At 39.8% G+C, this 72,089-nt stretch overlaps 2 protein-coding genes across 2 annotated transcripts; both read left to right on the top strand.

Annotated features, from left to right (window-relative positions):
* Positions 1–9,153: 9,153 nt before the first annotated feature.
* On the top strand, positions 9,154–12,765 carry NPVF (neuropeptide VF precursor). The gene is made up of 3 exons (XM_004418905.3): positions 9,154–9,291; positions 10,775–11,178; positions 12,714–12,765. The coding sequence occupies exons 1-3, from the start codon at positions 9,154–9,156 to the stop codon at positions 12,763–12,765; spliced, it is 594 nt and encodes a 197-aa protein (XP_004418962.1).
* An 11,978-nt stretch (positions 12,766–24,743) lies between these two features.
* Positions 24,744–71,179, top strand: SPMIP4 (sperm microtubule inner protein 4). Its single transcript, XM_014786310.2, has 10 exons — positions 24,744–25,100; positions 25,743–25,900; positions 35,672–35,848; positions 47,637–47,708; positions 50,288–50,317; positions 51,888–52,069; positions 55,429–55,517; positions 65,679–65,853; positions 66,147–66,238; positions 69,717–71,179. Exons 2-10 carry the CDS (start codon positions 25,767–25,769, stop codon positions 70,536–70,538), a joined length of 1,773 nt encoding a protein of 590 aa, XP_014641796.2. The 5' UTR covers positions 24,744–25,100; positions 25,743–25,766; the 3' UTR covers positions 70,539–71,179.
* Positions 71,180–72,089: the final 910 nt, after the last annotated feature.

The raw sequence follows: 72,089 nt of genomic DNA, 5'->3' as shown, positions 1-72,089 counted from the left end.
TGAAACATTTAGGAAAGAGGCCCAAGTTAAAGAGAGTTTAGGACCATTTAGGGACCAAACCACCTGGTCTTAAAATTCTCAGGACAGTGCTTCATATCTGGCGCTGAGCATAACGTTGGAAAAAGGAGCACCTCCAAATGCCAAAGAGAAACACCTGAGCCAGGGCTCTCACCTGCCAGGGGAGAAAGGGAATCTTACAGGCTCTTGAAGTTGGCACTGCTTTTGATGGATATATGGAGAAATAGCTAGGAATTGTGCCCTCAGCTGCCCCTGGGGAAGGAAGATCTAGAATTTGTTTTGTTTTGTTTTGTTTTGTTTTTACCATCAAAGCCCCACATGAGCCACAAAAAATATCTCACAAGAACACCTGCTTTCAAAAACAAAGACCCAGATGGCAGAGATGAAAGCATTGTCTACTGGAATCACCGGAGTAGGATAGAGACCTCCTCAGCACCTTTAGAGAGAAACAGAGAAAAGCCCACACCAACACAGAATGCTTAAGTCACCCTCTGACTGCAACTCAGAACTTAGTTTTTCACCAGCTTTGGAAGTAGTTTTTCTCTGCACAGGGAACTGGATTCAGGGAGAGAAGAGTTCGGGTTCTTCCTTACACTCTATCCATCCAGCTGTATTGGACACCTTTTTTATTGTCGTCCCAGTAGCACCACCCATCCCCAATTCTTCCACAGGTTTGCAATAGGATCCTCTATGTTATGCAATGTGACCCATCCTTGACCACAGAGGATTCGCTCCCGATGGGGCACCTTATCTAGACTGGGCCAATCAGAATCCTTCCCTGGTATTTTGAATCTGGAACTGAGATAAGGCAGTTTCTCATGGAGTGGCTGAAACTGAGGATATGTTAACTCAGACGGTATTAATAAATGGATTGAGAAGCAGAAAGATCAAAACAGCAGTAAGAGGGGATAATGAAACCAATGCACTAAGAGAAGAAATGAGAATCCAGGAGAAAGTTCCGATGGTGATTTGAACATCTAGGCTCCAGATGTTCTATAGGCCCCAATCTCATTTATAAGACATCCCAGTTTCCTCATAATAAATTCTCCATTTTGCTTAAACACATTAGAAATTTCAGTAATGGCAACCAAGGAGATCTGAATAATACATCAGGTAAAGGAGAACCAGTTTGCTGCTGTGCCATTATGAAAGCGTCAACTACAAAACATTTACAAGAATAGGAAACTGCTCTAGAGGCAGGGAGGTCCAAAGTGAGCCCACAGTGATTTCTCTTCTATTCCACCTCTCACCATGTTCTGCTTAGCCCATGTATCAGGAGCTGCTCAGGATTCTGGAACTTCTTCTCCCTGGATATTTTTATCCAAGTTAGATCAGGTTAAGATATACATTAAGGGAAGTTTTGAAGTGGTAAATTTAAACAAATAAATCAGCCTAAAGAATATGGAAACATAGGAAAGGCTATTCCACTGCTCTTGACCTAGAGTTTGGAGGATAGGGCATGGACAGAGGTGGTGTTCACTGGAAGATCCACATTAATATCCTAGTTGGATGCTTCTAGATCATGGATCATTGGTTACTCCTATCAATTAATCAGAGAGGGCTCTACCAGAGCCCATCAGCCAAAGCCCACCATTATAAAACTCCTCTGGGTCATTCAAGCCCTTGTTTATAATAGGCTATTGTCCCTAGAGATGGTATGCCTACTTGTCTGTCTAAATAGCTGTTCTAAAACCTTTACCAGCTTTGTCTATTTTCTTTATTATAGGTTCTCAAAGGTGAAATATCCGATTTCTTAAACTTACCTGGTACAAAACCCAGTATCAAGTTAAATCCATTATGTATTTAAAGGGTTACATTAACATTTATTTAGCTCATTTAACCTCAATAAGTACAGAATTTTCTGTCTAGATCTCATCTTTTAGAATCAAGAGATTGCCAAAAATCTTCTCCTTTAATTAAATTTACACCCAAAGTCACTGTAGGTTTAAAAGTATATTTTTACGTTCTCCTCCAAAAACAACTATTTGACTGAGGGTTTTTTTGTTTGCTTGCTTGGAATTGGTTGAGTTTTATTCGTCAAGGAATTGGTTGAGTTTAACCAGCAGAACTGTCATGCTGTAATTCCTGGCTGTCATGGACACACCCCTTTGGGGATCCAACAAAACCAGTATCAAAGGGAAATGTAAACCCCTCCTCAGTGATGAAGTCCAGCCACTGTGATCCAAATGATGCAGGGGCCCATCAGTATGAGGTACCCAAACGAGTTCAGACCTAGAGCGGAGAGGCAGGTGGTATGGCCAAAGCCAAAGGACTGGTAACAGAAAAGAATAAAGTCCAAATGCCAGCGTGTGAATGCAAGGGTGGGGAGAGCTAGGCCAGCCTCTGCTCAGAATCACGGGAACTGCATGGCTGCTGTGGACCTTTTCAGAAGCTCCTACCAAGAGCACTCAGGAGCACAGAAACCACATGACCCCCAATCAAAAAGAAAAAAACAAACAACAACCCATTCATATGCATATTGCAATTAGCCCCTTATCATCTCTTTTCATCAGAGATGAAAGAGCTTCTAGGAAGATCCATATTAGTGATGATGCTAATTTTTTTTATTTGTATCATTTCTATAGTAAAAATATAAATATATGAATATTTTTTTATTTTTTTATTTATATTTATTATTTTTATTTTTCATTTTTATTAGTTACCCATCTGCCCTTATTCCTGTTTGAGACGGGAAAACAGTTGTCCTTATAAACATCCTCCAAAACCCACATCAGTGTAGCTATAAGCAACAGAATTCCTCCCCAGCGACGATGTGGCCAGACTAGCGAAAAAAGCCGAAGAATTAAGCCACATCCTTCCTAAGCTATTGAAATTCTCAAATTTTCTTTTTATTAAAGCAAATTATTATTTGAAGAGCACATTCCACATTTTAGAGCAGAATCCTTCAAAACAAAGGTAAAAATAAAAACAAGATATTAAACAAACATGCACTTTGTAAGAAACTAAATTATTCTGTTCAGGTTGGAATAAAAAGTGGCTGCTTGCTTATTTTAAAAATATCAAAAGCAAGACTGGCCCAAAAAAAGAGGAAAAAAATCCCAGTAAAGGTCTTGATTTCCATTACCTATATTTGTATAAAAGCTATGTGTTGTTTTAACTAAACATCTGGTCTTTGTCCCTCATGTAGAGAATTTTGAGTTTTCTTGACACTTTGGCAAGAGGTACCACAACCCCCTGCCAGGCCAGTAAAAATCACACATTTTGCCTGCAAGGAAAAAAATGTTAATAAAATGAAACATTAAAAAGTGCAAAAGCTCGAATTGGAATGCTATGCTGTAGGGAGGCTGCTGCCTAATCAGCCTTGCACAATTGCTTTAAAAATTTTTTAAAACATTACCACTCCATATCATTTGAAAGATCTAATACTGATACTGAAAGTTTGTTCAATATGTTGTTCTAAAACACGTCCTTTAGACATAGGGACCTTGCCATTTAATCAATCTTCTAGAATAAATCATATGAATTAATTTTTATAAATATTTAATGTTTATTCTTGCATTGTACAAATTGATTCTTTAAGTTACTTCAACTAGAATTGAATTTCAACAGCTTTTACTACGTGGAGGAATAATCTTTGTCCCACGTTCACGCCGGCACCTTCCAAGGCCCTGGCATTATAATCTGTCATAATAAAAAGCAGAGAAGTAAATACAATCCTGCTATCAAAATATGACAAGCTCATTATAACAAATCACTCATAAATCTTGAAACAAAGGCACAACCACACATTTTCAAAAACAGTAATTTTATGCAATTTACATAGGATGATTTTATTTGGAACCAAGGCAGGTATTTCTTTCTCTTTGCACACATAATGCTGAAATGAATTATACAATCATACCACCACCCACCTCTAAAGAGGGCCTGAAATTAGTTAACAAACGGTTGCAAAATACTTTGCAAACATGAAATGCAAAATAAGACTACCGTGCCCATAAATTCTTCTGCATAGCACAAAAATTGGATTACGCTTACATGGAAAGAAAGAAAGAAACAGCGTAAAAAGGCAAATGTCCTGGAAGTAAACTGCTGGGCTGACGGTGAGGAGAAGGGTTCTATAATTAAGTTCCTCTGGATATTAAAATTCACCACCTCTTTGGTAGACCTCACCATTGCCTCATGGGGCATGGATCACTGTATGGAGTGAGCTGGCTCTTCTACATAAACATTTTTTTTTTTTTTTTAAAGATTTTATTTATTCAGTTTTTTCCCCCCAAAGCCCCAGTAGATAGTTGTACGTCATAGGTTCACATCCTTCTAGTTGCTGTACGTGGGACTCGGCCTCGCGTTGGACGGAGAAGTGGTGCCTCGGGGCGCTCCCGGGATCCAAACCCGGGCCGCCAGCATCAGAGCGCGCGCACTTAACCGCTAAGCCACAGGGCCGGCCCCTACATAAACATTTAAACAAAAACTTGCAGCCCATGGCACAAAAACAACCTCTTGTTTAAAATTATTTTACTAGAGGTGCAGATAAACCAGAGCCTTACAAAGTCCTAAACCCAACTCAAGTCAGCTCAGTTCCTGATTGCTGGAAATAATTTGTCACCCAGGCTAACTGCCTGCTAGAGGTTAGGGTGCATCTAGTGGGCATGGAAAAACAATAAGCAATCAGAGAACCCTTTTCTATCCTCAGCTAGCGGAGCCAGTAGGCCTATGAAGTCTGCCTGGTGGGAGACCCTGAAGCATCATCAGGGAGCCCTCTTCGGGGCTGTGTAGGCCCTTTTCACACCATTTTCATGCCCATAAACATGACAAAATCCATCAGAACATATTCAACTTATCAAGCTGCATGTTGCACTATAACAGAATAAACCTAAACTCACATTTAACCTACTTATACCTGACTGTCCCTGTACGGGTCTAGGAAAGCCTTAGATGTGAATCCTCAACAAGAAAATGTTAAGATGTTATGATTTCAGGATAAGCCACAAACTTAAGCTCTAATAATGTATAAGTCTCAGTAAAGAGAACACTCTGGTCAACAGCCAAAACTGAGAAAAATAATGAAGCAACTTCAGTTTTAACTCCTATTCCCAATACTAATGAAAAATTTATTCATTCGTTTAGAAATAAAATTTCCTAAGCATCTGTGAGACACAAAATGGAAATACCACTATGATCTACACAAGCAAGGTCCTGTCCTCACAGAGTTTACAGAGCAGCCGCAGGGGAAACAAGGAAACGGGACAAGTCTGAAAAGAGCCGTGATTAGGCAAGAACAAAGAGCCGTTTACTGGAGCTAGATGTCAGGAGAGAATTTTCACATCACGTGATGCCTCAGCTGAGACCCAAACAGTGAATATATGTAAGAAGGAGAGAGAGGAGCGGATGAATATTCCATGCATGGGAAAATCACGGGCAGAGGCCTGGAGGCAAGAGAAAGCTCATCCATTTGGAAGAACAGAAAGAAGTTCCTCATAAAGCAGAGAGTTGGTGGGGAGTTGGCTAGAGATAACTCTGGAGAAGTAAGCAGGGAACAGTGGACCCACTCTCCTGAAGAGTGGGTTATCTAAGTGATTCCAAGGGAAACGGGTAAGGAAGAAATCATACATATATTGTATTTTATAAAAATTCTTCTGATGGCACTGTGGAGGGAGAATTGGAGAAGATTAAGAAAAAACTCTAGGCAAGAGAAGATGGTGAACTGAGTAACAGCAATGGAGATGGAGAGAAGTGAACAGATGTAAGAGCTATTTAGAAGTTAGGAGAGACCAGACTCAATTGGGCAGACTAGCATAGTAAGTGTTCAGACTGCTTGCACTCAAATCCTGGCTCTGGCACCTATGGGGAAAGTTACTAATCTTTCTGCACCTTAGTTTCGCTTTCTGTAGAGTAGGAACAATAATAGTACCTGCTCATGGGATTATGATGAAAGAAAACAAGTAAATTCACAAAGTATAGAACAGTTCCTGGCATATGATAAGTGGTCAAAAAATATTGGTTATTAATATTGGTGCAATAACTCAAAACTAGAAACAATACAATTGTTCATTAACTGTGGAATGGGATGTGGAAGAAAGGAGGAAGAAAGGATCTCAAGGATCTCACAAAGGATTTTGGCTTGGATACATGGGTGGATGATAGTAACTGTGCCACTTACCTATTTATTGCCTCTCAGCCCCAAATCCACCCTTCATTGCATGCTCTGAGATAATGGAGATGGACCCAGCAAGCATTTCTCCTTTGCAGCTGGCACAGTTTTAAGCTTTGTCAGTAGAAGGCACTGGAGGGATCCTACAGGAGGAAGGGACTTCTCTTCCTGGTTCAAGTGTGCTTCCATTTACTTCTTTGTGCTTCTATGCATGGCTGCCAGCAGTACACGTGGAGGTCTTCCCAGTAGTGCTCACCCCCATCAAATTTCAGTGGCAGATTCCCAGTGAGTCTCAGAGATACCCTAGAAGTTGCCTTCCAAGCATTGGCCCATCTGCACCACAAAAGGGTGTCTTCCCCTCGTGATTATGGACAGGCTCTGGCTGGGGTAACTCAGCAAGCTCTCTGCCATCCATACCTTCTCCAATACACCCTGAATTCCAGTCAGTTTGTCCTTTCCTTGGATACTCTCCCTTGGCTCTAGTGTATTCTTTACGCTTTTAGAGTTAATCTCCTGTTATAATTAATAATTCTTTATATTAATCATTTCTTATTCAAATTACTGTGTTTTCTGTCTTCTGTTTGGACCCTGTCCTATTCATTGAAGTGGGAAACAGAGGAAGAGAGACAGGTATTGAATAGATAAATTCCATTTTGGACATACTGAACTTGAGATGCTTGTGGGACATCCCAACAGTACTGTCTGGTAGGAAGCTGAGTATCTGGGAGGTCGAAAGCTCAAGAGAAATGTCCAGGCTGGAGAGATAAGCTTAGAAGGGAGTAGCCTTAAGATCTCTAAAATCTTAGTAAACGAAGCGCGTGTGAATGCCCACAAGTTAGGGAGATAGATTTTGTGTGTGTGCGCTCATATGTCTCATCAAGAATCCCTAAGAGGGGATCTTAGGGATTAATGACAATTTTAGTACAGAGTGTAAGGTTCATTAACAATTTTCAATTGACTCAGAAGTGCACAGTTGTAATAAATAGTTGCAGAAATAAGATCTGGATACATTTCAGCTGGACATTTGAATTGTCTTCAACTACCAACAAAAAAAAACGTGCAGCACATTTCATCAAAGGATTTATGGTGATTTCATACTGCGTATGTTAGGTAATGTTGTTTTATATCTGGTAACATTTTCAAAGCTAACTGAAGATATGGTTGAAAAGAGCCAAGCCCTATATTAATAAGATTAGAACACCAAGTACACTCCAAACTGGGAAGTTTAAACTTGGAGGCAAGGGAGTAATTAGTCATATCTGCTACTCTGGTTGCTGACTACAATCCGAAAAACTCTAATCAATGTGCCAAAACCCCAAGTAGCAGCACTGAAAACTGGTGAACTCCTGAAGTTTGAAACAACTAGATACAAGCATATTTCAAAACAGACCCAGGCTGATCCCTTCCACTTTTTCCAGGGTGTGAACTTGGCCAACATAACTTACTCCTTGCTTCACTCGTTCAAAAGTTTGGATCTACTAACCACAAAAAAAGGAAGTTCCCTCAGCAGTTTGCAAAGGAACAATTTGGAAGAGAAATGTATTAAATCCTCAGGGAAATTAAACCCAAATAATCCAATAACAGCATTACAAAATTACCACTGGACTATAAATTGAATTAATTACCTTCTACTTTGGGGATTCTTGGCTACCACAGGCCAAAACAAATGAGACCAATGATGTCAACTGCCTCAAGGGAGGCCACGGGCAAGTGTGCTCCTGGGGTACCCAAAAACAATTGTTTTTCAACCTTCAGATTTCTTCTGGAGATCTTTAACATGGAGAAAAGTCTTCACTTCTGCCCATCTCATACCTCAAATTACGGCAGGTTGGTGAGAGAGGCTACGGGTAGTATAATTCTTGACACAAAAGTGCCATTTTATGACTTGCTCTATTGTGAATTCACCTCTAAGTGTCTGTGTCTAGAAGCAGCTAGTGTTGGAAATCAATCAACATAAAGTCCTGTTCTCCTGAGAGAGTTGAATGGACAGGTGGGAACAAGTAATTATTTCTCTAGAACCTAGGCAGTCTAGCGATAAGGCACTTTAAGAACACCAGTCAGCTGCTCCAAAAAACTCGCTTTGGCATTTCAGTAAATAAGCATTTATTTTTGTAAATTCTTTTCTTATGCCATGATGTCAGTATGCCTGTAGCAATTCATGATTACCTAAATAATATGGGCCAGGGGAGCAACAAAATTAGCATGTGTGTGATTTACCAATCCTCTGCTAGGGTTCTTAAGGGCTTTCAGGAGGAAGGTAGGATGCCGCATCGTCACAGAAATAAAATCCCGGTGATTTATACAGTTTTGCCAGATAAGGCCCACAGGGCAAATACAAAAGGCCTTGAACTGCCTCCAGCTTCTCCTGAGACAGCCAGTTTGTCAAAACACCTATCACACGGTCTTATGCACACCCTTCACATTACAGCTGACATTTACTCCTGAAGCTTTTTAATAACCAAACAACATTTTACAAAAAGTTAATTAATGGCATTTTATTTGGGTATTGTATGATTTAGAATTCTTTTCACACTTAATTTTGTTTGACATTTTGAAAATACTATGCTCAACTCTTTTGTGTGGATAAAAAAAATTTTTTTTAACATAGCTAGCAGTATTGAATACTTTTTTTTCCTTCTTCCAAGAATTGACGCAAACACCAGAAACAAAAGACTTTCTGTTTGAGCTCAGAGAAATGAAGCATTCTGTTTGTTTGGAATCTTAATTATGATGGCATCAAACTTACCTAATTAGAAGCTCCTTCATAATGAGGAAAATTATTTTCAAAGTTAATGAATTTGCAAGCAGAAACCTTGCTGTCATCCTAGAATGAATTACTCACATTCCTTACATACATATTTTAGTTAATCACTCTAATTAATATTAGTACTTAAACCATGTGGGATTGATTTCACTGTTAAAGCAAACTTTCCTTTGTTTTTAGACAGTATAAAAAGACCACGATTTCCCTTGTTGTAGACATCAGGCTGCACATACAAGCTTAATTCTAGATTTTGGGCAAAATGGAAGTTATTTCATCAAAACGACTCATTTTATTGATTTTAGCCACTTCAAGCTTGTTAACATCAAACATCTTTTGTGCAGATGAGTTAACAATGTCCAATGTTCACGGCAAAGAAAATTATGACAAATATTCTAAGGTAAGTTTTTAAATTCTATCTAATATGACTAGCATTAACTATGTAATATGTGTCCTGAATCTAACGCTTTTGTAAAGAGTAAGGAACAAGTTAGTTTGTGCTTATTTTTTGTCAAACTTCAGCCTTCCCATGACAGTGTCTTGACGTAAATTGTATTGTATAGCACAACAGCAAGCACCCTGGCCTCTAATGACAATTTTAGTGCAGAGCGTAAGGTGCATTAATAATTTTCAATTGACTCAGAAGTACACAGTTGTAATAAATAGTTGCAGAAATAAGATCTGGATACATTTCAGCTGGACATTTGAATTGTCTTCAACTACAAACAAAACAAATACGGCACATATATTTTCTATTTAGCAATTACAAACTGGTAAGTTTGTGGTAAATCTATATCTAAGTAAAATGTTTATCCCTAGTTGGTGAAATTGCAAGTTATTTTTATTTTCTTCTTTATATATTTATATATTTTCCAAATTTGCTGAAATGAGGATGTATTACTTTTTACAATCAGAAAACAATCATTTAAAAATCTTCATATGAACAAACTTTCATGATAAAACTAAATCTAATTAAATATTTGCTATATTTTTTTTTTATAATTTTTATTTATTTTTTCCCCCCAAGCCCAGTAGATAGTTATATGTCATAGCTGCACATCCTTCTAGTTGCTGTATGTGGGACATGGCCTCAGCATGGCCGGAGAAGCGGTGCATCGGTGCGCGCCCGGGATCCGAACCTGGGTGGCCAGCACCGGAGCACACGCACTTAATCTCTAAGCCACGGGCCCGGCCCTATTTGCTATATTTTAAATGGTTCCTTTCAAGTTGGTATATTAGTGGTGCAGTAACCCATAAATTATTTGGTGCTTTACTAAAAATGTAATTTATATACTAATAAAAATACAATCAGTTTCTTGAGAAATGCTTTTAGAGTGAAACTCTGAATATGAGTGGGTAAGGAAGAAATTCAATGGAGCCTCCTCCAACTCTACCCCAAAACCTGGCTAGCATCTCTGTTTCCATGAATCCAGCACTTTGGCCTTTAAAGAGGGGGAAAAACATGAGACATGAAGAGGCAACGAGAGATTTCTCTAAAATTAAAATATAAAAATATATAGAATATTTCATAAACAACATGAATCAAAAACTGCAATAAACTAACTGCAGTAAAATGACTTTTGGCCCCATTTTGGTACTTCATTGTGTATTGCTCCCGCTGCTCAAACACATTGCTGTATTCACTATATATATTTTATTAATATTTTATAGTCGTCTTACAATAGTCCAGGGACAGAGAAACTAGATTGCTTTAAGAAGCTTAATACAAATGATTTATTAAAAAATTCTGCACGTGAAAACTCAAACTTTGTTTATAGCTTTAACAATTCTACAGATTAGCGTCTGGATTTAAGTTAATTTGGGGTTCAAATCTATTGCTTGTAACAATAATAAATTATTTTAATGGTCATTTCTGATTATAGCCTAGAGGAGACCCTAAAGGGGAAAAGGAAAGAAGTCTCAATTTTGAAGAATTAAAAGACTGGGGTCCAAAAAACGCCATTAAGATTACACCGTCAGTCAACAAAATGCCACACTCGGCAGCCAACTTGCCATTGAGATTTGGGAGGACCACAGAAGAGGAGAGAAGCACTGGAGCAATGGCCAACCTGCCTCTGAGATTTGGAAGAAATACAGAGGAAAGCATCTCAAGACGTGTTCCTAATCTGCCCCAAAGGTTTGGGAGAACAACAGCAGCCAAAAGTGTCACCAAGACACTGAGTGATTTCCTCGAACAATCCATTCATTCACCATCTGCCAATGAATTACCTTACTCTATGTCCTGCCAGCCCCAAGAAATCCAGATTCCTGATCGAAAACACCCAAGGTAAATATCTGAAAACCAGTTAAAATGCATGGGCAGTTATATAGAGCTGGTCCAGAAACTTGGAAAGGAATTACATCTTTTCAAAAGAAATTTCTAAGAAAGTTAAGTTTCTTAGAAGGAAAAAGACAAAGACACAAAGAAATAAATACTTGTAAACTGAGAACTATCAAAGGCCAGGTAGAATCATGACTATAGGTATAAAGTAATGAGATGGCTTCTCCTAAGCCACATCTGGTCATCCATCTCATTACTCTTTAGCCACACACTACGTAGGAACATGTGATGACAGGATTGGGAATTTAAGCCTGTGGCATATTCTCCAACATTTGACCTCTCTAATATAAAAGGTCCTGTCTGAGGGAGTTGTCTGCGAGTACAAAGGATGCCATCTCAATAAGCCAGGTCTCAAATTCAGAAGGTTTTCTTCCTCAACTTTCAATCAAAATTTTTTCTTTTTTTCTGGATCTCGTTTTATAAATAAGTTCTGTTATAATCACTCTTTGTATTAGTAAGTATTTACTAAGTATCTATTACATACAAATCAGAGTGCAAGGTACTATAGAAAGTTCAAAAATTAGTAAGTTACCTACCTATTCTTTTCTAGTAAAGAGTAAATGTAAAAAAAAAAAAATTGTTATAAAGTAGAACATGACACTTGAATTAAGACCTGTGGGAAGTAAGGTGGCAGGCTGTGACACTTATCAGTGAGACCTTTTCAGAACACTCCTGGTTTATTTTTTACCATGGTACTTATCCCCCATCTGACATATTATATATTTAGAGTCCATCCCCTTGACTAGAATTTCAGTTCTATACCTCTAGTGTCCTTTGCCACATCCCCAGTGCCTAGAACTGTGTCTGGCACGTGGTAAGCCCTCAATATTTGATAGAATGAATGAAATCATATGAGAAATACTAATAAGGTCCTACAGAGGGTCAAAAAAAAGACAGTGTTTCTACATGTGGGAATCTGGGGATGTTTCATGAGTTGGACTTTGAAAGGTAGCTCTGTTTTGAACATTCAGAGACATGTGGGAGGAGAGAGGATATTTTCAGGCAAAGAGAGAAGTGTGAGCAAAAATACTAAAGCAAGGTGAGCCAACAGCTGGGGTTCAGTTTGACAAGAGCAAAGGGTATGCGAAGAGGAGAGGAGAGAAGGTGAGAGGGATGGGGTCAGAGCAGAGAGTGCCGACCTTCAGGGCCAGGTAAAGGACTTTGGACATTATTCATCAGGAAAAGGAGAACCACTGATGTTTCTGCTGAGGTCCTGAGACATTATACAGAGGTAGAATGTGGCAACTAATCAGATGTTGGGAGTGGGGCAGTGATGAGGGAAAGAGATGAGTCAACAGTAAGTTTGTGAGTCTGAGTGCTTATTACAGATTCAGGATCCCATCAATACCTCACTCATTTCAAGTGCAACACAATTCAACTCCAGTATAATTAGGCAATTAGGATCATGGCCTGTATTTTTATATGCTCTCACATGCTTTTGTTCTGATGGATGACAATATTTTGTACTGCTTACGTTTCAGGAGACTGGGATTCAAGAAAATAGGCGATGCAGAATTGAAACAAGAAAAATAAGAAATCCGGAGCCTGTCCCTAAAGACGATATAAAGCTGTGGCCTGTGATCTGCAAATAGCTCTCAAGCGAAGACAACAATGAGTGAAGAGTCCCAGCACTCTTTTAATGGGTTATAGTTGAGAGCAATTTTTCCTTGTCCTTACGGCTAGTATCTTGAAAGTTATATAAAACAATTTAAAGAATATTGTAATGTAAAGATGAAATAATTTTTGTCTAAATAAAAAGAGCATTGCAAATACTTAAGAAGCCTCTAGTAATGGGGAGAGGGAGAGAGAAAAGCCACATTACTATCCAATGTAAAAGTCATGAACATAGTTACACGTAAGTAAAAAATTAAATAGAAGAGTAGCCTGAGAAATTCTATGATAAAAATTAAATAATTTAACAGAATAACGTGGTTGAAAAATAAATGAACATTAGTAACAAATCACTTACAGACATGTTTTTATATACCCATTTTTCCATTTCATCAACTGTTAGTGAATCTACAATAGATTGAAATTATTTTTAAAAGAGAGATCAAAGAAAAAAGTAATTATTAGATACTTCTCTACCTATATCTGGAAATTTGCCTTCTGTTGTGTCTCTTTTCTCTGAATTTAATATTTCAAGGTTTTGATTTGCAGAAAAAAATCTGGTCACTTTTAAACTAACAATTGAGAAATACAATGCACCACAGCACAAATGCACAGTGATTCAACTTTAGTCATAAGTCATGAAGTCCTTAGTCAGATGTAACTAGTTTATTGAGCAGTCTCAACTCTGCAAGCCAGAAGTGGTGTTATTTTCCTCCCATCCTGCCCCCAGCTGGGCCGTGTTGAATCTCGTTTTCCTACTGGGTAGAGATCCCTTAATGATACCCTGGACAGACCCTATAACTTCCTCGGTCACTTTTTGATATTAAAAAACTCAGTCAAGTCCAGCTGAAAATGCCAACCTCGTCCCCAAAGCAAAGTTCCCCTCCCCAATTGCTGGCTGGGCTGGTGGCTGGAAGGACCTGAAATGGGAAAGGAGCAAAGTCGGCTCCTTCTCTCTTCCTCCCCTCTCTCACCTCAGAGGTAGGGTGGTGGGAGGGAAAATGGTAGGCCTCTGGAAAACAGTCTTCTCTCCTGTTTTCTCCAGGGTGTTGGGGTAGGCAAGGGATGGATTGTCTCATCCTCTCTATATAACATTGCTGCTTCTATAAGTGAGTTCTTCAGGAAGCACTACAGGGGCCTTCACACTGCCCAGGTCACTGACCTAAGAGACCTGGATGCTCCTTGATCTCTTCCAACTGCCCTCATCTTATCTGTACTCCCCATAGCCTCTTACTGCCAGAAAGAAAGGCTCAAGCCAGTTACCTTCTCAGTGTCTGCTTGATCCACAGAGAATGCAGACATCCTTGCCATGCCAACGGCAGGACTGCAGGCTGCCCCACCACTGCCCCCCCTTTGCCTCCAACCGTCTTTGCGCTGCTTAGGAGGGGCAGGGGCAGATCAGCAAGTCTACTGCCTAAACAAACGACCAGTCAGAAATGAACTGCCAGTGCCCCCTTCATGACCCCACTCTCTGCGAGTGATTTTCTAGGAACCTCTCTTGCGTGGCTTTGGGGTGGGGGCAGCTGCTGCAGGTCCCCTCCCGGCCAACTTCTCATACACAGGTGGGAGGGGCACGGACCGAGGCAGGGGCTGGTGTGGCTCTGCCACCTCTTCATAAACCCTGAACGGGTGTCTGGCCCCCGCCATCCATGGTTTTCATTATAATGTCAGGCATTGAGCGCTTCTGTACCTACAGATTTGGTCCCCAGTCACCCATTCTGAGCAACAGAGAAAGTATCATGCAACATCCTGCTACATAAGAGAGAAAGAAAGAAAAGACCACTTGGTCCCTTAATACTATATGACATAAGGAAATTTCTTGTCATAGAACCTTCTTTACCTAAACCCTTGAAATGTATGGAAAATGTTAGGTGACTAACCAGATGTCAGCAGTCGCCTCACCTACTTGTTGTAGCCCCTCACCAGCTTCCATAAGAAATCTATTCACATGAGCAAGCTGGCGATTTCTCTGAGGATTGGGATCTTGAGGAGGAGATCACATTGCACGGCATTTCACTGAAAAACTCTCAATTAGACAAGCCTCTTCTCCCAAGTTTCTCTTTAACAGGGTCCCTCTTCTTCTGACCTCTGTTGCTCACCCCAGGGTGGCTTTACGGGCATGCAACCCACGCAGTTGAACAGGGCCCGGCACTTGGTGAAATGCTCTGTTGTCGCTGCCTTGAAATTCTTAATAATTTTGAATGAGTCTCACATTTTTATTTGCACTGGCCCCACAAATTACGTGGCCTGTCCTGTTCCCCCTAAATTCGGCCCTGCTGGCTCCTCTGCCCACACTCCCAGCATGCAATTCCTCCCCATGTTTATTAATCAGAGTAGCTTCCATTTTCCACATGAAACCCAGGAGCCAGCCTGTCATGCAGGCCTGGGAGGTCTGCTTACACCCTACAGTGGGTATCAAATATAACTGCACAACTCATGAAATGCAAATTTATTTTTGTGTCCCACTACCCCCTTTAAAATGTAAGGAATGGGGAAGGGGGTGTGCAGAAATCCTCCCTGGTCCTGGATGGGAACTTGGCCAGACGTCATGAACTTCACTGCTGCTCTTAAGTGATGCCAGACCTTTGTCCTCTCTAAGTCAAAAACACAGTCTCCTTCCATTATAATCAACATCTCAATCTGCATTCAGCCATTCATTCATTCATTCATTCATTCCCCACTGTTCCCATGTGAGGCCTGAGTTCAGGAACAGGTGTACGGTCAACTTCTGCTTCTCTTCCAGCCTTGCCTGCTTCCTCACTCTCTGGCTGCTTTGCTGGACTCCACTGGGATAGAAGAGAATTTGAGATGAGAAGCAAGGGGGAGGACAGTTCTTACCAGGCTGCACAGATTAAGTCTCAGGACCCAGAGGATGGTACCGCCCACCATTGCTGGGCCCTCTCCCTGCAACGCTTCTGTCCCCCATGATACCTTTCAATCCCCAGGCTGGCCTCAGCCCTCACCCTGGGACATGGGCACCCACATTCTCATTTCTTTCCCAGGTATCCTCTTGGGCAGGGCTCAAAATAGCTTCCACAAATCTCTCTCTCCCACAGCCTATATCTGCTCAGCCACAGCTCACTCTCTACAGCGGGTGTGATTCCAACACTCCTCCTTTGTTTTGCTGCCCCCGGACTCTCTAGCTTTTCGGCCTGGAGTTGAACACCAGTCCTTTCTTTCTCTCAACCACATGGAACACATTTCCTTATATATAGGCCCCTCGCTGGTGAAGAGTAAGGGACGCAGTAATCCCCGATCCCTGGGCATGGGTAGGAGGCATTCACAGAAAGGTAACAACACTCCCCCAAGAAATCCCTTCATAAACCCAAATCCTATCCTTTTATAGTCTCCAGGTGAGTGAGGGAATTGAGGACAAGTGGAACAACTTTCCAACCACTTCCTTCAAGAAGTCTGGAGGTGATGATATGGCTTTGGAATTTTACCATCTATAAGATTTTGGTGTTAAAACTTCACTTTTGACGTCATTTGCAACAAAGATGAATCTCTCCTTATAAGGAATGCTTGCAGCTGCTAAAAATGACATTTTCTCTGAATCAATATGCATATATGTGCATTTTTCTGAAGAAAGAGTTTGGAGTTTTGGGGTAAATTCTCAGTAGGTTTGTGATCTCATAAAATTTAAGAATCACTGCAATAGAAGATTTCTATCTTTAGAATTAAATTAATATCTAATTCAATTTATAAATGAATATTGTTATCCGATTGGCCACTTCAGTGCTGAAAACACAACACCAAAACAATCAGAATCACTCAAGTGGTTAGCCTGATGTTCCTCCAAATACTGGCTTTTTACAGTAGCATAAAATAGAAGCGAGGAGGTAATTATGCTCTTCTCCTCAGTGTGGTCTTTCAGGCATATGCCCCCAAATATCCCATTCTTTACTGATCCTCTTCTCTTCCAACATTTCCCTTCTGCAAGGAAATTCCATTTGGGTGGGTTCTAACCTAAACCTCAGCCAGCCTGTACAGGTGAGAGGAGTGCAGGGGCTTCGGGGGAAAGCTGGGGATGACACATATTATACGTCAATGATTTTCATGAAAGGTGACGTCCATGTGATCTCAGGTTCACATTTCATACATCATACCATGACAATGACCTTGAGAAATACAAAAAGGAAAAAAAATGTACTGACTCTGGGGCCAATTTCTCAGTGAGAAAAATGAAAGGTCAGTGTTCACCTAGGTGTGACCAACAAAATGAAATAGTCAAGAAAGGTGAGAGCGCTGGCCTCCACTTAGTTCGTGTGCTTTTTCTTTCTTTTTTTTTTTTTTCTTTTTTCCTAAAGATCTTCCTGCAAACATTATGTGACACTTTTCCTTTGGAACTTATCATATTATTTAATGAACATACCAAACTACATGCTATTCCCTAGAAACAGACACCGTCACATTTCTGTGCCCTTGTTTGTGCTAATTCCTTCAGCTCAAAGGCCACTTTTCTACCTATCAAAATCCTTCAAGACCCGGGTCAAATTTGGATGCAGCTGCATGTTACACAAAACCCAAATAACATTGTTTTAACCAAGAGAGACTTTTTTCCTCACACAAAAATGTCTGGAAGAAAGCAGTTCTGGGCTGGTGTGGGAATTCCAGTCATCAAGGATCCAGACTCCTGCCATCTTTCTGCTCCACTGTCCTAAGCACATGGCACCCACCAGGCCATCATGTCCCTGCCAGGCAGCAAAAACAAAGGGGCAAGGCAAAGGGGCACTCTTTTTCCAAAGGACTCCTTCACAGATCACCATCCAACAACTTCCTCTTTCATGTCCTTGGCCATCTCAATCTGCAAGTGAAGCTGAGAAATGTGGTTTCTCCATTGGGCACATTGCCCCAGCCACTATCACTATGGAAAAAAGAGCACGGATATTGGATGGACAATGAGATGGGTCTGCCCAGCCTCTACAAGCCAACTTCCTTGTTATACAAAATATATGACATATTTTAATATTTCTCCTTCACTAGACTTGGGTTCCTTTTTTTTAAATTGACATATAACACCGTATCAGTTTTAGGCATACCACATAATGATTTGATATATGCATATACAGTCATGTATCACTTAACAGGATTACTTCTGAGAAACGTGCTGTTAAGCGATTTCATTTTTGTGCAAACTTCATAGAGTATACTTACACAAACCTGGATGGCATAGCCTGCTACGCAGCTGGGCTATATGGTACTGATCTTCCAGGAGCACCGTTGTACATGCGGTCCCACATTGACCGAAACATCGTTATGCGGTGCATGACTATACTGCGAAATGATCACCACAATAAGTTTAGTTAACATCCATCACCACACATAATTACAAATTTTTTTGTGTGATGAAGACTTTTAAGACTTACTCTCTTAGCATCTTTCAAATATACATACAGTATTGTTAACTATAGTCATGCTGTACATCACATCCCCAGAACTTATTTATCTTATAACTAGAAGTTTGTAGCTTTTGACCATCTTCATCCATTTCTCCCACCCCTCACGCTCGGCCTCCGACAACCACCAATCTGTTCTCTATATCTACGAGTTCAATTTTTTTTTAGATTCTACATATAAGTGGAAATTAAAAATAGAACTACCATATGATATATTAAGTCCACTTCTGAGTATTTATCCAAAGAAAATGAAATCAGTATCTCAAAAAGATATCTGCATCCCCATTATTTACAATAGCCAAGACATGGAAACAACGTAAGTGTCCACTGATGGATGAATGGATAAAGAAAATGTGATACATACATATATATATATAAAACTTACCATTTTAACCATCTTTAAGTATACAATTTAGTGGTATTAAGTGCATTTCAGTTGCATTTTTATACAGTCTGGCACTATTCTCTAATTATACTCACAGTATTAATACCTAAATAACCACACTCAAAGCTTTAGTGTTATTTTGCTTACCGAAAAAGTTCCTATGACAACAGGTTTGATGCTTTTTAGAGATGCCCTGACTCTTACAGACTAATATTACTAAGGAATGTCACATTTTCATCATAACATTAAATTTTTCCTATATTCCCTTTAAGCTTTTTTGAAAGGGGGTAATTGTTGCTAATCTTTTTTTCTCCTAAACCATCTTATCATCTCATCAGTTCCTAATATACTGGATTCACCTGGGGCCAGAGCTAGTGCTTCTTTGGAAATACATGGGACAGCAAAGATTTCTGTTGGCAGTCAGATGTGAGGAGACATTTATTTCAGACCGTAGCAAAAGTGAAGAGTTTGGTTAGTTTAACTTCCTGAAAAATGAAGAATGGTCAACAATCATTCTTATGTTTCTTTAGAGCACTTTTCTTTGAACTTCAGGGTCTATCACATTCTTTCTAATAGCCCTTTTTTGTTTTTCATAATCATGAAGTTTTTCCTCTCATAATATAACGCTAACGTAATATATATTACCCTATGTGTAACTTAGGAAATGGGAAATATTATCATCCATTATTCTCTTCCTAAATATAGGAACTAAGGTATAAATGGAGTCAAACAGGAAACTCATTATTAGAATCAGGAGTGGAATTAAATTATAATGAGATTTATGTTGAATTAATACTCTCTTTGTAGAGGTAGAGAAATATTATTTTAATTCTGAAGAAAAATTATCTCAATTTTTTTTTTACTTCTTGCCAGATTTCCAGGCATTGGCACATTGTGGTTAAGAAAACACAAAACTGTTGTTTCTCTTTCTCAAAATATGCAGCAATAGGAGCCAGCCCGGTGGTGCAAGCGGTTAAGTGCACGCGCTCCACTGCGGTGGTCCGGGGTTTGCCAGTTCAGATCCCAGGCGCTCACTGTCGCACCGCTTGGCAAGCCATGCTGTGGCAGCATCCCATATAAATAGAGGAACATGGACATGGATATTAGCCCAGGGCCAGTCTTTCTCAGCAAAAAGAGGAGGATTGGCAGATGTTAGCTCAGGGCCAATCTTCCTCACAAAAAAAAAACACGGAGCAATAATAATTAGCTACAGCAATGCACCTACATAATTTTCAAATCCTTTTAAAATATCAAGTAATTTTCCCTTGTAATTGAAAGCACTGGAGTAACCAATATTGCAAAATTACTTTTAACCACTAGAGGGCAGAAAACGCTCCACATTTGCTCTTTAATTTTATATTCTTAGACCAAAACAATAACCACCACCACTACCACCACCACAACAAAAAGTCTTTACGATCCTCTTGTTTTATACTGTACAATATGCTGTACCCCAAGGCTCAATTAACAAATTTAAAATTTTAAACTAGCCTACAATCACCTCAATTCAACAGTTTATAGGAGGGAAAAGTAAACAATTTTTTCAGCTGGAGTCTAGCTATGAGTTAAGGATTATTAGCACGGAGGAATCAGTACATCCTTAAGGAAAGGCAGAGTCCTTAAACAAAACAAAATAAATAGCGCCCATTGAGAATCAGCAAGATTCTTTTTACATTAAAATATCTGCAATGGAATGCAAAAGCTGTATTATTAGAAAATTGAAACAGTCTCTGAAGTCAAAAATCAATCAAATGCTAAAATATTTACATTTGACTCTTTAATTTCTACAGGTACTTTCTTTTACCACAAACCAACTGTAGATCTAATTGTGAAAAAGATGTTTTTAGTTTCCTCTTAATATGTCTTTCTGACCTGATTAACTTTTGTTTCCCTCCCAATTAAGCCATTTGCATTTCAGTAACTAAAGCATTACTTTCTTTAATTAGAAACCACAACCTCTTCACTTTTTTACTCTCATTAATTAAAATGCATCATGATAAATTAAGCCATTTGGATTTCAGTCTGGGTGGGTGGCATTTTAACAACTGCCCCTTCAACCTTCTCTCCCTGTCAATCTTGGCCGTGTCCTACATCATAGGACAGCAGGAGGGCAATGGTGGCAGCCTGATAGAGGAATGGAGCAGGCGTGGAGCCAGGGGTTATACATCACCGAAGTCAGCGATTTCTCTGATGCATGAGCCTTTCACTTGCCAGTCAAACCTGATAAGGCTTTTACCTTGTAGGGTTATGCATGACCTTACACAAGACACTAAATCATTTCTGAAGTCTTGTTTCTCACCCTAAGCAAACCTGCACTCCCCAGCTTTTAGGTCTGTGGGCACTATTCACTCTGATACTAATAAACACAGTACAGTGGTATAGAAAAGCTTGGAGATGGAACAGGGTAGAGGTGTCATTTCTTTTGGACTAATGAAAGCAATGCACCTCTAAAACCAGGGCTAGTCATAGAAGAGAAAGGTTTCTGTACAGATATTCCTCAACTTACGATGGAGTTACCTCCTGATAAACGCATCATATGTTGAAAATATTAAGTCAAAAATGCATTTAATACACGTACTACCAAACATCATAGCTTAGCCTAGCCTACCTTAAATGTACTCAGAACACTTACCCTAGCTTACGATTGGGCAAAATCACCTAACACAAAGCCTATTTTATAATAAAGTGTTGAATATCTCATGTAGTTGATTGAATACTGTACTGAAAGTGAAAAATAGAATGGTTGTCTGGGTACAGAATGGTTGTACCCTTGTGATCATGTGGCTGACCGGGAGCTGCGGCTCACCGCTGCTGCCCAGCATCACAAGAGAGTATCGTACACATATCGCTACTGAGTTCACTACTAAATGACCGCATAGTTCCTTAGCTATTCAAGGCAAAACCCTCAAGTTAATATTAAAGTCTCATTTAACTCATTTGTAGTTTAATTTTAAAGCCAGCAGAATATACATTTTTAATTGTCATCCTAGTAAGTAGATATACTGGAACCAATGAGGTGTTTTTTTGTTTTTGTTTTTTGTGAGGAAGATCAGCCCTGAGCTAACATCCATGCCAATCCTCCTCTTTTTGCTGAGGAAGACCGGCTCTGAGCTAACATCTATTGCCAATCTTCCTCCTTTTTTTTTCCCCCTAAGCCCTAGTAGATAGTTGTATGTCATAGTTGCACATCCTTCTAGTTGTGGGACACGGCCTCAGCATGGCCGGAGAAGCGGTGAGTCGGTGCGCGCCCGGGATCAGAACCCGGGCTGCCAGCAGCGGAGCGCGCGCACTTAACCACTAAGCCACGGGGCCAGCCCCCAATGAGGTTTTAAATTTTTAAATTTTTAAAAATGTATATTTTAAAGTCACTGAAAGAGGCTTCCCAACACATCTTCTAAGCAAGGAATAAGACTCAAAATTTTTTCTTTCAAAAAATATTCATGAAATCACTATGTGGAAAAGAGATCCACACCTCCACATTCACTGCAGCATTATTTACAGTAGCCAAGACATGGAAACAACCTAAATATCCATCGACAGATGAATGGATAAAAAAAATGTGGTAAACATATACAGGGAAATACTGTTCAGCCATAAAAAGGAAAGAAATCCTGCCACTTGAAACAACAGGGACGGACATTATGCTAAGTGAAATAAGACAGAGAAAGACAAATACTGTATGATCTCTCTTACATGTAGAATCTAAAAAAAACCCGAAGTCATAGAAAAAAGAGATCAGATTTGCAGTTGCCAGAGGCAGGGGGTGGGAGGTGAGGGAATTGACTAAAGGTGGTCAAAAAATACAAATTCTCAGTTATACCATAAATAAGTACCAAGGATGTCATGTACAACGGGATGACTATAGTTAACAATGCTGTATGGTATATTTGAAAGTTGCTAAGAGAGTAAATCCTAGAAGTTCTCATCACAAGGAAAAAAATTCTTTTTTGTAACTAAACAAGGTGCTGGCTGTTAATAGCTAAAATTATTGTGGTAATCACTTCATAATATATATGTGTATCAAGTCATTATGCTGTACAGCTTAAACTTATACAGTGTTATATGTCAATTATACAAATAAAACTGAGGAGAAAAAGATCGAAAAAAATACTCATATTTGCCAAAAACTACTAAGTCCCTTAACCTTATTTTATTCATTATCAAATACCACTTTGTTAAAGGTCTCTATAACACATTTAAAAGAAAGATCATAGAGTATTATTCATGCTTTACATTACTATATACTTTCTGCATGTTCTTTTCCTGAAGGTTAAAGGTCTAACTTGAGTGGTTTGGAATTTTTGTCAAGCCAACATAATATGCATACATTTTTTTCATTCCCAAATTTCATCTTCCCTGCTGGAAGGATTACTGGTGACACTAGGAATACATTAAGGTAAATGAGATGGTGAAAGAAATCAACATGCCAGGAGAAGTAGAAAGGGGATCTGAGGCTACTGCCCCCACTGGTGGCCATGAGAGACCTAAGTCAGTCATTCTGAGCCCCCTGGGTGAGGGGCTACTTTGTGTTGTTGGGGTCACGGTATACATCACCTGACAGCTGAGGCAGTGTGAGTTACATCATAAAAGCTTAGAATAAGGAGTGTTGGTCAAACAAACAGACCCAATCCTGACATCCCTGAGAACCTTTGTGATGGGGAAGCATTTCCAAAGAGAACAATTGTTTTACAAAGATCTGACAACGAATATTTTCTTGTCTGTAAATTTTATTTGAAAATAAAGTTAAAAATAAGTAATTACACTTTCCTACCCTTTACACTTAGTTGACCTAAAATAAAATCTCGAACACTGGAACCTGGAGACTATCACCACATATCCTGGTGAATCAACCTGGAGTGGCCCCAACTTCCCCGGTATCACAACCATCCACATACCTACTTAAAGTGGCTGGTAATGCAGCTTCATCAGATAGCCCTGATTAAATCTATTGTGCTCATTTATTACCTCCCAGGAAGAATCAAGCCATGAGGAAACGGGACAAAGGTCAAGCATGGGAAAAAGGTGGAGTACGGAATGTACACTGGAAGGCTGGGTACATGAAATAGGCTGAGCTGACGGGGAATTCAATGGGAGGGAATTTAATGGGGGGTCCTGAAAACACTGGAGCAGCAAAAAGGTTAGAGAGGACTTCTACGAGAAATTTTGGGGCAAAAAAATGTATAAAGGCAAACTTCACCTAATTCACAGTTCTGTCTCCAGCAGGATTTACTCGTCCAGGCTTAGTAGGTGATAACTACAGGAGTCAGCAAAGAGGAACAGGGACTAATAAATAGACCAAGAACACAAAATTACCATCTTCCCTACTCTAATGCACCTTTCCTTCCCTCACATCAGCTAACATTCACCTAGAAGCCACAGCACAAAATGAAAACCCACTTGTGGGTTGATTAAAAAGTTGTACAATAGACAAAGAATGGCACTCTCACACCTCCCTTCTCAGAGGCGGTGGTCACTCTCGCCCCCACCTTCTGTGTTCCTGCAGGCCAGTTCTAGCCTCTCCCAAAACGCAGGCGTCCCACATCTCGGTCGTTCTTGGGGGCCCAGTTCTCAGCCATCACAGAAATTCACGGCCCTGTAGGTGCAGAAAGGTGGTTTACATTCTTTTCTTTGGGGAAGGGGAGAGATTAGTAGTAACCGTAGTAATCAAGGTGGGTCTAGGTCCTTGGGGACTGGGTAGGGCATGCGCCGGCCATCCTGCCCGTTTGCCAGGTCCGCACCCACCCAGGGGAGGAAAAGCCAACGCTCTCATTGGGCTCAATCCCGGGGCTGTGCTTGCAGGGTCCTGCGGAAGCCACCCTCGATCTGGCCGCACTGTCCCCAGTTCCAGCGAGGAGAGGCGGAGGGGGAGGATGGGTCGGACGCTCTTGCCCCACCATGCTCTCCTCTGCCCCTCCACCCTGGCCGAGCTCTTCTGCCCAGTCCACACGAGAGAAAGCCCCGAACGAGGAACACCCGCTACAACAGGTAGCCCTCAAAGGAATAAATGATACTACCGCCAGAGGACGCCTGGGAGTGAGGCGAGGCAGGGAGCGGGGGCGGGGCCTGGCCCGAGGGCCAGGGGCAGCGGAAGAGCCTATTTCGCCTCCGGCCTGGGCGTCTCGTCCTCTCTGAGTTCCCATCCCGCTTCCGGTTCTTACGGGTTCCGGAGCTCCTGGGCTGGCTTCCTGCGAAACCTCCAAGAGTCGCCCGCTGCCCCCTACCTGCCTACCCGAAGCCGGCTGCTTCGCAAGAATGCATTACCTAGTGCCACGGTCACGGTCGCCGTCACAGGCACCCTCAACCCCACCCCTGGCCAGCCCGCGGTCCCTCTCTCTCCCTCACCCGCACCTGCCCGCAAGCTCCGCGGGGCCGCGGGTGCGGACGACGGCGGAATTCCACGCCCCGCAGAGGCGCCTCAGCCCTGGGGAGGAGAAGGGGAGGCGCGGTCCGGTGCCGCTCCCAGGCTGATGTCCCAGGTGCGTCCGAACCCCCGAGGCACCGCTCGGCAGGGCGCTGATGGCCCGGGAGGATCGGCCTCAGCTCCCTGGACCCGCGGCCCAGCCACAGCGCCTCCTTGGCTTCCCGCTCCAAGTCCGAGCGAGGGGTCAGATTCTCACCCTTTGGGGTCCCGCTCAGGCTACACCACTGATTCTCCACCTCTCTGCAAAGGACTTCCTTCGTGGAGGATCCCCGAATCCTTTAGAAGCACAGCTCTTGATTCTGTAGGATAATGAGTCCCCCTGCTTTTTAGAAAGACCATGGGGGCGGGGGGTGGAATCAGCAGTTGCGGTTAAATTTGAGGCGAGAATTGAATTTCAGTCGATGTCCACAAAGTAGCGGCCCTGTATGGACCTACATGTCGTCCACGTAGTTTCCAGACTCTACTGAGGAACATCTTCCACTTTGTGGATTTCAGTTGAAATTCATTTCCATAGAACTTAAGTTGCTGTTTATTGCTGATGTGACATCTGTGAGGAAGAAAGCCCCTGATTTCTATGCAGTGTTGAGCAATTTAGCAGTACAAAGCATGTTTCCTGCCTGCCCTGAGGGAGGGTCAGTGTGATAATGACCGAGTCAGTAGACTCTCAAACCAAGTGTGCCCTCCTTTTCTTTTCCAGATTGTGCCCTTTTAGCCGGGAAGCATGGAGGTAATTCACGGCAGGCCCTACTGTTGCAGGGAGCTTGAAGGAGCTGACATACTGTCAGACACTTTTTACTCTAATGAATTGCACACTCCACTACGAACAGCTGCTCGCCCAACTGCCTCAGAGGACAGGTAAAATAAAAACTAGAGAAAGCCAAAAATTGAAAAAGGTTTTAATATATTAGTATATTTTTATGTGTGAGAAAAAGCATGGTTATGGGGCTCTTGTGTTTATCACATTGTCAACGCAAAATAGCCAATGACTACGTTCTATAGATAAGAGAAATAAGGTGAGTTTACTTGAGCCAGAATGAGGATTACAACATGGGAAGGCTTTAGAAAGCGTTCCGGAGAAGCATGGTTTACAGTACAGTCTTATATCTTTTTAGAACAAACAACATACATTAAACACACCAAGGATACATTTTCTTCAAAATTTCAAAGAGAGATTCAATTGCAAATTAATAGGTCAGTGTGACCATGATGTCAGGAAAGGGACTAATCCAGGTGTTACCAATAGGGCGTGACCAATAGGGTATAGGAGGGCAAGTATGCATTCTTATCTTAAGAGAGTGTATTCTTTACTTTAATGGTTAAGCAGATGTACAATGTAAGTTTGATAGGCCGTAAGTTAGGCTTTTTGGTTCAAGCCGAATCAGTTTTGAACCCGAATAGTTACCCCATATACCTCAATAAGTGAAAATCTGTTGTCAACATCATAGGGAAGGCATAGCATGACAATTAACTAAACCTTAAAGTGTCCACATCTGTTAGGAACTTGGTAAAAAGTAAGTTGGTGTGTACTTTTAAAAGGCAGATAGCAAATTCATTCACTACATTCTAGAACTCTAGAATGATCACTTCATTTGAAAATTAATGTTTTAATCAAACATTTTTTTATTTTATAAAGAGTAGTGTAGTCGTTCGCAATCATCCCCTAACGTCATCTGCTCAGAAATACTCCCAGAATCTGTTTTTCATAGGTGCTAACTTTTTGCTTTACCAAATTTCCTGTAACACATCAGATACAGATTATGATTAAAATTGCAACTAACATATATTGAGTGATTATGTGTGGGTACTGTACCAAACGTTTGTATGTAGTGATTCTTTTAATCTTCACAATAATCTTATAAGTACTTATCCCTATTTTACATATGAAGTAACAGGTACAAAAAGTAATTTTCCAAGATTGTAGTGCCAGCTTTTCTGTATTATATTTACTTGAGTCATTTTGAGGAAAAAAAAAAATCTCAAGACACTTGGATGGTGAAAAAGTAGCCTGTGTAGTTGTTTCTTGTTTGTTTTCTAATTTCACTGGGTCAAATCTCTCATTTAAGAATTCTTTAGCAAATCAGACAGGAAGTCACCTAGCCTCAGTTTAAACACTTCCAAAATGGGATATCACTACCACACAGGCAGTCCATTCCAATTTTGAATGCTTCTGATTGTTAGATAATTTTCTTTCTAGTGAGAACATTTTTCCTCCTCGTAATTTCTTACGAGGTTCTGAACCTGGTTCTTCCCTCTGAAGCCACGCAAAATAAGAAGAATCTGTCATCTCCACGATTGCAGTCCTGCAGGAGTCAGAAGATTCTTTTGGCCCTCTACGAGTTCTCTTTCAAGGCTGATCACTAGTTCCCAACAGACTTTACTCTTCATTCTTCTTTCCACTAGGCTTTCACTGTGGTGATCAGACTTCCGTGGACCTATTCCAGTTTGTAAATGTCGAGACGGGGGAAAATCCCACTTCTTCCCTTCTTGTGTTCTTGTGGCTGAACTAATAGTAAAATTGACACAAGACCAGACTAACAGGAGAAAAACCCAGTTTAATACATATGGATTGGAGACCCTAAAGAAATGATGCTCGGAGAGTGAACAAAACAGGCAGTATATATACCTTTGACACAAGGAAACAATAAATTTGTGAAGAATTGGCAGGACAAAGAAACTTGGGTTTGGGTTTGTTTATTTGGGCTTCTTGGTCTTGAATCTCCTAGCTCTGGTGATAAGGATGCAGGGACAGCACCTTTCACGTGGGAGATTTCTTTCCTCCTTTCAGGGGCAACAGAGACACGAGGGTCAGAAAGCCCTTTTTGCTTTTTAAGTAACTTGAACTCAAAATAGTCCATATGCCGTTGTGGAACATCTTGAGGTGACCTGTCCTGTGCCCCAACATAAGCTGCTCTTTGTATGAAAAAAAGATCAAGAAAACTTTTTTCCCAGTTATAAAACTAAGAGATGTTCCTTATAAATAGTTTAGAAATCATGGAAATCCATAAAGAAGACAAATTTTCCATTTTTCCAACAGAAAGAAAAATATTAAAGCACATGGAAGAAAAACCTCTGCACTTTCTTTATCCGGAAATAATAACCACTGTTAACATCTCAATATGTGTCCTGGCGCTTTTTTTAACTTAAAGATCATATTCAACAAATTTTTTATAAACTGCTATTAATGAAAGGGAATATTTTCTTATTTGTGGGAAAGAGGACTCAGCTCACTTCTACTGAGTCAATCCTCACTGCATCTGCTCTTCTACTATTACATGATTCCCAAAAGTGTCAGCCCTAAATTCCTACTCAGCTCCAGGGCCATCAGATTAGGCAGGGCTTCCCTTGAGTCAGAGGAAACCCTTAGCAGATGGTGTGTGGTCTGGTGATGGGCAGTTGTCCCTGGCTCCAAAGCAGCAATGTGAGGTTTTATATTTGGCCGAAAGGGATCTGAGTGGGAATTTAGGGCTGCTATATCTGATTGAATTCACTGTGCCCTGAAAAGCACTTATCTAGGCTTTTTTTTCACTGAAATTTTGATCCCTTCTACCTCAATGGTCATATGGTTGGTTAGTAACTGACTCCAAAACTAACTGGCATGAAATTTAAGAGAAGCAAAAATATTGCTTTTCATTAACTGACTATAAAATTAAATACAACATAATGTTCAGTTACCTATAAACTACAAGAAGACATTATTTGAAGCAATATCTACATACAACCATGTTCCTGGCTCATAATAACTAAAGCTTGCTTTCCCTTTTATTTCATGTGAATTCTCTCTTTTCCTAGTCCCCAAATGGAAAAGCCAGGATGATCGTGTATTCTCAGAACCCCTCCTTTTAACTCCCTCTTCAAAAGCAGTGGGGCAGCTTACAGAAATAGAAGTTCTCCTTTCTCTCAATGTTATTCTTCTGAACTGCTCTGGAAAACGTCATCAGGATAACATTGGTACATCTGCTCTATCAATGCTGAGGCTTACTTCTTAAGACCAGCTTCAGGATCTGTGGCTCCCAACTCAAACCTCAAAGTACCTCAAAAGCAAAACAAAACAAAAAGCTCCTGGCTTGTAGGGATTACCCTTCATAATAGTGAGGATGAACATGAGTCCTAGCCTAAGTTAGCTCTCAGCAGCTTCGTTTTCTAGACATGAATTTACTTAAGGGAATGCCTTTTTTAAATATCATAATGTATTTTGAACTAACTCAGCAATTTGAACAGCAATACAAAATGATTTCCTCACATCAGCCTACTTTTTTTTCTTTCCGGAATAGGCAGCACAGTCTAGCTCCATTGTTACCCAGCATTGGTACGCAGGCAGGGTACATCAGAATCACCTGAGATGCTTTCTAAAAATACAGATTCTCAGGCCCTGTCTCTAGATATTCTGGCTCACTAGGTCCGGGGTGGTTCTAGGGAATCTGCATTTTTAGAGGCTTTTCAAAGCTTATTTTGAGAACCATCGGGCTAGCAGAAAGCACTGAAAACAGTAAGAAAACCAGGATTATGATTCTGGCTTACCCATTGTCCAAGGGCAAGTTAATCTTTGTATTTCAGATACTTTCTTCACTGGTATATTTTGGAGCAATTACAGCAGTCACTATTATATATACTCTGACTTGATCTCCTTTAAAAATACTAATAAACACATTAGGTATTCTTTTGTATTTCTTCCATTGAAAATTTAAGAATGGCAGGTACAGCTATTAAAAATCATCGTGGATGCCTATCTCCTTATTCCATTCAGTTGACATCTCCTTTCCTCTAGCAAGTTCTCTAGCTCATTAGGCAAACAAACATCAGTTAAGGAAGTACCTTGAGAATTGCTTAACAGTTCATTATACATTCCCATTTTGCTTCTGGATTCATTCCATTGCTTTCTGATTCCTGAATTTCTTTTTTTTTAGTCTTAGCTCTCTGCTAACTAAAAATGAGAGTATGTTTGTTCTGAGCTTTCCTTTAATCGTGCCTTCCAATAATTACTGGCTAAATTCAGCCCCCTGAGTTTGAAATGTAATGCTGAAAATTCTGTAAAGTGACTCCGAAGTGAGATATTGGTTCATCCATAGGGAACATATCTTTCTCAAAAACAAGTAACGTTTAATTTTATGTGGCTACAGATTGCAGCACTAATAACTTATTTTCTTTGTTATTAAATAAATAATTTTCTTTGTTATAGTGACATATATTATTTAAGCTTTAAAATTATTTAATCCTAAAACTTCAATATTTATTTTAATTAGTTCCTTCTATAAAATACTGTTAGTATTAAAGCTGAGGGGGGAAATGTGAGACCCTAAAATAAAAGAGAAAATTGACTTATTTTTTGCTTTGCCTTTTATTTTAAATGGTTTCCTGCAACTTCCTGGCTTTAGATGGATGCCAACCCAAATGATTGATTAACATTTTCTACTGGCTTGTCTTCCTGGGACAATGTAATATATGGGGGTCAGATGTTGAGAAATTGACTCATCTAATTTAAATGTAGCTTTTAAAAACTTTGATGTTAAAGCTTAAGTTATCATTAATCAAATGTGTTTAAATATTTTTCACTTGTCATGCCCCCCAAACTGTGTCTGTTGATCATAGTCATAGAGCTGGTGAAGGCCTCCTAGGTCTGAGAGCTGAATGCCACCATCCCTTCTAAGGCGCCCCAAATCAATGGTCACCCAGATTCTCCTTGACTAGCTACTGCAGAGGTTGGCAGACTTCTTCTATAAAGGACCAGGTAGTAAATATTTTAGGTTTTCCAGTCTCTGTCAAACTACTCAACTCTGCTATTGTAGGGCAAATACAGCCATAGACAATAAACAATGTATAATGGTCATGGCTGCATTCCAATAAAATTTGACTTACAAAAACAGGCAGTAGGTTGGATTTGGCCTATGGGCCATAGTTTGCAAACCCCTATCTAATGACTTTATGAAATAAAGCATTCCATTTATAAGGCAGTCTGAGTGTTAGATCTTCATTCCATTTGGCAAATATCTAGTGAGGGATTACATTAAGCCAGGCACTGTACTGGTACAAAGAAGAAAGTAACTCCACTGTCCATACCTCCCTCTCTGAGCTCCTCTCCCATGTGTCTAACTGGCCCCCCAGTGCTCAGACAGCATATTCCAAAGGGCCTATAAGGCCCGGCAGCATATTGTTCTAGTTTTCCTCTCTTGCTTCACCTCTCACCACAGCTCTTCTCTCCTGTGCCTCAAATTCCTGAATTCTATGTGAGCTTTACTGATTTGGCCCAAAATTCAATTCTATTTCCTCAGCCCTTAAGATCTAGATAAATTCCACTCAAATCTTTATTCCATACCTTCTGGAAGTCTAAGGCCTTCCATACAATTTATCCAAATTCCCAGGATGGGGTAGGAGGTGGTCATTACTGACTTTGGGCTCCTGGTTCCACATAACGCTGCTTGTGTTCAACAACATTTTGACCCAGATGCGAAACTCAGTCATTCTTCAGTTTCCTCCAAAGACTTCACCCACACAGAGCGTTTGTGAGCCTGGTAAACTTCACTGATCAGTTAGGGGTCAAGAGGAAGAATCACATCACACCATATATCACATAACTTAAAGCTCCTATTAGCCATAACTTCCATATTCTCAGCAGTCCTTTAGCCCAGCTGTCAGCAGGGTTCTTTCACTGGCTTGTCACCTAGTGCAGTCCCCAGCCTCTTACCATCCTGCTGGCTTCTCTCTTCTTCCTCTCCCTTTACTCCCATTTCTTCTCTCTTCCTCTTGAAAGAGCAAAACCAAATCCCTCCCATTGCAGAGCAACTTATTCAATCTTAGGTTGCTTGATCTCTTACCAACAGGCATACTTGTAGAGTATCTGTCTCTACACCAAGTGGCCTAATAAAATATTTTATCAAACAAAGCAGATCCTTCCCTAAGAAGGATTCTGGAGCCAACGTTGTCAGGAATTTTCAATTCCATAACCTTTCTAACCTCTAGGCCTTTTTACATGTTATTCCCCCAGCCTAGAATATTTCCTCTCTTCCATTCAGATGTCCTACTCATCCTTTAGAAGTCATCTTAGACAGTGAGTACCCCAAGAATCCTTCCTCCAGAAAGGAATCCTGTCTTTCCTGTAAGGTGCAAGGTGCCTGGGGGTATTCTGCCTCTCCTGGACCACTTAAATCCAAGGTCAAGTCGTGGGCAAATGCCAACTTGGGCAGAAGACAATGAGAAAGCTGGCTTACTTCTGACTCACCTTTAACATGAGAGGGTAGCCTTTTAGAGTCCCAGCTTATTGTGGAGATAATCTCTTTAGATTCCTTACCTGGCTGATTTCTGTACCCCTCACCCTGCAAAGTCCTTAAAACAAAAATGAAATTTGCCAGAATTGGCGCAAGCCTAAGGGCAAAAGTAGCTTCTGTCCTTGTTTACCTCTCTGGATTCCTATTTTCCCTCTTACGGCACCCTGCTATCTCTTTCTGTCTTATTAACAACTAGTTGCTTTTAAGAAGATTTTTTTTCTTTTTTTTCTTTTCAGCATTTTTTTGTTTTATTTTGTCTTCTCCAGGCAAATCAATGAGGTCAAATAGAAGTAGAATTAAACTTCTCCAAGAAAATTTAACCCAAAGTACAATTGGTTCCCTTTTTCAAGATTTCTATGTCATTGTCTGCTCTCAAGGAAGACCTAGTCAATAAATAGTTGTTGAACATCATATATTTGCAAGACACTATGCTGTATCCTGGGGATTCTGTGATTAGTGTGGCAGAGTCCTTGTCTACAATGACTTGTTCTCTTTTTGCTGTGCTGTGGAAACCGTGATGGATTGACGTTCTTTGTTCTCTAGAACATTATACTGTTCATCTCTTGGTGCTGGATTACTGGTTTATTATAAAAGGATATAGCTCAGGAACAGCCAGATGGAAGAGATGCATAGGGCAGGGTGTGTGGGAAGGGGCACGGAGCTTCCATGCTTTCTGAACGCACTACTCTCGCCACATCTCCACGTGTTCACCAACCTAGAAGCTCCCTTTCCAGCATTTTTAGTTGTTTTCGGTGGGAAGGTTAGTCCAAATAATCTAGACTGCCATTACTGGAAACTGGTAGTCATTAAATCCTTCCTAATTAGGAATCAGATCTTTTGCCAGATATTAAGTGTTTTGTGAGACCTTCTCCCTAGCCTGAAGCTTTCATTCCTATGTCACAGGCTACAGTCCAGGAAACAGATCCATCTCTTTAGCCTTGCTCTTTCACTCACATATGCATTCATTCAACAGACATCCATTGAGTACTTCCTATAAACCATGGTTACAACAGTTAACAAGATACAGTCCCTGCCCCTTCACTCCCTTGTTAAGAAAGACTAGAAAAAGTCATCAGAACGACCAGTCTTCAAGATCAGACTAAGCCTTACCAGCCAATTTAGGAAACTTCCATGTCTCTGGCCTACTGAATGGTACAGTTGTAAGGAGTGGGACTATTGGAGACCTGATTTCTATGAAAGGTAACTGTTGAATAGAGCAATGCTTCTAAAACTTTAGCATGCATAACAGTCATCTAGAGGGCTTGTTAAAACAGATTACTGGACCCCATGACCAGAAATTCTGATTCTTAAGTCTGAAGTGGAGCCTGGGAATTTGTATTTCTAACAAGCTTTTAGGAGATGATGATGATGCTGGTCCATGGTCCACACTTTGAGAACCACTATTAAAGGAGCTCTAGATAGAGACTAGAAGCAAGTGCTTCTGCTCCTTTACAGTACTCTCCATTTTTAAAAATCAAAAGATAATCTGTAGCCAAGACCATTCAATGGGTAAAGAATAGTCTTTTTCAACAAATGGTGCTAGGACAACTGGATACCCATATGCAAAAGAATGAAGTTGTACCCCTACCTCACACCACATATAAAAACTAACTGCACATGGAACAGAGACCTAAATGTAAGAGCTAAAACTATAAAAGCTCTTAAAAGAAAACATAGGGGTAAATCTTCATGATTTTGGATTTGGCAATGTATTCTTAGATAGGACACTAAAAGCACAACCAACAAAAGAAAAAATAGATAAATTGGACTTCATCAAATTTTAAAACTTTTTTGCTTCAAAGGACGCTACCAGGAAAGTGAAAAGACAACATATAGAATAGGAGAAAATATTTGCAAATCATATATCTGATAAGGGATTTGTATCTAGAATATATAAAGAACTCTTATACCTCAGTAATAAAAAGTAATAAAAAAAAATACCTCTTATACCCCAATTTAAAAATGACAAAGGATCTGAATAGACATTTCTCCAAAGAACATATACCAATGGTCAATAAACACATGAGAAGATGCTCAACATCATTAGTCATTAGGGAAATGCAAATCAAAACCACAAAGAGATACCACTTCACATGCACTAGGATGGCTATAATTAAAAAAAAGAAAGAAAAATAAGTGTTGGCAGTGATGTGGAGAAATTTGATCCCTTGTACATTGCTGGTGGGAATGTAAATTGGTGCAGCCACTGTGGAAAACAGTTTGACAATTCCTCAAAAAATTAAATGTAGAATTACTATATAACCCAGCACTCCACTACTAGGTATATACCCAAAAGAACTGAAAACAGGTATTCAAACAAAAATTTGTACATGAATGTTTATAGCAGCACTATTCACAATAGCCAAAAAGTAGAAACAACCCAAATATCCATCAACTGATGAATGAATAAAGAAAATATGTATATCCATACAGTGGAATATTATTCAACCATAAAAAGGAATGAGCTTCTGATATGTGATACAGTCACAAAAGACCACATACATGATTTCATTTATGTGAAATGTCCAGAATAGGCAAATGTATAGAGACAGAAAGTAGATTAGTGGCTGCTTAGGGCTGGGGTGGGGAGGAGAAAGTGGGGGGATGATGGCTAAAGGTACAAGGTGATGCGGTGATGAAAATGTTCTAAAATTATTGTGGTGATGGTTGTACATATTTGTGAATATACTAAAAACCATTTAATTGCACACTTTAAATGGATGAATTGTATGGCATGTGACTTATATCTCAATAAAGATGTTTAAAATAAATAAGCACACAAACTACAACTGTAAAAAAAAAAAGAGATAATCTGTAGGCCCTCAGGAATTTAACATCATTCCTTCAGCAATCCGATGATGCTTAAATAACCAATATCTGTCATAATCTACCCAGCACTGAGAATTCTGTGTTCTGAAAATGTAATCTAAAAATAATTTTGAAGCTATATGAATTTTAGTTGTCTTAATCCACTCAAGCTGCTGTAACAAAATACCACAGACTGTGTAGCTTATAAACAATAAACATTTACCTCTCACACTTCTGGAGGCTGGAAATCTAAGATCACAGTGCCAGGCATGGTCACACTCTGGTGAGAGCCATCTTCCTGGTTCATAGTTGGCTCCTTCTCGCTGTGCCCTCACATGGTGGAAGGAGCTAGCAAGCTCTCTTGGGTCTCTTCTTTTATCAGAGCATTAGTCCCATTCATGAGGGCAAGGCCCTCATGACCTAGTCACCTCCTAAAGGCCCACCTTCTTATACCATCAAATTGGGCATTAGGATTTCAACATATGACTTTTGGGGGACACAGACATTCAGACCATAGCATTCCATGCTGAAGCTATTTCAAGTCTCTGTTTTTTCACAGGTATCAGGAATTAAGGGAGTCACTCCAACAGTGTAGGCTGCCATGGGGCGCTGAAAGGGAATATGGCGGGATAATACCCATTTCACTCCCTGAGGAACACAGGCCAAAATGTGAACCTCCTTGTGTCATGGGCAAAGGACATCAGCATTATGGATTTGGTGGAGAAACCTGGCCAAGGTAAATCAACTTTCTGCCCTTCACATAGAGGGCAATGAATTCTTTATTATTCATTTTTCTTTATTGTGAGTCCATTGTTAACTTAAATGTACCTCCAGACTTATTTCTTTTACTATTTATGAAAAGACACAGATGGAAAAACTAATTATATAATTTCTAATTGTGAAGTCAGTAAAAAATCTGTTTATAGATGTCTTTCTGTCCTTAGAGATGTTTAAGTTTTGTGATTGGAAATTTTGATTCACTTGCTAATCACATTGTATCTAAAACTGAATGGGAATCTTCCTGAGAGAGATTCAATTAAAAATGTTTTTGCTTGAGCAAATAACCAGCCTAATCTGTACAGATGTTCTTGATTTCTGGAACTTTTGATTTCTAATTTGTTCATCAATCTATAATTATTAGAATCTATTGGGCATTGTTTTCAAGTATTAAAATACTTCAGTTATTTATAAATCTTAAAGTCACTCTTTCAGCAACTTTATTCAAAACACAGGTTAAAACTGAAGAGAAAGCCAAAAAAATCTGAGCAGCAAATTAAATGTTACGTTATCTACCAAAAATTATGAAATTTACTCAAAACAAAATCCATCAAACCTTCACACACAGTCTACTTACTCCTGCTTTATCTAGCAATCCTGGTTACTTAGTTTACTAACAATCTAGCTAACTAGTTTTTTGTTCTAAAGCAGTTAAAAGAAAGAAGTTAGGAAAGACAAGCCGTGGCTAGCCAGGGGACGGTAACAACGGGGACATGTAGCAGCGATGACCTTATCGAAGTTCAGTAAAGCAATAAAAAGCAGACAAATGAAAAGTCCTGTCAGTCCAATTGGAAAGATGCAAACATCAACACATTTATAACATCTTTGTGAAGTGGCTATTGTTATCCTGGTTTTACAATAGATAGACACCCAAGAGATTCAGTACGTTCCCTCAGGTCAGATATTATGAAGTTGTGGAACAGGGATCTCAGACCAGGTTTACTTGACGCCAAAGCCCAAGTTCCTTTCATTCGTTCTTTCATTTACTCCAGCTCTTCATTTTTCTATTCAGTAATTTGAGTATAGAAAGCACTGTTCTAGAGACTAAGGGTATAGCTCTTTATGGAGTCTATAGCTATTGTCCCCAAAACTTGTACCTTAAAAAATGCCAATACTCTAAAAGACTAGAATTATACTCACAGAATTCCAGTGTGTAAAAAGAAAGCCAAGGACTGGTTTCTTAAGGGAAAGCCATCTTGAAATGGGAGGTTTGTGTTTGGTGCCTCATTGAATGCAGCCCTAGGACACTGAGAGAGGAGATTTGTTCCACTTAGAATGCCAGTCATCCCTGACTCACAAATGCAAGTTAATGTATTCTGTTCTCTTTATACCCTTTTTTTTTTTTTAATTTTTATTTATTTATTTTTTCCCCCAAAGCCCCAGCAGATAGTTGTAGGTCATAGCTGCACATCCTTCTAGTTGCTGTATGTGGGACACGGCCTCAGCATGGCCAGAGAAGCGCTGCGTCGGTGCGCGCCCGGGATCGAACCCGGGCTGCCAGCAGTGGAGCGCGTGCACTTAACCGCTAAGCCACAGGGCCAGCCCTCTTTATACCCTTTTATGTTAAATGTTATCATTTTGGAAAATTTATCTCTTGAAAATATATTTACAACAAAGTCCTACCTTCTGATACAATGCAAATCACTTGGCAAGTGCTCTGTGAAGTAAAGTTTTATCTTGTTTCCTAACGGAATAACTTCTATGACAATATTTTTCTTTTTCCCCAAAAAGAGCCTTTTACACAAAATAACACAATGTTTTCCAGCTTTCTGAAGGGTCAGTCCTCATCTGGTCCATGTAAAAGCGTGTTCTCGGCCCGGCCCCGTGGCTTAGCGGTTAAGTGTGCACACTCCACTACTGGCGGCCCGGGTTCGGATCCCTGGCACACACTGACGCACCGCTTCTCCAGCCATGCTGAGGCCGCGTCCCACATACAGCAACTAGCAGGATGTGCAGCTATGACATACAACTATCTACTGGGGCTTTGGGGGTAAAAAAAAAAAAAAAAAGGAGGAGGATTGGCAATAGATGTTAGCTTGGAGCGGGTCTTCCTCAGCAGAAAGAGGAGGATTAGCATGGATGTTAGCTCAGGGCTGATCTTCCTCACAAAAAAAAAAAAAAAAAAAAGCGTGTTCTCACAACCCTGCCCCCTTCTCTGGAGGGGATTTTTAGTGGGGTGTCGTAGTGTCACACATTCACTCCACTCCTCCTGGAGAACAGGACCACTCCTCCGCTTCACCAACCCTCCAGTCACATGACGTGAAAATTAAAAGTAACTATTTCTTAGGAGAATGTCTAGGTGAGACATCCTACAGTATATCATCTGAGGTTAAGAAGTTAAAATAGCATAGTTTACTAAAGGAAATATAACTATATATATTTATATATGCATTTTCCAATGTGATGTCCATGTGGGACTTCACTGTTCCTTCTGACACTTCTTTTGTGTGTGTGTGTGTGTGTGTGTGTGAGGAAGATTGGCCCTGAGCTACCATCTGCCAATCCTCCTCTTTTTGCTGAGGAAGACTGGCCCTGGGCTAACATCCATGCCCATCTTCCTCCACTCTATATGGGACGCCACCACAGTATGGCTTGACAAGCGGTGCGTCGGTGTGCACCCGGGATCCAAACCGGCGAACCCTGGGCCACCACGGCGGAGTGCGCGCACTTAACCGCTTGCACCACCCGACCAGCCCCCCTTCTGACACTTCTTGACATAACTATATCAAGTAAAACTCTTTTCAAGTAACTTTAACAGTATCTACTTAACCATAATGTACAAGTTTCCGAAACCCTGAGTAAAGTCAGTCATCACCCAATTCAGCATCCATTCACTAGAAGAATGAAGTCACAAAGTAATGAAAATTTATAGCTTTGTTTTCACTTCCATAAATGCTTCTTTTTATAAGTTTGGTGAAGTAGCATAATTTTTACTTTGGGAAAAAGGAAATGGATTCTTCCTCTAACGTACTGTCAAATGTTAAAAAGCTGTTAAATAGATATATAGTGCTCTGTGAAGTAAAGAATACTTTGGAATTCCTGGTAACTAGTACTCTTTAATAATGATAGTAGTAGTAGTAGTAGTAGTACTAGTAAAAATAATAATAATACTTGAAGGTTAATATGACCATATGAAGCAAAAATCACAGAATATACCTAAAAAATGAAACAAATACAAAATCTACTACCAGCTCCCAAAAAATAAAAGGAGAACAACCCAGCCCAGGGTTCACAGGTTCAGATCCCAGGCATGGACCTACACACCGCTCATCAAGCCATGCTGTGACAGCCTCCCATATATAAAATAGAGGAAGATGGATGCAGATGTTAGCTCATATCCAATCTCCCTCACCAAAAAAAAAAAAAAGAACAACTTTATGCCATTAATTTTAATGTGCCAAGGAGAGAAAATTCTATGTAATTTATTCCAGTTTCTAACTAAATGTTTCTCAAGAGGGTATTTGGGGTAGATATTTGTCCTACATATTGTAAGATATTTAGCATCTCTGGGCTGGCCCTATGGCTTAGCAGTTAAGTGCGCGCGCTCTGCTGTTGGCGGCCCAGGTTCGGTTCCTGGGCGCACACCCACGCACTGCTTCTCCGGCCGTGCTGAGGCCACGTCCCGCATACAGCAACTAGAAGGGTGTGCAGCTATGACATACAACTATCTACTGGGGCTTTGGGGGAAAAATAAATAAATAAAAATTTAAAAAAAAAAAGACTTTAAAAAAAAAAAAAGATATTTAGCATCTCTGGTCCTTTACCTATAAATACTAGTAGCATCCTGCTTTCATTGTGACAACCAAAATAAAACCACCCACTCTCCCTGGAAGTGTTGGAGGGACAGGGGGAAGCCACAATGTTGGTTGAGAGGCATTATACCTAACCCCATCCCTACATTCCAAATGCATATTGAGGCAAGGTAAGTCTACAAAATCCTGATTCTTCAGTTGAAGAGACGATTAAAAGATTGAGTAGGTAATCATATTAGAAAATAAAGAAAGCTTCAAGTAGAAGCCCCTATTTTAAAACAGCAAGATCTCAAGAGACATGAAGTTCTGCAGAATGTGTGCTCTTCCAGAACCCTGTGTTGACTTGAGGGAATGAGCAGAAGCCCATGGAGATGAGTACTTCTCTAACTGGAAGGAGTAGGCCCTGCAGAGGACATTTAATAGGATCTTACACAGTGGTACCCAAGACGCTCAGGCTCTCTCTGACACCATCTCAGCACTCCTCTCTGCCACCTCTAGCCCATCAGGCTAAAGAAAATTGCAGAGAATAATATTTGGTTATCAAGCCTGTCACACAGACAGAAAGGCAAACTCATTTCAGGTGACAGAATCAAAAAGAATTCACCTACACTACATCATCACAAATAGCTGAGTTTAGACAGAGCTGCCCAATTAAACACATGTAATATGAGAACAAGTGGCGAGGCAACTTTGTACACGGGGAAGAGAAGAGAAGAAATATGACATGTGAAAAAAACACATGAAACCAGGTGGGAAAACACATAGCCCAGGAAACAAAAGTAGATTCCCTATAAAAGGACTAAATAAGTATGTGAATCTAATAAAAGACAAGATAATTAGACAACAGAATATTATAAAAGAGGAAATCACGAGGCTAAGAAAAAAAAAGGAGAAAAACAACAACACAAAACCACTCTTACAAATCTAGTAAAAGAAGAAGTAGCAAGAATTAGAATAGGGCCAGCCCCAGTGGCCTAGTGGTTAAGTTCGGCACACTCCGCTTCAGTGGCCCAGGTTTGGTTCCCGGGCACGGACCTAAACAGTGGTCTATCAGTGACCATGCTATGGCGGCAGCTCACATACAAAAAGAGGAAGATTGGCAAGGGATGTTAGCTCAGGGTGAATCTTCCTCAGCAAAAAAAGAAAGAAACAGAATAGATGTGACTGAAAATTGACATAATGATATAAAGACAATAAATCACAGAGGGGCCGGCCCGGTGGCGCAAGCGGTTAAGTGCACGCGCTCCGCTGCGGCGGCCCGGGGTTCGCTGGTTCGGATCCCCGGCGCGCACCGACGCACTGCTTGGCAAGCCATGCTGTGGCGGCGTCCCATATAAAGTGGAGGAAGATGGGCACAGATGTTAGCCCAGGGCCGTCTTCCTCAGCAAAAAAAGAGGAGGATTGGCAGATGTTAGCACAGGGCTGACCTCCTCACAAAAAAAAAAAAAAAAAAAAAAATCACAGAGAAGGCAGAGGGAAAAGGTAAGGATATTAAAGCAATTAAAAAAAGAAAATTATAGCTATGAAGAACAAACATAATTGTTTATCTTAAGGAAAACTGATGTCCCAAATGTAGAGAATCTAACAAGTAGAATCAAAAAAGACACTCAGAGATACACAAGAAAATTCCCATGAAATGCAGGAAGAATTGAATCTGAGCATCAGAAGGACATACCGTAGAATGGGAAAAACTGGAGGAGAACTATTGACATTGAGATATAACCTGGTGACATTATTGAATTCATAAATAAAGAGTTCTTGAGACATTCAAGCAGGAAAAGCAAGACACCCACAAGGAGGAAAAATGAGGCCGGCCTCAAGCCTCCACAGCAGTGTTCAAGGACAGAAGACATATCTTCAAAGTTTTGAGGAGAAGAAATTATCACCCAAAGAGATTGCTGCACAATTGTCAATCAAGCATAAAGGCTACGGCAGGCATCTCATACATGAGAGAATTTAGAGTATATAGCACCCAATGAGTCCTTCTAAAATAAATACCTTGAAAATGAAATTTAACAAACAAATAATGAATCAAAATAACTCAACAGAGAAGCTGTGGTAAAAGGTCTGATTCAACTATGAAATGGCTGAGCATTAAATGGTGAGCACTGAAGCCATTTGTTATGAGAGGTTCGGGGGATTCGATCGGAGACGTAAAAGAAACATTCCACTCCAAACAAATGGACTGAAGGTACATTTTGTTATATAGAGGATAGTAAAGGTGATAGTCTGCAAACAGATCTGAATAGGTCAAATAATAAGAGGGAAAAACACCAGCTCGATCGGAAAGGGAAACACCAGATCGGCTGAGATAGCGGCAGATTCCAATAGGTCATATAATAAGAGAGAAAAAACATCAGATCGATCGGAAAGGGAAACACCAGATGGACTGAAGGGAAATGACACAAATCAACCAGAAAGAGAAACACCAGGTTCACCGAAAAGCGAACATCAGATAGGTTACTCACAACATCCACACCCCACTGCCAGGAGAGTCTCGTCAATTGACACGTCCCGGGCGGGAATCACACGTCCTGGGCAAGGTGTCCCTTCCACAGGTGGAACTCTCACCAGGGCCTCGATTTCCAGCAGTTTATATAAGCAGTTACAGAGTTTACAGAGCAAGCATTTAGTGTTCCCATGCACAAATGGTTATCAGTGGCATACATGCACTGAGCCCCCTGGCTATCGTCCCAGCCCGTCAGTTGTGTACATGCATTGTTTACCCTGGTTATCGTGCCAGCCCGGTACAGATGGTCAGTCTGTCCCAGGCTGCGGCACCCAAAAGGCCTTGAAATTTTTACACATTGCAACTATCTTCATGGGAGAAGGGCCAGTTCCCACCACGCAGAAAGCAGCTTTTATATTTCTTTTTGTGCTGGTGGCTGTAGGTCAATGGAGCAGCCAGACATGGCTGTACTCATGTCAAGACACCATTCACGTGATTGGGAAAGTTATTATTGTAGAACCAGGTAAATGTTATAAATCCTGGCAAAGTGCAGATTATATGAACAGCCAAAATGGACAGAGCAGGGAGAGGAAGCGGAAGCAAGTGAAATAGTGCTTATCATCTTATCTTTCACTCCTGAGAGTCAATATTATCTAAAAAATAATAATGACTCCAACATCCTAAATGTCTCAAAAACTTCTTGATTTTACACAGATCTTTTAGAAATTTGTGTCTGTATAGTGAAAAGATATTTATCGATAGTTCAGGAATTCCTTCAGTTCTACTTTTTCATCTATTAAATGCTAATAAAATTTTAAAATTTTAATTTTCTTTTAGAAATTGTATGAACTTTGATCCTTTTCATGAAACTTTAGTTCTCACTAGAGCTGTCCATCTCTCCATTCTTACTTCCTCACATCTATTTTTTAGAGAGAGAGATCTAGAATCATGTTTTACATGGTGGTATTTGTGTATGCTTTTTTGTAATTACTTAAACTTCTATGATGAGGATATGCCATTTCCATAAAAATAAGAAAAACAATCTCTTTTGAACAACAGCATTAATCAAGTACTTCTGTATCCACACATTGTGCTAAGTGCTTTATAGACATTATCTCATTTAAATTACATTTGCTTTTTTTAAAGTTCATTTTTCCAATAAAACTACTTTTGTTCTTTTGTAAATTAAATTTTAGTTTCACAAGTTATTCATTTGTATGCATTAGGATTTTTAGTTGCAAACAACAGAATCCATTCTGGCTAGTTTAAGAAGAAGAGGATTTATTAGAGATTCATTAGGTTAACTACAAAACTGTGGGAGGGCTAGAGAAATAGACAAATTGCTAAGCTTCCCGGAATGACAGCCAGACTCATTCCCAGGACTAGCCTCATCAGAGGAAGTGCCTCTGCTAGAACTGGACACCTCTGCTGCTACCATATTAGCAATACGGATGCCCCACTTGAAGCCTGTGTTCTCAGGCTACTCATGTTCAAATCAAAGTCTAGTACAGACATGGATGACTGGCAGAACTTAGGGCACACATTTGTACCCTGGTTGCTAGGGAGGCTGGGAGGTGGATTTTCTGGATTCTACATGGGGAAGTGGGGTGTTCAAATGTGGGAAATTGGCAAAATGTAGAGAGGGTATCCTAAAGATGTTAGATAGCCATCAGTGCCAGTCGACTGTCACTCTAACCAAGAGTGGCAACAACAATACCATGCTTTTCTATTCAACACGTGGTCCATGGACCAGCAGCATCAGCATCACCTGGGAAATGAAGAATGCACAATGTTGGGCGCCACCCCAGAGTTACTGAAGCAGAATCTGCATCTTAATAAAATCCCTTGGGTAATTCTAACAAGCAGCAAAGTTTGAGAACTGCTGCCCCCACATAAGAAAATGCAATACCTTTTCATACAAATGAAAATGCACTCACCTCCCCAAAGGGGGAGACCCAAAGTCTCATCACTTCCTGCATCTACTCCAAGTCCAGGATCTCTGGGTGACAGTCACTCCTCTCTAGTTCAGTCATAATCTTGTCCTGATAGTGCACACTTATGCACGTAATAAAGTAAACCATCGCTAACACATGATATAATAAGGAAAAAAAGAAAATTAGTTAATATATGTAAAAGTATACAGGACACAGCCAGGGAGAAAATATGGGAAGTGACTACAGTCCTCGTTTCTACAGCTGGTCCTGAGGCTTCTGTTGGTGTTATAATTTCCTTCCGCCACTACCCACTCCAAGTTCCCTTGCCCTCAGCCAGTGCCTGAGCTGGTAGGAGTTCATTACCTGATGGGGCAACCCCAAATTTTGTCCCTAAGAGATCTAAGCTCTTAGTGCCTGTGTGAGGTGCTACAGTATTCCATTAACTTTATGCCACTGGAAGCAATACTAGGAGATGTCCAAAAGATTCTTTAAGTTCTAGAAATACTCCTTTCCCACATCATTGTAGTGCAGCAGTCCTCTTGCCCTTAACATTCAGGATCAATCATCCCAGCCTATTTGGTATAATCCTTTCTTGCCTGTTTTCCCCAGAGTCATAGGAGCCCCAAATTACCACATCATCAGTTCAGCTTCCAACTCAGTGGGACCATTGTTGTGTCCTCTGATGGAAGTGCTTCTCCCTTGATCTCTAAACCAGCAAAGCCCAAAGTGGCTGAGGAGGAAGTAAAGTTTTTCTCAAGTGTACTAGTAGGTATAACAGTGAAGCACCACTCCCACTTCCCCCCTTTGCTTTTTAGACCATGCATCTGGCTATAGGGGAAACTATTTATTGATCACTGGTTCAGAGCGTGTGCCACACTCTTTAGGACAACACTCATCCATAACTGAATCTTCAGTAGCTTATTTCTACCATTTTGTAACTGTGGTAAGACCAGTGAATCCTTTAAATTCAACCATTGCCTTATTTTGTGGTAAATTGAGTTCCTTAGTCAAAAGGAATATTGTTTAAGATGGCATGCAGTGAATAAGGCATTCAGTAAGTCCATTGATGATGTAACTGGCAGAAGTATAGTGAGAAGGAAAGGGAAATCCATATTTAGAAGTGCCCTGTGAGGATAAATCATCTCTCTCATGACAGGGAAGGGGTCCAATGTAATCAACCTCCCACCAGGTGGCTGATTAGTACACACTGGGAGATTTTTCTCTATGAAGTACTTAGGGTTGGTAACTTCTGCTGGCAAACTCAAATGTGTCCAGATCAATTTTGGTGAGGAGGAAGTTCATGTTGCTAAGTCCATACATAATGACTTCTGTCCCAATCATAACTTAGTTTATGAAGCCACTGAGCAAGGACTGGGGTGACTGGAGAAAGCCTGACTGACAGGCACAGAGTTGGTCGTTTAATCTACCTAATTATTAAGAACATCCTCAGTTGTGGGGTTCTCTTGGTGAGCATTCTTGTGGGGTACCGATAACCCTCATACTCTAGGGCCATTCTCAGAGGCTGAGAAAGCAAGTTTTTTGGAATCTACGTTGGGTAGATGAGATACAGGGTAGGTATTCAAAAGATATTGGGGGGCCAGCCCCGTGGCTTAGCGGTTAAGTGCACGCGCTCTGCTGCTGGTGGCCCGGGTTCGGATCCCGGGCGCACACCGACGCACCGCTTCTCCGGCCATGCTGAGGCCGCATCCCGCGTACGGCAACTAGAAGGATGTGCAGCTATGACATGCAACTGTCTGCTGGGGCTTTGGGGGAAAATAAATAAATAAATAAAATCTTTTAAAAAAAAAAATATTTTAAAAAAAAAACCAAACAAAAGATACTGGGCAACCACGAGGGACTTTTGAGCCCTACAATGTATACTAAAACATTACAAGCGCCAAGAGTGAAGGCTAATGTAAACTATGAACTTGAGGTGATACTGATGTGTCAATGTAGGTTCATCACTTGTAACAAATGTACCACTCTGTTGGGTGATATTGATAATGGGGGAGGCTAAGCATGTTCTGGGTAAATGGTGTATGGGAACTCTCTCTAACTTCCTCTCAACTTTGCTGTGAACCTAAAACTGCTCTAAAAACATAAAGTCTTTTTAAAAAAATCAAAAATAAGGTCCAGTCCCCTTTGACCACTGCCCTGCCAACCCCAGTTTCCTTCCTGCTCTGTTAACCCTTTGGTGTGTCTCCTTTCACACCTTTTGTTATGCATTTACATAATTATACACGCACCCATTAAAGTATATGGTATTATTTTATGCATGGAATCATTTAATACATAGTATTAGGCAACTTGGTTCTTTTTTCTCTCTACAATCTAAAGATTATAAATACAGATCTACCCCATTCTTTTTAATTTCTCTTAGTGTTCTACACAGTATGGATGCATCATAGATTATTTAGCCATTCTCATATTATTTCCTTTTTTTTTTTTTTGCATTAACTATATATAATGAATATCCTTGTACAGGCCTTCTTGAGCTCATACACAAATGTTTCTCTAGGGAAAATCTGAAGTGGAAGTTATGGGTCACAATATATGAATATTTTTAATTTTAGTAGATATTGCCCAAATGCTTTATATTCTCATGGTAGTATCTAAAAGTATCCATTTCCCCATACTCTTGCCCAACTGTACTATATTATCAAACTGTATAATTTTTGCCCATCCAATGAGGATAAAGGTTATCTTGGTTATCAAGATGCATTTCTCTGGTTAGACTGAGTACTTTTTTCTTATGTTTATGTGTTCTTATGTATGGCCATTTACATTTCCTTTTCTGTTCTTATTCTTTGCCCATTTTTATTGTTTGTCTTTTAGCTATAGGTTCTTATTACTTTATGTTCTGCATATTAATCCTTTATGTCTCTCTATTGCAAATATTTCTTCCAATCTTTTTTTTTTTTTTTGTGAGGAGATCAGCCCTGTGCTAACATCTGCCAATCCTCTTTTTTTTTTTTTTTTTTTGCTGAGGAAGACTGGCTCTGGGCTAACATCTGTGCCCATCTTCCTCTACTTTATATGGGACACTGCCACAGCATGGCCTGACAAGCAGTGCGTCAGTGCGCGCCCAGATCTGAACCGGCGAACCCCAGGCAGCCACAGCGGAGCACGCGCACTTAACCACTTGCGCCACTGGGCCAGCCCCTCTCCACTCTTTTTTTTTTTATTTGAGCTTGTTTATGCTGTCCTGTCTTCAAAAATTTTTCATTTGATGTTATCATATTTCCTTTTGGTTGTTGACTTTTAAAAAAAAATCTTATTTAAAATGTTTTCCCTACCACCAAGCAAGAGATATAGTCTTGTATATTTTCTTTTAATATTTTATACATTTTCCCAATTCTTTAGATTTTTAATCTATCTGAAATTATCTTTGTGAACAGTGTGAAATAGAGATCTATTTTTTCCAAATAGCTAGTGAATTTTTCCTGCATTGTTTATTGAAAAGTAAATCCCTTTCCACTGATTTAAAATGCTACCTTTTATATACTGAATTTCCATATATACATGGTTGTATTCGTCTATTTGTCTTTTACTATCTCACCATTACACTGTGTTAAATTGAGAAGTTCAATTTAATCTTTTCTTTCTTTTCAGAAAGCTTCCTATTGAACAATTCTATTATTTGACGCAGAACAAAAAAAGTGACATCTATGCAAATGATTCTTTGTAAGTTTGCAGTTTCTTTTCCTTATATGAGATCAAATAACATTTTTAAGTGGAAATGAGTTATATGAGAAATTAAAAAGCCCCAAAATGGGCACTTTTAGAAAAACAAAAGGATTCCTTTTTTTTTTTCAGTAGAGATCATTAATAATAGAAACCAAGATCAAACAACACCAAAAAAAAAAAACAATAAACCAAAAACACACTAATAATTTGTGGCATTTAAACAAGTGGATAAAAAGAGGAAATAAAGAATAGTAATGTTTAAAGGGATTCATACAGGTCATCTTGGTCCATTTCCCTGCCTTTAACCTAGTTACTCAATCTAACAAGAATCTATTACGTTTCTTACCAGGCTCCTAGGAAATGCCCTAGCGCCCTCAACAAAATGTTTAATCAGAATTTTATGAAGAGAGAGGTTCATTATGACAATCTACAAATAACTCTTAATAAAATTACTCCCTAAGTCTCTTTTAATAAAATTACTCCTTAAGTCTCTTTTGGTTAAGGAATACTTGTTAATTTATCCTTTGCTTAGAGGAATTATTTTCCAGTATATTAAATTATTTTTTGCTCTTTGAAATAGTTTTGTGTATATATTACAAAATCATACTTTTTAATTTTCAAATAAAAATAAAACACTGACGGCATTGAAGTAACAATGAAAATATCACTTCATCTATTAGAATTTTGTTTTTTCATAGGTGAGATGTTACTATAGAGTTAAGCCACAAGAGGGAGCCAAAAAGACATGAAATTTATGGTTGCAAAGCCCTATTTGTCCCTTTGGAGTTAGTAAACTTGGGAAAGTAGATATAGAGAGTGGCAGTAAAATAATGGACTGGCTCAGGTCAAGGAATTGGTGTCTCTGAGCATTTTTTATTTTCATTTTATCCTTTCAAACTTTGAATTTTTTTAAAAACTTTCCTTTTTTTTTAAATTTTTTTTCCATTTTGAATCAAATCAATTTTAGGCATATAGTTGTTAATATTATAGCAAAATTCATCACATGAGAAAAACTTTAGATGCTGATTTAATATTTCATGTATAATAGCCAATCTAGTAACTCTGTATTCCTTGAATTATTATATTCATTGCCCCCTATTCCCTAGCTCGACCAGAAATATAACTGGAAGACAAGAGGTGCTTTCTTTTAGTTCCAAGCCTACAAACACCGAGTTCAAACAAAGAAAGATGTAACCCTTTTATGGTTCATGTGAATTCTGTGTTAATAATACATTATAAACTAATAAAATTATATGGCTTATATACCATTTTGTAAATAGAGAAACATTAAAAAATTAAAGAGTATACTCAATTTTATTGATCTTTACTATCAACTGATAATGTTCTATTCATTTTTCATGCCTGAAATATTTCAGAAATATTTTCTTTTTTTTTTTTTTTTTTTTTTTTTTGTGAGGAGATCAGCCCTGTGCTAACATCCGCCAATCCTCCTCTTTTTTTTGCTGAGGAAGACGGCCCTGGGCCAACATCTATGCCCATCTTCCTCCACTTTATATGGGACGCCGCCACAGCATGGCTTGCCAAGCAGTGCGGCAGTGCGCGCCCGGGATCCGAACCAGCGAACCCCGGGCCGCCGCAGCAGAGCGCGCGCACCCAACCGCTTGCGCCACCGGGCCGGCCCCTCAGAAATATTTTCAAAGGCTGAAACTAATTGTTGAAATCCAGTGAAAGAGGATGACAATCCTTATCTAGTGTGGACTTTGTTCCTGGGCTATAGTATTATTTCTTGACATGCAGGGCTGAGAGTGGTTAGTAAATACATAACCCTTGAATGAACTGACTCAGAAGCAGCATGCCTCCAGGAACTTGTTCAGTTTTCTTCTAACCTCTCTGTTGACTGGGCAACATTTACTGTCACGAGAGATGAGCAATCCTCGGCAAAGGGACAAAGCACACACAATGCATATATATCTTCAACAAGGCCACACTCAGGTCACTTTAGGTCATGTCGTTGTACCACGTGCATGGTGTCAGCCTGCCTCAGAGCACTCTGGCTACTGCCTACCTATCAGGGTTAAATGTTAACAAGAATCAGAGCTCTATTATCGTTAGAAGTAGTCAGTCCTGGGCCAGCCCCGTGGCTTAGTGGTTAATTAAGTTCAGCACGCTGTACTTCAGTGGCCCATGTTCAGTTCCCAGGCACAGACCTACACCACTTGTCGGCCATGCTGTGGTGGTGACCCACATACAAAATAGAGGAAGATTGGCACAGATGTTAGCTCAGGGTGAATCTTCCTCAGGAAAAAAAAAAAAAAAGTAATCAGTCCTGTACCTGCATTGCAAATAAGAAATGCAAAATGGGTGGGGAGTAGGACTGAAGTTAGAATAAGCAGAATGGAAAAAATTGATCAATAGACAACTGAGATATGATGATCTCATATCTCTCTATCTGGTCAATATTCAGTGTTCCAGAAAGTCAATCAAGAATATTATCTTGAAGACACTATAGTTTGAAAATGGGATGTATCTTTTTTCTTAAGCAAGTTTCTAATAGGAATGTAAGCTTTAAAAAGTCCTTAATATAAATTAATATTTGTTTCCTCTTTTTATTCCAGGATGCCCAAACCACCTAATTCAACAGTAGGGTAGGTATACAACTTATATTTTCCTTCCCTGTTACAATCAAGGAACAAATACTGGCATTCCATATGTTTTAGTGTGAGGACAAATGAGACTTTTCATGAAAGATTTTTTTTAACAAGGGGGAGGAGAGGCTGGTACAAGTCCAAGATAACAGTACTACTAACTTTCTCCAATTATATCCCCTGCTAATCTTTTTTTAAATAAACTTTTTGATTTAGTACAGTTTTAGATTTACAGAATTATTGGGAAAATAGTACAGAGAGTTCCCATATACCTCACACCCAGTTTCCCCTATTATTAACATCTTACATTAGTGTGGTACTTTTGTCACAGTTAAGGACCCAGCATTGATGTATTACTATTAACTAAAGTCCATACTTTATTTAGATTTCCTCATTTTTTCCCTAATGTCCTTTTTCTGTTCCAGGATCCCACATTATATTTAGTGGTCCTGTCTCCTTGGGTTCCTTTTAGTCGTGACAGTTTCTCCAAGTTTCCTTTTTTTTTTTTTAATGACCTGGACAGTTTTGAGGATTACTGGTCAGATATTTTGTGGAATGTCCCCCAGTCGGGATTTGTCTGGTGTTTTTCTCTTGATTAGACTGGGGTTATGGGTTTTGGGGAGGAAGACCACAGAGGTGAATGCCATTCTCATCACATCCTATCAAGAGTCCATGCTGTCAGCGTAACTCACACTGTTGACGTTAACCTTGATAACCTAGCTGAGGTCGTGTTTCTCAGGTGCCCCCACTGTACAGTTCATCTTTTTCTCCCCTTTCGATCCTGTACTAACACTGGTCTTACTTTTTTTTTACTTTATTTCCTAATTATATATAACATTTCTCTATTCCATGGGCTTCGTAACCTCGATTTTCTTCTAATTTAGAAAGCTCTCACACAGTTTTTTCTGAACCTCTGCTAGTTCTTTTTAAGACCTGTGGTCTTTTTAACTTGTTGGGGTTTTTTTTCCTTCAGTGTACTAGCTATTTTGGGGTTTTTGATTTCTCAACAGTACCGGGTACGTTAACAGGCAGAATATTTTGTTGATTGACTGCTTAAAGAAACAGATGGCCTGAGTTGAAAGTTTGATCCACAATGGTTAGAGATCACTTTGCATACTGAAGCTGAAAGCCTAAAACGATTCCATAAAATAAGCACTGGGATCCTCTTAAAACAAGGGGCGGGAACTAAAAGCAACTAGCAATTCTTCCCGTAGCATTCTAAAAACTACAAAATTCATCTGTCTTCTGCTTCATATTTTTATGTCAGTTATGAAAGTTATTCACTGATAAAGAATTCAGTATGATTTATTTTAAAAATTAAATTTATTTTTTATTTGTCTAAATTTATTTGTTTTTATTTGTAAAAAATTTTTTAAATTTCTTATGTTTTATGGTATATATTCCACAAGAATGCTAACTCCATAAGTGTAGGGACTTTGGCTCACTGTCATATTCCCAGGGATTAGAACAGTACCTGCCACAAAGAAGGGTCCCAATAAATATTTGATGATTAATTCTTTTCAATTGCACTTCTTTTCTATAATGCTTTATTTGTGCAACTAAATCTCAGAGAAATCTGCTCCCCGTATCCGGTTGAACACCCCTACCACACACACATCTCCCGCGGTGCCGTGTTCCCGACCTTCACATCACCTAAGGATCTCTACACTGGCATTAAAGCCCGAAGCCAACAGCCATTTCCTCCCACCGTGCCAACGAAGCCTTATGATACAACGATTTTGAAGACAAGAGGTAAAATGTGACTTGAAATCGAAACAGTATTAATTCTTCTTATATTTGGAGTTTATTCAATAATAAAATTAAAGTAGGGCAAAGGACTTGAGTCACAAAAGTGTGACCCAACAGGTTAGGAAAGTTGTTCTCAACTGTGGCTGCACTTTAGAATCTGCTGGGACCTCACCCCAGACCAATTAAATTAGATTCTCTGCAGATGCTCTTAACTTTTCTTCCTTATAGAGAGCCTCCCATGGTAGAATCAGAAACCAAACTCTGTAGAATTGGTTGTTTTTTATTCTACTTGTATTTTCTATTTTTATTTCCTTCCTGCTCTCTCTTATGGTTTAGCTTTTAAAAATTCCATCCTAGGGCCGGCCCCGTGGCATAGCAGTTAAGTGCGTGCGCTCCGCTTCTGCGGCCCGGGTTCAGATCCCGGGTGCGCACCAACGCACCACTTGTCAGGCCATGCTGTGGCGGCTTCCCACATGAAGTGGAGGAAGATGGGCACGGAAGTTAGCTCAGGGCCAGTCTTCCTAGGCAAAAAGAGGAGGATTGGCATGGATGTTAGCTCAGGGCTGATCTTCCTCACAAAAAAAAAAAAAATTTCCATCCTAGGGGCCGGCCCCATGGCACAGCGGTTAAGTGCGCACGCTCCACTGCTGGCAGCCTGGGTTTAGATCCCAGGCGCGCACCAATGCACCACTTGTCAGGCCATGCTGTGGAGGCGTCCCATATAAAGTGAAGGAAGATGGGCACGGATGTTAGCCCAGGGCCAGTCTTCCTCAGCAAAAAAAAAGAGAAGGACTGGCAGATGTTAGCTCAGAGCTGATCTTCCTCACAAAAAAAAAAAAATTCCATCCTAGCTCAGGTGATCAGCACAAGGGACAATGTTTGGTTCAGAGTATCAGAGTCCAGACATGGGTGTAGCAGTTTGATGAAACTGAAAGATCGTTATTGAGGTAAGATTCCGAGAGTAACAAGAGCAGTGTGTTCAGTTCTTCTTAACACCCTGGAGCTTCTTCTCAGTCACGCAAACCTTGAGGTCTTCCCAGATGTGTTCTATTAGAGAGGACAGTGAGCCTATACGTTAGTCATCAAGTTTCTCCCACACTAGACACCTCAAGACAGAAGACACCTATGGAGAAAGATTGAGGGTGACAGAGAGAAGGTAACTGAAGGTGACAGAAAAGGTACATGGTAGGCAGACATAAATATCTGTTGAATGAATTTAGGCTGTGAGGTAGGTAAAACCCAAGAACTGTCTATAATGCAGTTCCTCTGTATATGAACATTTGGTCCCAAATGTAAGAACAGAATACTGCCATCATCAATATCAACCTCAATACCTTATTAGGAGACAGTAACATTTTGAGAGATATAGTGGAGTGCTTAAGAGCATGGACTATGGAGTCAGATTGCATGGGTAGAATTCTAGCTCTGCCACTTACTCACCATAGACCATGAGAAAGTTTCTTAACTTCTCAGCCTCCACTTCCCAATCTGTGAAATGGGAATATTAGTACCTACTTCACAGATAACAGAGATGAGTGTTAGCAGTTCCTATTTTTATTACTCTGCTACCATATAAGGATTCCAGTATGTGTGCAGCATGCTGAACTTTTCCATTACCTCTCAAGTCCAGTCAGCATTGATAAAAGGTAGCGAAAGCTGCATCAAACATGTATATATAGATACATACATACGTATACACTCAACACTACACAATACATACATATACATGTTCGCATACTTGTATATATTTGTATGTATGTATTGTGTAGTGTTGGGTGCTATGCCTAGTTATATTGGGGAAGTGTAGGGGGAGGAGGCTGCGCAAAAGAACTATAAGATGGGATAGCTAAACAATTGGAATTTTTATGATCTTATTAGGTAAATTGTCAAAGCAAATTTATTTATTTCAATTCCGAATTAGATAATCTCTGAAATTACATGAAGTGCATACAGTTGGCGAGAAATCACAGAAAATGTGTATTGAATTTATAAAAACACTTTTCAGTGCAGTGTAGATCAGGGACTGAGGAAATAAGTTCCCAGCTTGATTCTCTGCTCTTCCAGGCATCTCTCTGTCCGCAACCAGTCACTCAGTCTCAGGGGATTTTAAAAAGATGAGTATATTCTAACAACCCTTATAAAAGACCTTTCCAGAAACTAGTACTGCATTAGGTTTTCTCCTCTTCCACTTATTTTAACTCTTCTTTATTGGAAATAAGTAGCACATAGGTTAAGAATGCAGGCTCTAGAACCAGATTTCCTGAATTTGAATTATTCTACTTACTATCTGTGTGATCTTGGGCAAATTGCTTATTCTCTTTGTGCCTCAGTTTCCTCATTCATTAAAGTAGAAATAACAGTACATTCCTCACGGTAATGTTATGAAAAATTCATGTGATGATATATATAAAACACTTAGTACAGTCCTGGCACACAGTAAATGCTCAATAAATGCCAGCCTTTGTTCTTACTGTATGTGGGGATGGGTGTTCAGAGCATTCTTTAACATGGAACTTAGCACAGGACAAGAGGAAGCCGTGCTGTGTTTGGTAAAGCTTATCAAACTACCACCTCTACCTAAGAAGCTGTATTCTTTAATACCACTCAGCCGTAAAAAAAAGACAAAATCGTCCCATTTGCAACAACATGGATGGACCTGGAGGGTATTATGTTAAGCAAAATAAGCCAGAGAGAGAAACACTGCATGATTTCACTCATGTGGAAGATAAACTAACACAGGGACAGAGAGAACTGTTTGGTGGTTACCAGGGGCACGGGGGTTGGGGAGTGGGCACAAGGGGTGAAGGGAGGCATTTATAAGGTGACTGACAAACAATAATGTACAACTAAAATTTTACAATGTTAAAAACTAGTAAAACTATCAATTAAAAAAAGGAAATGTGTAGAGGCAAGAAAGGAAAAAGAGCTGTATTCTTTAAAATGTTCTCTCTCAGTACCTTGTTGTTAAGCAAGTACTAACTCCATTTATTGATATTTAGGCAGGGAAGAGCCAAAAATATAGTATAGAAATATATTTGCTGAGCCTTCAGAGACCGGAAAGAGGATCCCAGAAGATTTATGATTTACCTGAGTCCCTCTGAGCAAGCAGAAAGGTGAAGTGTAATGCCTCCTGCCTTGTCCTGCTGACAGCACTAGGGTTCAAGACTCACTCCGTGTGGCCCTCACGTTGCTCAGTAGGGGGCAAGAATTCAAACCAAGCTGTAACTGCAAAGCTAAACGTGCCCCTGCATTCCTCTCTACCTCCTAGTATCTTGTTTTTATTTATTTCACCCATAAATCCCAATAATTAGAAGGCTGTTCTTGTGCATTCAGGATAACAGTGCTTTTCCTAAAATTTTCAGGCAACCCTTACAGATACGAACTGCTTGATTTTCCCATGGATTCAAAGAAGAAAGCCTTGACTTGGCCAGGCCAGGGTGTATATTATGACGTAAGTATCTTTTAAAATATGTGTTTAAAACAAAGTAAAAAATGTTGTTACTCTATACGTTTATAAAAATCCAAAAGATGGATTGTTTTTATTTTCTATCTGGATGAAAAACTTGCGATTTTGACCATGATTCACTTTTTTTTTTTCCTCAGCTGATTTTATATACTTTGGGCAGTGAGGCAACATTTCCACAGTTACCAAAGAAGGGTCCCCCAAAAGAAAGTGGAGGAGGACTGTGTTTCACTCACCATGTGTCCCCCAATTCTAGTCTTATGATTCGTAATACACAAGTAACTCCAAATACACATAGAGTTAATGGGAGAATTCAGAAAGATTTGCAGTTTATTGTCCCAACCATTGTATTTGTGTAGAATCAAAAATAAAATAAAACAGCCACTGTTTATTGAGAAATTGCTTCACACTAACCACTTTAGTTACAGTATGTCATTTACCTCCTACAATAGCCTCAAAAGGTTAGTATCATCATTCCCATTTTACAGATGAGGAAACTGAGGCTCAGAGAGTTTGTGGCTATCTGATGATCATAGAACTCAGGCTTGTGAATCTCCAGTTCCTGCTCTTAACCTCTGTACCATAAGTCCACATGGGTAAAAAGAGAAAATTTTAAATCATAAAGGAAAATATCTAGACATTTGAAAATAATAGTTAACATTCATTGGCCTGTTAGTTTGTGAGAGACAGTGCCAAGTCGTTTCTATATATTATCTCCTTGCATCTAACAGTCTATGAGGTAGGCAAGAAATAATTATGGAAGGCTGGAAACATTTGAATTTTACTTGGGAAGACCATTGTGGCAGGCCAGAGTGTGGTCACTGCAATGTCACACAGTCGTCTATGACGTAAGCAGTTTCCTGTTTGTTTTTTGTCAAGTTATACATCAAGAAAAATCCTTAAGGAAGAATCTGTTTTACTGGCTCTCTTTCATTCTTTCAGGCAAAATCTGTATCTAAGCAACTCAGAAATATGAGAAGTTGTTCTAGAGCCCATTCCATCATTACTTGTTCTTACAGCCAAAGTCTCCAGCTCTGTAATTCCATTTCTTCTTTCAGTCTCTCTCATTTCTGCCTGCCCATTAAAATGCTGCTGTTGGGCCGGCCCCGTGGCTTAGCAGTTAAGTGCGCGCGCTCTGCTGCTGGTGGCCGGGGTTCGGATCCCGGGCGCGCACCGACGCACCGCTTGTCCGGCCATGCTGAGGCCGCGTCCCACATACAGCAACTAGAAGGACGTGCAACTATGACATACAACTATCTACTGGGGCTTTGGGGAAAAAAAAGGAGGAGGATTGGCAACAGATGTTAGCTCAGGGCTGGTCTTCCTCAGCAAAAAGAGGAGGATTGACATGGATGTTAGCTCAGGGCTGATCTTCCTCACAAAAATAAAATAAAATAAAATGCTGCTGTCTTCATGTCACACCTCTTTGCAACAGTCTTGACTAGCTCCCCTTTACCTAATTGTAGATTCCAGTGCTTGAACTGAGCTACGAGGACCCTTCAGGATCTGGCCTTCCTTCCTTCCTACAGCCTGGCTCCACTCGCTAGTCCTACAACAGTTTCCTATTCAATGGAATGCTCTCCTCTCAGAGCCTCTCTGCCTATCTAAAATTTGCTCATTCCTCAAGGCTCAGCTCAACTCTCATTATTTCTGTTGCATAGTAGAAAGAGACCCAAATCAGGAGACCTATGTTCTAGTGAGTCCTGTATCTGTAATTGCTCTCTAAGTGATATTAGGCATATTGTGTCTCTTTTCTGAGCCTTAATTAATAAAATGTAATTTTTATTAATTTAATAATTTAATTTTAAATTAGAGTTTAATTTCAGTAAAATCTGTCCTACAAACTTCACAGGATATGAGGGTCATATGAAAGATATGAAAGCACTTTGAAAAACAGAAAGTGCTGTAATTTATAAAGCATTATTGCTCCAACAGAAGTGATTTCTCCTTCTTCTGACTTCCTACAACACTTATTACAACCAATAACTTTTCAAATGTATTTTATATCTCATAAAATAAATTGCAAGCTCTTTGAAAACGGAACATTCTATAATGTGTATATTCCCCACAGCACTTTGTACATAAAATTTTTGACTGATTTGACTCCTCTTCTAATGAGTAAACCCACTTTCTTAACCTCTTCTAACTGATCTTCAGTCATTCTTCTGGCTCATCCCGAATCCTAATCAAGTTTTGCACTTCCCTGGATGAAGAAGTAAAAATAAAGTTGACCGAAAACTATAAAACATTTCTGAAAGAAATTGAAGAAGACACAAAGAAATGGAAAGATATTCCGTGCTCTTGGATTGGAAGAATTAACATAATTAAGATGTCCATACTTCCTAAAGCCATCTATAGATTCAATGCAATCCCTATCAAAGTTCCAACAACATTTTTCACAGAAATAGAACAAAGAATCCTAAAATTTATATGGAACAACAAAAGACCTCGAATAGCTAAAGGAATCCTAAGAAAAAAGAACAAAGCTGGAGGTATCACACTCCCTGATTTCAAAATATACTACAAAGCTGTAGTAACCAAAACAGCATGGTACTGGCACAAAAACAGACACACAGATCAATGGAATAGAATTGAAAGCCCAGAAATAAACCCACACATCTATGGACAGCTAATCTTTGACAAAGGAGCCAAGCACATACAATGGGGAAAAGAAAGTCTCTTCAACAAATGGTGTTGGGAAAACTGGATAGCCACATGCAAAAAAATGAAAGTAGACCCTTACCTTACACCATACACAAAAATTAACTCCAAATGGATTAAAGACTTGAATGTAAGACCTGAAACTATGAAACTTCTAGAAGAAAACATAGGCAGTACGCTCTTCGACATCAGTCTTAGCAACATCTTCTCAAACACCACGTCTGACCGGGCAAGAGAAACAATAGAAAAAATAAACAAATGGGACTACATCAAACTAAAAAGCTTCTGCACAGCAAAGGAAACCATCAACAAAACGAAAAGACAACCTAACAATTGGGAGAAGATATTTGCAAACCATACTTCTGATAAGGGCTTAATCTCCAAAATATATAAAGAACTCATGCATCTTACCAACAAAACTACCAACCCAATTAAAAAATGGGCAAAGGACCTGAACAGACATTTCTCCAAAGAAGATATACAGATGGCCAACAGACACATGAAAAGATGTTCAAAATCATTAACTATCAGGAAATGCAAATCAAAACTACAATGAGATATCACCTGACGCCCGTCAGAATGGCTATAATTAACAAGACAGGAAACAACATGTGTTGGAGAGGATGTGGAGAGAAGGGAACTCTCATACACTGCTGGTGGGAGTGCAAACTGGTGCAGCCACTATGGAAAACAGTATGGAGATTCCTCAAAAAATCAAGGATAGAACTACCATATGATCCAGCCATCCCACTGCTGGGTATTTACCCAAAGAACTTGAAAACACCAATTTGTAAAGGTACATGCACCCATGTGTTCATTGCAGTGTTATTCACAATAGCCAAGACTTGGAAGCAACCTAAGTGCCCATCAAGGGACGAATGGATAAAGAAGATGTGGTATATATACACAATGGAATACTACTCAGCCATAAGAAATGATGAAATCCAGCCATTTGTGACATCATGGATGGACATTGAGGGTATAATGCAAAGTGAAATAAGTCAGAGGGAGAAGGTCAAATACCGCATGATTTCCTTCATTAAGTAGTAGATAATAACAACAATAAACAAACACATAGGAACAGAGATTGGATTGGTGGTTACCAGAGGGGAAGGGGGGAGGGAGGAGGGTGAAAGGGATAATTCGGTACATGTGTGTGGTGATGGGTTGCAATTAGTATTTTGGTGGTGAACATGATGTAATCTACGCAGAAATAGAAGTACAATGATGTACACCTGAAATTTTTACAATGTTATAAACCAATGTTACTGCAATAAACAAAAAATTAAAAAAAAAAAAAAATTGATACTGAGCTTGGTGGGTGTACCTGATAACCCATCTTCTTTTCTTTAGGATGACACCCTGCGCTTGTCTTCTCCTGCCTTTCACCACTTGACTGGGGGAGGTGGGCCAAGAGTCTTCACCTTTATCTGCTCTGTTCTGGTTTTGTTAAAGGAGGATATTTTTATAGTGTTTATCTTTCCTATTGCAGTGGTTCTCAACCTCAGCTGCACATTAGAATCACCTGAGTGCTTTTAGAAATCCCAGGCCCCAGGCTGTACCCCACCCACATCATAACTGATTACATAGTTGTAATCATCATTCTCTGAGGGTGGAACCCATAGCAAGAATGCCTTGTTCAAGAACTTGTAACTCATATTTATGGGCTAACTTTTTCCCTCTCCTCCTACTCCACCGTGTGCCCAATCGGAGGAAAAGGAGGGACACCAATAACTTGATAAGAGTTCCAAAAATGTGTCTCCTAGCTGTAAAAGAGAAAACGCCAGGGGCCAGCTCTGTGGCTTAGCGGTTAAGTGCGCGCGCTCCACTACTGGTGGCCCAGGTTCGGATCTCGGGTGCGCACCGACGCACCGCTTCTCCGGCCATGCTGAGGCCACGTCCCACGTACAGCAACTAGAAGGACGTGCAACTATGACATACAACTATCTACTAGGGCTTTGGGGAGAAAGGGGGAAAAAAGGGAGGAGGATTGGCAATAGATGTTAGCTCAGGGCCGGTCTTCCTTAGCAACAAGAGGAGGATTGGCATGGATATTAGCTCAGGGCTAATCTTCCTCACAAAAAAAAAAAAAGAGAGAGAGAAAGAGAAAACTCCAGCCATATTTTCCATCCAAGCCAATAAGAAAATATGTATAACATACTGGTAAAGAGTGTGAATTTTAAAGTGGCTCAGCTCCTGGCTCTAAAACTTACCAGCTGTATTACCCTGGATAATATACTTAACCCTTCAATACTTCAGTTGCCTCATAGATAAAATAGGAACAATAATAAAATCTACCTGATAGGGTTGTCTTGAGAATGAAATGCATGTAAAAGCACTCAGCACTGTATTAGCAGATAGTGAGTTCATAATAAATGTCAGCTGCTGTCGGTATTATTATTCCAATGATTATAACGCTTTGTTGACCCAGCAACATTAACAAATGGGTAGTCTTGGAAAGGAGAATATTCTAAATAAAAGGGTGTATTTTTAACCTTTTAAAAATTAAGTGCTAGGGCTTAATTTTTAACAGAGTATTTTAAATGTCATTTTGCCCTCATCCTTTTACTTTACATGTATGTGAAGCCTGTGTCTTCTGGAATTACAGAAATCTAGGTACCTCTTTCCCACCCAGACCCCAGAGCTGCCCTACCTTTTTGTCTCCTTGGCCTGGCCCAGTTTTCCCCACCAGAGTTATTACTGACCACAGCACTCTAGCCACGCCTCCCCTGCCACCACTCTTCCCTCTGTGATCTCACTGGCCATTTCCATCCATCACCAAGCCAATCAGAACATTCCTTTTCCTTTTATAATTGGCAATCAAATAGGTTATAATTTTTGAATTTTCCGGGCTGTTTTTGTTGTTATTTGCTCATGTGGTCAAAGAGTTTTGTCCTTTTTTTTTTTTTTTTTAAAGATTTTATTTATTTATTTTCTTTCCCCCCAAAGCCCCAGTAGATAGTTGCATGTCATAGCTGCACATCCTTCTAGCCGCTGCATGTGGGACGCTGCCCCAGCATGGCTGGAGAAGCAGTGCGTCGGTGCGTGCCCGGGATCCGAACCCGGGGCGCCAGCAGCGGAGCGCACGCACTTAACCGCTAAGCCACGGGGCTGGCCCAACTTTTGTCCTTTCTATTTCTCAAAAACTCAAGACTAACTAAACTAACTAAAACTAAACTAATCATAGCTTTTGCAATACAAAAATATTCTTTAGGATGAAATCTACCTTGTAATCACTTTTGAGGAAGATGAGATATAAGCACAGACGTCAAGTGCCATAAACCTCCCTAACCTTGGACTATTTGAAATATTATAACAAACGATTTTCAAAACCTGAGCCTCCTACCCAGTCTTCCTTAATTCTAAATATTTGGGAAGACCTTTGGCTTCCCTTGGAAAGAGCACTCACTCATATCACCCTTACAAAGGAGTGCGGTTTTCCTTCTTCAACCATCTGCCATCTTTCCAATCTAAGATGCCCATCCTCCTAAAGATACATCCCTCATTCATAGGACAGTTCTGTCTCTCCACAAAAGCACCCATAATCCACATTCATCCTCAAATAACCATAATGAATTTGGCGAGCACGCAGGCATCTCCTTCAGAAAAGAGTCATCTCATCAAGTAACTGGTTGCCCACAGTGCACCTCTCCATTGCTGCCATCACCACCCTGAGCCCCACCCTCCCACCTGCCCATCCCCAGCAACAACCAGGGTATCCAGAATGGAAACAAACTGGCACACTCTCTCTTCCCTACCACCCATGCTCCCCATTTACTATCTTCTACCCTCCACGTTCCTCCATTCTGTCCCAGGGAGCCCTTTTCTTCCATTGTGCCTCCTCTTCTCCCTTCAACTCTCTCTCCTCCAAAGTCCTAACTACATACCAAAAAAATAAAATTTCTGCCAGCTCTCTTATCTGCGCTCACTCTCTCTCTCCATTTCATATGTAAATGAGCCAAGTTCCTAATCATAACTTCTTTTTTTTTTTTTTTTGTGAGGAAGATCAGCCCTGAGCTAACATCCATGCTAATCCTCCTCTTTTTGCTGAGGAAGACCAGCTCTGAGCTAACATCTATTGCCAATCCTCCTCCTTTTTTTCCCCAAAGCCCCAGTAGATAGTTGTATGTCATAGTTGCACATCCTTCTAGTTGCTGTATGTGGGATGCGGCCTCAGCATGGCCGGAGAAGTGGTGCGTCGGTGCGCGCCCGGGATCCGAACCCGGGCCACCAGTAGCGGAGCGCGCGCACTTAACCGCTAAGCCACAGGGCTGGCCCGCTAATCATAACTTCTTAATGTAAAAATGGTGCTGAGACAAGAGAATTAAGTGAAATATGATTTAATAAAGAACCAATGTCCCTAGTGCTAAAGTCTCTCCAAAGGGTAAAGTGATCTCCACAATAAACCTTTTCTTGTTCCTGTAAACGTTAAGCCCATCATTCAAGACTAAAACAAAACAAAAAACTATGTTTAATTTTTTTGCTTTATTTAATGTGTTACAACAATATTAATTTCTGTTATTTTATGGCAGTTTATGGAGGGACTTTACACCGATTTGCATATGATAGGTATTCAGTAAATGTTTATTAAATAAATTATGAGTTACATAGATTTTATGAGCTATGCTGGGAATGTAACTACAATTTATATAGCACTATTCCAGTGAGAATGTATTTCAAATTCAAAACAACATCACTTTTTTGTAGATTGGAGTGTCTGCCTAGATACTGACCTCTCAGGAACTGGAATTCCTTCCTACCTTGTACTTACCTTCCATATCAGATACAAACTTTACCCTGTGAATAGGACATTTAACCAATGAATACCTACTGAGTGATGATCACCAGCAGCCCCTCTCTCACTATCCTCTCAGAATAACATCACCCTAACATAATAAAAATTGGCCAGCTCTCCACTCTCAAATGTTTCCTGACTCTTTAGACTCTTCCCAAGACACCACAGGCTACAGTAAAATTTCTCATTCCCTACTTTCTTTCTCTGTGCCCTTGATTACATTTCAGTAGGTAACTGCTGGTAGTTAAACCAGAGTAAGACACAAGATTAAGCCAGCCCCTCAGAATAATATTTGAAAAAAGTCCTTATTTCTAAGTAAGCTGGCTTTGTAAATCATGATAAAGACAAGGAGAACAAAGAGGGCTTTCTTTAGCCCTGAATAAACAAGCCACATATTTGTTAAAGATTGGTAGGGGTGGTTATTTAATACTTCTTGAGTCAGATTTCCAAGTGCCTTTTACTGTGACTCCTCTATATATGTAAATGGGGATCACTCCAACCTCACAGGGTTGCTGTGAGCAGCATCACCTCGGGCCCAGGAACTTTAGAGGACCCCATGCTTTAGAGGGCCCAGCTCTGGCCTTCCTCTGCCAGAAGAGGCAGGGAGTTCATGGGGGCAAGAGGATATGTCCATCTAGAGCCCATGCTCCCCCATCTTCCACACCAGATTGATGTTCGACCACAGAATTCCCTGACAAGGCTTTGAACCTAGTTCCAGGGCCTTCATGGGGTCTCTTCCTCAGGTCCATCCTCCCAGGGGTTGACAGTGCTGCCAAGCTAGGCCAAAGGGGTGGCCAAGATATGGCTGTTGGCCGGGCGCAGAGGTATTAGGTATGTGGAGCTTGAACTTGAGGGCTAGAGTACCCTCCTATCTTCAAGGCATTTCATAGCCTGGGATGGAACTAGAGGTAGAAAGAAAGCAGGAAAGAGTGCTAAGGCCAGGGGCCAGCAGCTGGCTCTTCCTAAACCACCGTGTCCCAATGCAGAATTTGGTATAATCTAAGAAGTCTAAATCTGGACCTGGTCTTCCAGGTTGTTATGAAGATATTTTGTCAAGGTAGGAGAATGGAACATTTTTTATTTATGTAACAGTTTATTTGCTTGATTTATAAGTTAAGCCATTTAGACTAATGGAATATGGGCTTCCATTTGTACTCTAGCCCCAGGACCTGCAAACATTAAGGGTGGGCCTGACTTTGAGGGCAACAAGTGCATAATGTTCAAGAAATGTTAATTCCAGGGGCTGGCCTGGTGGCGCAAGCGGTTAAGTGTGCGAGCTCTGCTTTGGTGGCCCAGGGTTCGCGAGTTCGGATCCCGGATGCACACCAATGCACCACTTGTCACATCATGCTGTGGCAGCGTCCCGTATAAAGTAGAGGACGATGGGCACAAATGTTAGCTCAGGGCCAGCCTTCCTCAGCAAAAAAAAAAAAAAGGAGGATTGGCATCAGATGTTAGCTCGGGGCTGATCTTCCTCACAAAAAAAAAAAAGAAAGAAAGAAATGTTAATTCCATACTTTCCACCACCATCCATACCTCTGCTCTTGCTGTTCACTTGGCCTCCCCATGTCTGCATGTCATTCAAGGCCTACTTTCTATGGTATGATATAACATGGCCGCTTGTCTCCTCCCTCTCTGTCCACTCCTAGCCCTATTTCCCTGTTCAGCTGGAATCAATCTTGCCCTCCTCTGAACTTCCAAATAATTTTGTCTTAACCTCTTTTATAACAAAGAGTTACTGTTCATCTTATAGTCATTTGTGTTCACGCCTTATCTCCCCTTCTAGCCAATATACTCCTGGATGGCAAGATTTGTTTCTGATCCATCCTTGTTTCCTGCCACTACCTTGCACATATAGGTGCTCAGTACATATTTATTGTGTATCATCAAACTGAGAAAAAGTGAATTTCTGGGCTGGCCCCGTGGCTTAGCGGTTAAGTGCGCACGCTCCGCTGCTGGCAGCCCGGGTTCAGATCCCGGGCGTGCACCAACACACTGCTTCTCCGGCCATGCTGAGGCCGCGTCCCACATACAGCAACTAGAAGGATGTGCAGCTATGACATACAACTATCTACTGGGGCTTTAGGGGGAAAAAAAATAAATAAATAAAAATCTTTAAAAAAAAAAAAAGTGAATTTCTAAGTAACCAAAAAGACTGCAGTGAAACTCACTCATTCATTCACTTTTACATGCATACCTCCTTTTGAAAATAAAAAATAAAACTCCACAGTAAGCAGTTATGTCTACAGAATGAAAAATTTTATTTGAATTTGAGTGACTTAACCTTCATGAGAAATTCATAAAAGATATCAAATGGTGTCATTTCAGGTATGGAGGGAGAAGTGAGGGAGGCACACAACTTGAGCTGAACTTAGCCAAAGGAGCACCTCAGAGCCCTTTATATCTCAAATAAAATTTCACTGCGGGTAGAGTATTTCCAAGGACTGTTCTTCAGTGTACATTATGAGTCCCTGCTAAAGCAAAAGATTTTTAGGAAAGACCTTAGCATTCCTTTGACAAAATACTGTGTTTAAATATGGTTACAGTTGTAGAAAATTAGTAACTAATGAAGAAAAAAATATAACTGACTTCAGCCTGGGATTTTGTTTGCCCCCTTCCTGCTGAGATAGCGCATCAGCCCTTACTCTACTGGATGACTTTAACAGCAATAATCTTTTATGTTCATATTCTAGTTTCCTAAATGTGTTGAGAAAAACAAGCCAGTATTCTACCCAAAACCTCCTAAAACCTTCGCTCCTAACACTTCTTCAAATTTGTGGGACCCTATTAACTCTCTAAAAGAAGCGAACATACAAAGAAATCTTGAGAGGTCCCACTGGATCACTTCGTACACTCATGACTTTACAGGTATGAGTTCATTTTAATACAAGTAAAAAGAACAAAATTGGAATATTTGATAAATGCTGTTACAAGCTTTTATCTTCTAATAGTTTTCCCTGTTTCCTAATCTAAGTACTAACAGAAATTAAGGTGGGTGGTAAGTTTCTCTTAGTGGGTAACTGGGAGGTACAGTTGGTTTTCATTTTATTAGTTCTAATTATATTACAAAGGGGAATGGGTAAGTTTTTCTCTAAAAGGTCATTTAAGTGTCATTCTTCATTTACTGTAACAAAATAATAAGATGTGATGTTTCCATTAAGGTCTGGGGCCCATGAACCCCCTTGAACTGGATGATTACCATGAAAAGGAGGTAGCAGAGTTAACTGGACAGATAGGATTTGACCCAGAACCTGTAAGTAATTGCAGTCAACTCTCAGTTATTTAGGGGGAAAGCATCCAGGTGTTGGGCTCCTTCTTGCTTTGCCCACTTTTTATTTGCTTCATGAGTACTGGTGACCAAGCTAGCAAAGGGAAAATTGAACTCATTTTAGAAGTTAATTCTGAATTGATTTGAACTGATTTGAATATCCTTGTCTACTATTTTGAAGAACAAGCAAGGTTTCTTTTCCTCTTCGTGGTACTGTTTTTTGTACAGATTTTCTACTATGCTGCTGTTCCTAAAATTTACAAAGGAATTGGTTACAAACACTTACCTAGTAATTTAATGAGATTCTTAATAAATTCTGTGAATCTTTGCTTATTTGTATATCTGGTACATTATCACTGCTTTTGAAGAGATAAAGGCTTCTTCCTGGTACCTATAATAATTGAGAGTTCGCTGAATTACAAAGCCAATAAATTCTCTGCAAATATCAATAGAGATTTCTTAATTGATTACGTGAAATGGCCTGAAAGAAATGATCAAGCCCTTTAGTGATAGAAGTTATAATCTGTTGGCTTAATTATGTAAATGAAATAAAATTACCTAAAAGTATACCTTTATGTTGTTTATTTGGGGCCTAAATTTTATCCTCTAAAACTACAAAGTTTTTAAAACAAGATTAATATTTTCAGAGATGTAAATCGTGGAAAGACATATAAAAAACAAGTGTAAGATATTTCAATATGAACTCTTTTTCGACTGAACTGAACACATTTATTTTATATTAGCTTCAGTATTTCCCAAGGCAATATAAAATCATAACATCAGAAGTCATTCCATAGACTGTGCTTTATCATTCACTGAAGCGTTTTTAATTTTCTTTATTTTTCACTTACAATGAGCATTCTCTAAGGCTAGAAAAGACTATACGTATATTCTGACATTGTCAGGTGTGTTCAGCAACTATCTAGATTTCCACAGATTGGACCCTGTAGGGTCCAGCCCCTCAGGAAGCAGCTTTATCATCTTTACAAAGAAATACATACACAGTTGTACAAAGGATGCTTGTCAAGTATATTAGATGAAAAATTATTGTGCAAGTGAATCAACACCTAAATTTTTATTAATAACAAGACGAAATATGCTGAAAATAGTTGGCAGTTTAAAAGAAAGTTTTAGTGAATCTTGCTGTTTTCTAACTAAAACATAAATAACAGACTCTCAGAAGGCATGTTATAGGGGTAATAAATATGTGTATGAAATATTTTGTTGTTTGTTGTTAGTGACATGGAGTCAATTCCTACTCCTAGTCAATTCCAACCCTCTGTACAGCAGAGCAGAACCCTGCCCAGTCTTTTTGCACCATGCTGTCACCTCCCGACGCTATATCAGACAATCCTCCGCTGCTATTCATAGAGTTTTCATGGCCAGTTTTTTCAGAAATGGGTGGCCAGGTCCTTCTTCATAGTCTATCTTAGGCTGGAAGCTCCACTGAAACCTTTCCACTATGGGTGACCCTGTTGGTATCTGAAATACCGGTGGCATAGCTTTCAGCATCACAGCAACATGCAGCTGCCACAGTATGACAACTGACAGATGGGTGGTGTGGTTCTCCGACAGGGCAATGAACCCGGGCTACGAGGTGAGAGCACCGAGTCTTAACCACTAGACCACCAGGGCTGGCCATTTTGTTGTAGTAGAATAAAATTAAGGTACTAAAAACTGCTTCTTGCATAAAGGGATACTGTCAAAGTAGGATATGATACACCCTATACTTTTTTGTTTATGGCAAATTTAACAAAGCATTTCAAAGGGCTGGGGTTTTTTTTTTCTTTTTTTCATAGTATCTGCTCAAACCTGATTAGCTAAAGGTTATAACAGATTTGTGAGTAACAACATGGAAATTCCAACTATGAACAAATTAGGTTCCAAAAGGATGCTCCTAAGTCCATTATGTTTTCTAGTTCCAAACTACAGTTATTATTTTCTCACCATTCTCATTTTTATTATTTCTGCCATCAATTCCATCATTGTCATATATCCATTCTTTTTTAGTTTTTTTCTTCAACATATAAAAATTTTGAAACATACAGAAAAGTTGAAATAGTTTTACAGTAACACCCATATCCCCATCACCTAGATTCTACCATTAGAATTTTATTATACTTATTTTACCACATAATCTATCCATCTTTCCATTCCTTCAAGCATCCATCAATATACTTTATTATTTTTTATGTATTTCAGAGTAAATTGCAGACATTAGTATACTTCACCCCTAAACATTCAGCATGCATATCATTAACGAGAGTTCAATTTGTTTGCAGTTCTTTCTTTTAAGGTAAAATATACATTCAATGAAATAGCACAAATCTTAAGTGTACATTCAATGAGTTTTCACAAACACATACATCGTTTTTTCTTTCTTTTTTTTTTTTTTTGTGAGGAAGATCAGCCCTGAGCCAACATCCATGCCAAACCTCCTCTTTTTGCTGAGGAAGACTGGCCCTGGGCTAACATCTGTGCCTATCTTCCTCCACTTTATATGGGACGCTGCCACAGCACGGCCTGACAAGCAGTACATTGGTGCGTGCCCGGGATCCGAACCCTGGGCCGCCAGCAGCGGAGCACACGCACTTAACCGCTACACCACGGCGCTGGCCCCCCACGTACATCTTTGTAACCCAAACCCCTATCAATATATTGAACATTACCATCATCCCAGAAAGCTCCCTCATGCCCCTTCCAAGTCAACTCCTCCACTCTTGCTCCTGCCCCCCCACAAACATATATATCTATTAATAACCCTCTGAATACACTCACTTCTTTTGCAGTTACCAGACATGATTCAGTTCACAATATTTATTGAACATCTCAAAAAGAAGCACAGATATAACAACTCCCCTCAGACCAGTGTTTCCCGAAGCATAGCACATCACTGGCCTCATCATCACCCAAGATGCTTGTTAAAAAAGCAGATTCCTGAGCCCCACTGCAAACCTTCTGAATCACAATCTCAGAGGATCAAGCTTAGAAACCTCATTTTCTGCCAGCTCCAAAGCTGATTCTGATTCACTAAGGTTTAAGAACCCTTGCCTTGGCCTAAGAAAGAAGGCTTTGGCTGAGATTTAAATAACTGCACATAACTGTTGACATCATCTGTTGGTGATGGGCAGAAGTTTTGTTCCAGTGATTCTTTTATATCTTTGAAAGTTTGAAAACAAAGAGTTCCAACATAGAGGAATCTCTCTCTAGCCAAGTAAAAATATGCTCTTTCCATATTAGCAAAAACCAATAGAAGAGAAAACGTGTTTATTAGGACCCAAATTTCAATGTCTTTAAATAAGTAAATATCAAAGAACATTGCAATGTGCATTCCTACACCTATCCTGTGTTTACTTAGACAATGAAAATGGATATGACTTTTGACCTGCTGTTTGTGGCAATATCTTTATAGTACCAAATTTATTAATTAATTGATTTTCTCCATTTTGTCCCACCAATACAGCAAGAAAAATTCCATCCTGTCTTAAAACCTCCCAGACCCTTGGAAGGACGAATTGCCCGATTGATTCAGAACCGACGTCCTCTGGAGGCTATTGTCCAGCAAAAACCACCTTCCTGTCCAGATTGTACCCCTAGAGTTTTGTGTACTTTTCATACTTTTGTACCCAGTTCTGCAGAAATGATGGCACTTAGCAATAACACACCGGTGGGTGTGACCCATAAAAATCAGGCAATTGAAGACAAGATTAAGGAAGAACAAAGCTTGCTATCTACCTATGCACTCCCACCTTGTTACCCAACAAAAGATCTGACTAACATTTATGACATAAAACCATTTCCAAAAATCACAGATACTGAAAAGACAGAAGATTTGTACTGGAGACAGCTGTCATTAAAACCCCAACCTACATCTTACTGTAACCCCAACCATTACCTTCAGTATGAACATTTTAAATCTCCCATACATAACCAGTTTACTATGTGTCAAAACCCCGTTAGCCTTAGTAAGCCTGGTATTTTACAAAGTAAACCAGACTCGGAAGCTTTCGATTTAGAACATTTTTTAAGTAAGCCAGAAGAACAGTTGACCTTGAACATGGAAAGCGACGAAGAAACAAGACCTATTCTGGGTTGGATTCCTAGAGCTGGAGTGGCCAAGCCTCAGACCAACCTGCTGGAGCTTAAGAATTCTTTTTCAAAAAGTCGTGCACAAAAATGTTTCCATAAATCAATTCTAGAAGACTATAAAGACCTCAGGGATAAGGAGCATTCAGGGATGAAACACCAATTCTATGGCTATAATTCCTATTATTTCTATAATTGAGATATTCATCATTCCCTTCAAAACCTAGCCTCTTGCAAAAAAAAAAAATAATAATAACAATTTCTTCCCTGTTGCTAGATTCTGTTTCCTAGAAGAGCCATAATGACCTTGTTAATGAAATTTATGTTTTCAGGAATTTAAGTTAGGATCTGGTCAGAGGAACCCAGAAAAAGTGATATTCTGACTTCTTGAAAAGTTTAACAATTTGGCAATAAAATATTAGAACCAGAAAAATTTATAGTCTTTAATCTTACTTTCAAATTATACTCCAAGGAAATTTTTACAAAATCATGAACAACAGTGTTTATGACAAAGTTTATATCATCATTTTACAAAAAATGAATATTTGAAAACAACTCAAATGCCCAATAACTGACATGTCTATACAAACTTTAGTACCGTAATAAAATAAATATGTGAACACTGTCCCTTTATGTAAATATACAAAATATCATCAGGTACAAAAGACAAAACTCAAATGCCAGTTCATTGAGGGATGGACTGCTCTACAAACTACATCACCTTAATAAAATAAACATGTGGGCCCTGTTCCTTTGTGTAAACATGTGGACAAAATAAGTAAAAGATGAAACCCAAAATACTCTGCATGCTTGCATTCTAAGTTGGATGTTTCTTTTCCTTTACCCTTCTGATAGAGAAACATAACCATTTCTTTTATGCATAAAAAATGATTTTATTGTGAAGTTCTAGCAAATTGCTTTAATTAGTAACTAATGAGTTCTAATTGTGGTAAGAAAGGATGGTGCCTTAGTCTGTTTGGGCTGCTATAACAAAATACCATAAACTAGGTGGCTTATAAACAACAAACATTTATTTCTCACAGTTCTGGAGGCTGCGAAGTCCAAAGTCATGGCACCGCAGACTTGGTGTCTGGTAAGGGTCAGCTTCTTCACTGACAGCCAGCTTCTCACTGAAACCTCACACGTTGGAAGGGATGAAAGATCTCTCTGAAGCCTCCTTGATAAGGGCACTAATCCCATTCATGAGGGCTCTGCCTTCATGAACTAATCATCAACCAAAGGTCTCACCTCCTAATAACCTTGGGGGTTAGGGTTTCAACTTATGAATTTTGGGGAGACACAAACATTCAGACGATAGCAGATGACTCGTTATCAATTATTCTAAAGCCAAATATCATTTTTGGAAGATGTCCACCAAGAATTTAGCTAATCTCCAAATGCAAGTCAACACATTTAATGTGCCAAGAGGTACATTTTAGACATAGTTCATCATGGAAAGTTCATGAGGAATTTCTATGAGAATTTTGTTGAGATTTCATCTTTTTAATTTTCGTTTTTGTTTCATGACCAACATGTCATTTGCTTACACCTTCTTTAAAACTATTCTGGGCTAAAATTATGGAATTTTTTCCAAACTCTATTCTATAGCATCAGTTAAATTAGTTATAATAGGTATTATGGGAAGCAAAAAGTCACAGGGTAAAATAATATTGGAGAACACTGGGGAGAACAAAGCCAATCACATGAGTTAATCACAGGCTTCTCCATAGCCTTTAATATGTAACATATT

The sequence above is a fragment of the Ceratotherium simum genome, chromosome 1 (genome assembly GCF_057802395.1).
Source record: "Ceratotherium simum simum isolate JZ-2026a chromosome 1, ASM5780239v1, whole genome shotgun sequence".
NCBI classification, from domain to species: domain Eukaryota; kingdom Metazoa; phylum Chordata; class Mammalia; order Perissodactyla; family Rhinocerotidae; genus Ceratotherium; species Ceratotherium simum.
This window is presented reverse-complemented; position numbering and strand designations above follow the sequence as displayed.

Coding starts and splice junctions, on each gene's coding strand:
- NPVF (XM_004418905.3), top strand. CDS start 9,154: ATGGAAGTTATTTCATCAAAACGACTCATTTTATTGATTTTAGCCACT. Junction 9,292..10,774: donor ATTATGACAAATATTCTAAG/GTAAGTTTTTAA, acceptor TTCTGATTATAG/CCTAGAGGAGACCCTAAAGG. Junction 11,179..12,713: donor CCTGATCGAAAACACCCAAG/GTAAATATCTGA, acceptor CTTACGTTTCAG/GAGACTGGGATTCAAGAAAA.
- SPMIP4 (XM_014786310.2), top strand. CDS start 25,767: ATGGAGGTAATTCACGGCAGGCCCTACTGTTGCAGGGAGCTTGAAGGA. Junction 50,318..51,887: donor CCACCTAATTCAACAGTAGG/GTAGGTATACAA, acceptor ACTAAATCTCAG/AGAAATCTGCTCCCCGTATC. Junction 55,518..65,678: donor GCCAGGGTGTATATTATGAC/GTAAGTATCTTT, acceptor TTCATATTCTAG/TTTCCTAAATGTGTTGAGAA.